At 47.2% G+C, this 53069-nt stretch overlaps 1 protein-coding gene and 1 non-coding gene across 3 annotated transcripts; one reads left to right on the top strand and one right to left on the bottom strand.

The window, feature by feature from the left end:
• The first annotated feature begins 1403 nt into the window (after positions 1 to 1403).
• UNC45B (unc-45 myosin chaperone B) lies at positions 1404 to 34410 on the top strand. 2 transcript variants are annotated; one of them, XM_027518514.1, is made up of 20 exons: positions 1404 to 1508; positions 2155 to 2322; positions 3023 to 3059; positions 4391 to 4566; positions 6261 to 6350; positions 11440 to 11607; positions 12420 to 12588; positions 14427 to 14597; positions 17036 to 17207; positions 20140 to 20440; positions 21703 to 21797; positions 21950 to 22091; positions 22760 to 22900; positions 24460 to 24587; positions 25646 to 25712; positions 26535 to 26648; positions 27008 to 27123; positions 28157 to 28274; positions 31904 to 32059; positions 33577 to 34410. In XM_027518514.1, exons 2-20 carry the CDS (start codon positions 2155 to 2157, stop codon positions 33835 to 33837), a joined length of 2790 nt encoding a protein of 929 aa, XP_027374315.1. In that variant the 5' UTR covers positions 1404 to 1508; the 3' UTR covers positions 33838 to 34410. The 2 variants fall into 2 exon arrangements, with proteins under 2 accessions (XP_027374315.1, XP_027374316.1); XM_027518515.1 differs by having other exon boundaries at positions 1429 to 1539.
• Positions 34411 to 45265: 10855 nt separating this feature from the next.
• Positions 45266 to 45327, bottom strand: LOC113878628. The gene has a single exon (XR_003507054.1). It is a non-coding gene; the product is annotated as a U7 small nuclear RNA (small nuclear RNA).
• Between the last annotated feature and the right edge of the window lie 7742 nt (positions 45328 to 53069).

The following is a 53069-nucleotide window of genomic DNA, read 5'->3' as shown; positions in this document are numbered from 1 at the left end:
GACTTGTCCAAGGTCACAGAGCTGTGTTTTCAAGGTCACAGAGCTAAGAGCAGAATCTAGTGTGAGTGATCCCACCTACGCTTTTTCCCTTCAGTGTCTTTTCTCAGCTCCAGTCAGGTCAGTTTGAAGCAATATGGGAGAGGGGGTCAGAATGGTAGCGAGGTGAAGCAAAGCGTCAGCATGAAAAACTCATTCATTCCTTCATTTAAGAACATGCATTGGACACTGATTCTTCCAGGCTCTGTGCCAGGGAAAATCAAATGGCATGAGATGCTGTACTTGTCCTCCGGGAGGGCACTCACCGCCCAGTCTCAGAGACACAGAAAGCTGGGAGAATTCTAAATCCAAGTAGGGGACAACCTCATAAATTTGTCTCAGTTGAATAAGGAGAAACAATCCCTGTCCCAGGGGAGACCCTCTCTGGTGGCAAGTATGTACTGTTATTGTTTTTTTTAATTAAGAATTTTTAATTTAATTAAAATTTCAACATCACGGTATAGTTGATTTACAATAGTGTATAAGTGTCAGGTGTGCAACACAGTGATTCAGTTTTTAGTGAATATACAGTTCTCATCCCAGGAAGACCCCCCCACTCTGATAAGGGAGACTCAGCAAGTCCCAGTCAGTTAGGGGGCACAGTCCTTGATCGCAGGGAATTCTCAGGCTGCCTGGGAATCTTCGGGAGAAGATTCAGTCCGGTGGGGGACATACAGAGCCCATCCTCAGGGAGCTCCTAGCCTGGGGCGGGGGAAGGGAGACCAAATCCAGCCCCTCCGTGCAAACAGGGAAGAGCTGCAGAAGATGTGCAGAGTGGAACAAACCACACATTTCCACTCAAGTGAGACAGCAAGTCCATGGATCTTTCTGAAAAACAAGGACGTTTTCAACGGGTGGAAGGGGCGAGGGAGTTGTGGACAAGGGGGAGAGCGGAAGGAAACTTCCTCCTTTCCTTCTCTTCCCTTCTCCCTCCAGAACGGCATTTCTGGAAGTCTCCAGCTGGCCTGGGACCTGGGCAGCTGCTCTGCGTGTCCAAGCCTGCCAGCCCCTCAGCTGTCACTCTGCTCCCAAAATAGCAGGGGTAGGGGGAGGGGATAGGAGGTTGTTTATCTGGGAGGGAGGTGGAGAAGGGGTGTCCGAGCTGTGCCTAGGGAACAGGGGTCTGCTGGGGGGTTCCCATCCCTCTGGATCTTTCTATCATTCTTTGGGGGGTTAGGAGCACCTGTGCCCCCAGGACTGGCCCTGAGTGGGATGTGGGGACAGAGGTTCATTGGAACCTCCACGTGGTAATGGCTGTCCAGTCTGGGGAGGGGGAGGTCCCGGAGTATCAATGACAGACGCCAGGGGCACCTGCCCCTGTGGCCAAATATGGTCCGGAGCCACTGGCTGGGGTGATAAAGTCTCCTGTGTGGGGGCTGGGAGGGGCAGACTGACGCTGGCCGGCTGGGGGTTCACACACAGAGGAGCCGCACCCCAGGAGGACTGACCGAGAACATTGTCCTTGAGAGAAAGTGAGCTGGCCCGGACTGTTCCTGGGACTGGGTAGGGGGAAGGGGGGACCCAGGCATTTTAAGGCCTGCAATGAGAATTTAGGCCCTTGGTGTGGTGGCTTTACCCATCCTGCTGGGAGGGAGATGGAGGGAGGAAGAGGGACTCTTCTTTTGGGGAAAAAAAAAATCAGAGTATAGTTAACAATTTTGCATTAGCTTCAGGTGTACCAAGTGATTCAGTTATACATATAGCTATTCTTTTTTAAAAAATATTTATTTTTATTTATTTAGCCACACCAGGTCTTACTTGCAACAAGTGGGATCTAGCTGCCTGACCAGGGATGGAACCCAGGCCCCCTGCATTGGAAGCATGGAACCTTAGCCTCTAGACTGCCCAGGGAAACCCCTTTTTTTTTCAAATTCTTTTCCTGTTTAGGTTGTTACATAATATTGATCAGAGTTCCCTAGGAACGGAGACGCTGAGACCCCTCTCAACTTGGGCCCCACTCTTAGCAGACGCTGTGGTGTCCTCCTGGGCAGTGGATTGGCGGGGGTTGAGGGGGTGGGCATCGTCCCCTTCCATCCTGGTAGGTGGGGACCCTGGAGCTGCAGACCTCAGAGCAGGAGCCCAGCCCCGGGTCTGGAGGGAGCTCTCCTGTCCCGACAGATGGCCGAGGCGGAAGCGATGCAGCTGAAGGAGGAGGGGAATCAGCATTTCCAGCTCCAGGACTACAAGGCTGCCATCAAGAGCTACAGCCAGGCCCTGAAGCTGACCAAGGATAAGGCCCTGCTGGCCACACTCTATCGGAACCGGGCGGCCTGTGGCCTGAAAACGGTCTGGGACAGAGAGGGGTGGGGAGCTGAGGGCTGGACTGGGATGCGGGTGAGGGGGCAGCTCCCTCCTCCTGACAGTCATGCCTGTCCTCCCAGCACTCTCTCCTGGAACCCTCAGGTTGGAGCAGGGCGCCTCTCCCTGCTTTCTGGTACCCATCGACTGACCCACTCCTCTGGGAGACGGAGAAGTCATCCACGGAGACAGTTCTCATCTCGTGGGAACTGGCATCCGGACAGGGGCTTTTCAGAGCTTATTTCACGGCATCTTAACCACAGACCACGAGGTCGCTGATACTCTTGTGCCCATATTGCAGATAGGAAGCTCAAGACTCAAGAGGAGGGCTCAATAGCTTCCCCAAGAGCTCTGGGTAGTTAGCAGCAGTGTGTACATGCTAAATCACTTGAGTCATGTCTGACTCTTTGCAACCCCATGGATGATAGCCCGCCAGGCTCCTCTGTCCGTGGAATTCTTCAGGCAAGAACTGTGGAGCGGGTAGCCATGCCCTCCTCAGTCAGCAACAGAGCCAGGTTCAAGCCTGAGTGTGCCTGATGCTTGTCCACTTTTCATGCTCAGCGAGGAACCTCTGGCCTCTGACATTGGCAGTGGCCAGCAAGCCCTGTCTCCTCACCTCGGGGATCCTCTCTGGCTGTCTCTGTGTTGGGCCCACATTAACCAAGTTTCCTCCTTCCCTGTTTCTCAGGAGAGCTATGTTCAGGCGGCTTCTGATGCCTCAAGAGGTGAGCCCCCCCTCGCTCTGATCTTGCCCTCCTTCTCTCCCCCTCAGCATCCCTGTTTAGTCTAAGAGGCTCTTGACACTCACAGATTGTATAAAACGCCATCCTGGACATTGTAGGCAGGGCTTCAGATGGACCATCCTTGTGTGAAAGGATGCTCCAGGAAAGCCATCCCTAAGTCACATCTTTACACATTAAACATGCTGGGGCCGCTTCTTTTCTTAGAATGATGCTCCTGGAAATCCTTTTGTCACAGCAAGGACACAGGCACTTTGGTGGAGGTTAGGATATGTTCCTGGGGGAAGGGCTGCTCCCCAGAACCACTCTGTGGGGACCAGGTTTCCTGAGGGAAGGAGGGAGGCATTAGTTTATTCACAGACACTAGGAGAGATAAACACACATCAACACTGTTTTTGGAGTGCCTCAAGTTCTGAGAGCACTTAGATTTAAGAGCATGATCAAAATGGGAAGACTTCTGGCTGCATTTTTAGGGTTATAATATGCAGACTGAAGGGGATTCTCCTCTGCATAGGTCTGTGTTGGCTTTTGATGGGGTCACTAATTTTTAAGGAGAGACAGAGATAGTCTGGAGTGAGTTCCGAAGGGAAGGACTTAGCTGGAGAGGGGACTGGAAACCCATCCTGTGAAGAGCGGAAAAGTGGCAATATTTAGCTCAGAGAAGGAACTCCCAGGTGGGACAGGGAACTGCTTTCAAATTCCTGAAAGGCTGTCACAAGGAAGAAGGATTGGATTTCATCTCACGGTTTCCAGGACTGGACTTAAGACAAAAGGGCAAAGTTACAGGGAGATATATTTCAGGTTGGAGGAGGGAAGGGCTTTCTGAAGGAGCTGTCTGCCTTGAGATGGAAGGTGCTCCCCACAGCTGGAGGTATACAAGCACCAACTGGATTAGTACTTGGCAGGGATCAAGGAGCCAAGCCTGGAGAGTCAGGAATTGAATGAGATGACCCTTAAGCTCCCTTCCAACCTTGAGATAGTGATTCTTACCACCTCCCTAACTAAGGGGAGCCTAGGACCAGATGGTCTACCACAGGGTTTTCCAGTCTCTAGGATCTAATGCCTGATGACCCAAAGTGGATCTGATGTCATAATAATAGAAATAAAGTGTACAATCAATGTAATGCACTTGAATCATCCCCAAACCACACCCCACTTCCAGTCCGTGGAAAAATTGCCTTCCTCGAAACTGGTCTACAAGGATGCACACTCTCCAAGGGAGAGACGGAAGCTCTGGAGTTGGGGGCTGTGGTGGGGGAGGAAGGAAGGTGGTCTGCTGCCCAGCCTCCTGATACTCTGCCTGCTTCCCTCACTAGCCATTGATATCAACTCCTCAGACATCAAGGCTCTGTACCGGCGATGCCAGGCACTGGAGCACCTGGGCAAGCTGGACCAGGCTTTCAAGGATGTGCAGCGCTGTGCCACTCTAGAGCCACAGAACCAGAGCTTCCAGGAGACACTGAGGAGGCTCAACACCAGCATCCAGGAGAAGGTGAGCTGGATCCGGAAGGTGGCCCTTCCCACAAGGCTTGGCCACCGCTCCCCATTCCTAGTAGGGACCAGTTAGGGCAGCGGGACACCAGGGCTGGCCTACCTCCACTCCCTTGGACGGAGTGGTCACGTGGCACAGAACAGCTCGGCTGGGTGCCCCTATCTGTGAGGATCAGAGATGCCGTGATGCTTGTTCAAAGGTACAACCCAGACAGGACTAGCATATCAGTCTTTTCAATTCCAGATGGAGGCTTAAAAAAAAAATTGCAACTTAGTATGTCTTCACTATGATCTTCCTCTCTTTCTAGGAGTATAAAGGCAGCATGAGAAACCTGGGACCTGGAGGGAGGATGTTGCTGGGGGATGCAGGAGAGCCAGCAGGAACAGGGACTCTTTCCTAAGAAAATGGAGTGGGCTCAGGGAACTGGGACCAGAGATAAGGGGTCCTGCACCCTCCGTCCTCACTTAGTTACCAGTTTTCTGAGGGACGCCTTGGAGTGCCGGCTTCCCCACTGTGAGAGCAGAAGGGTAACTTGATCACACTCTCCTTGCTCTGGGTCACAGTGACTTCTGGATGCCTGGGGCAGCCCCATGGAGGGACCACATGTACTGTCCAGAGTGCAGACTCAAGGGCTGTCAGAATACAGACCAACCAGTGCCCAGAGAAGGGGTGGTGAATGAGCGACTTCCTGAAAGGAAAGGACCTCAGGATGGAAATAGGTGGCACTGTGGCCCAGCAGAACAACGCTTCAGAGCACTGGGGTTGGGGTTGGGATTGGGACAGTGAGGGATGGAGACATTCCAAAATAATCGTTTAGGGACTTCCCTGGTGGTCGGAGAAGGCAATGGCACCCCACTCCAGCACTCTTGCCTGGAAAATCCCATGGACGGAGGAGCCTGGTAGGCTGCAGTCCATGGGGTCACTAAGAGTGGGACATGACTGAGCGACTTCACTTTCACTTTTCACTTTCATGCATTGGAGAAGGAAATGGCAACCCACTCCAGTCTTCTTGCCTGAAGAATCCCGGGGACGGGGGAGCCTGGTGGGCTGCCGTCTATGGGGTCGCACAGAGTCGGACACGACTGAAGCGACTTAGTAGCAGCAGTAGCAGCTGGTGGTCCAGTGGCTAAGACGCAGTGGTCCCAATCCAGGGGGCCTGGGTTTGACCCCAGGTCAGGGAACTGGATCCCACATGCTGCAACTAAAGATCCTGTGTGCTGCTACAACGACCTGGGCACACCAGGTGAATGAATGTATAAAAAGGAATAAGGAAGGAAAAAATGGTTTACATTTGTTTCAAGTGGTACTTGAAAGCTGCTTCATGTCTCTGACCCTGGAGATACATTCCTGTTTTAGCCCATATTTAAACGTCTAACAGCGAGGCTGCAAAATTGGGGTGGTGATCTTTTTGCCTTCCAAGGCTTGTGAAGACTAAATAGGACCTCGAATGTAACTAAACTGTAAGCTTTGTGGAGCAAGGGCTTGATTTTGTTCTCCCGTTCTATCCCCAGCATCTTCCAGCGTCCCACCCGCGGTAGTAGTTCAGTTAGATGTTTGTTGGACGGATGAATGAACGATGGAGGCAGGCACGAAGAGCATACCCTAATATTACCTGAGATGACCTTTAAGTGGAGCTGATTGAAATGATGGGGATACCCGCCTACCTTCTTCCCCACTCCCTCCTCTCTTCTCAGCTCCGTGTGCAGTTCTCCACTGACTCGAGGGTTCAGACGATGTTTGAGATTCTCCTGGACAGAAACAGTGAAGCGGATAAACTAGAGAAGGTAAGTGCTGGGCAAGCAGCGAACCAGAAGAGGGCGCTCTAGGGGTGCGCAGGTAACTGCTTCCTGTGCGGACTCCGCCCCTGTGTCCGGACGGCAACGCCCCGACTCGTGTCGGTGGGCGGCTCCTTGGAGAAAGGAGTCAAAGATGGGCCAAACATTAACCACTTTAGGAAGCAGCGTGAACTCCAAGAAGGGCCAGGGTTAGGGTGAGAAACCACGAAGAGAGTCATGCTCAACACGAGGAGGTGCTCATGTTGAGTCATGCTCAACAGTGAGAACGATGAGGGTTGAATCCTGTTTTTGTATTTCTATTTTGTTCATCGTGTATTGTTTTTTTGCAGTGCATGGATTTTGATATTTTAAAACATTGCATTCAATACCACTTATCTTGATTACAGAAGTTTTTTGTACCCCGTAAAATCTGCACCCAAGGCGAGTCTCTTACTTGCCTCACCCTAGTTTTGGGCCTGAGAAACAATGACACGTCAAAATAATGCTTTATTCCATTTCCAAATATTGCAGCATCATTCTGAATTATGAAGATATTTATTCCTAATATCATCTTCTTAACCAAATTTGCTGCATTTTTAAATGTTTCTTTTTTCCTCCTTCAGATGGAAAAAATGAATATCTGAATATAAGAATTTAACAGAAGATGCATGGGGAATTTTTGTTAGTTTTATGATCAGTAATTATATAATATGCAAATATAGGGGCTTCCCTAGTGGTCCAGTGGTTAAGACTCTGCCTTCCAGTGCAGGCAGCTTGGGGTTGATCCCTGGTTGAGGAACTAAGATCCCACATGTGCCAGGTGCAATCAAAAAAATTTTTTTAATATGCAAGTATCTTTTATAACAAACTCTTATGAGGACTTGATGAGTTGTTATATATATATAAAAGCAGTACTTTGTACTCTGAAAAGTACAGAGACCTTGACTGATAGAGTGATGATGGTTCTGCTCATGCTTGCCTGAAATTCTTTACTCAGCCTTCTCCCCAGCCTCTTGGGGGGTTCCCTGGTGGCTCAGACGGTAAAGCATCTGCCTACAATGCAGGAGAAGGGGGTTCAATCTTTGGGTCAGGAAGATCCCTGGAGAAGGGAATGGTTACCCACTCCAGGATTCTTGCTTGGAGAATCCTGTGAACACAGGAGCCTGGCCAGCACAATCCATGGGGTCGCAGAGTCAGATGCAACTAAGCATGCGCACCAACCTCTTACTCTCTGCCTGTTTGCCCACCTCCTCCCTTTCTTGCATCATGAATTCTTTGCCCAATCTCAGGGTCTCAGGTCCTCCTCAAGCCCTCCTCTCCAGATCTGGAGCCTTTTAAAGGATTTCAACACACAATTGGTTGCCTGCAGTTAGGAGGGCCAACTGTACTACATCATTTTATGAAAGGGACTTGAGCATCTGTGGATTTCGTTATCCACCAGGGTCCTGGAAGCAATCCCCTGTGGATACTGAGGGATGACTATGAATGCATCCTCAAGGTGGAAGGTTTTATATCCTTCTTTTATATCCTCAGTTCAGTTCAGTTCAGTCACTCAGTCATGTCCGACTCTTTGCCACCCCATGGACTGCAGCACACCAGGCCTCCCTGACCATCACCAACTCCTGGAGCCTACTCAAATTCATGCCCATTGAGTCCATGATGCCATCCAACCATCTCATCCTCTGCCATCCCCTTCTCCTCCTGCCTTCAATCTTTCCCAGCATCAGGGTCTTTTCCAGTGAGTCAGTTCTTCACATAAGGTGGCCAGAGTATTGGAGCTTCAGCTTCAGCATCAGTCCTTCCAATGAATATTCAGGATATCCTTTATATACATATATATATGTATATACATATATATATATATATACATGTATATACATACAAATATATATATACGTATATATATATAGAGAGAGACTCTGAGGACTCTCTCACACACACACATATACAGAATATCTTATATATATATATATATATATATATATATATATATATATATATATGTCCTCAGAGTGGGAAGAGACTTGAAAATGCAGCTCAACTGTCTATTTTTACGGACAGGGATCTGAGACCCAGAGAATGCTATGCCTTGCCCAAGGTCACATGGCTAGCATGTGGCAGGATCATCACCCAGGGCTTTCAAATCCCATCTAGCATTCTCTGCACACAACCTTCAATCTTCCTGAGAACCTCCTGCAACTTCAGATTTTCTTGAACAATAAAAAATGCCAAAACCATATTCAAGGAACATGTTTAATGGGAAAGAATCCCCAGTGTAAAAACTTCAATTCTGTTACAAGATAAAGTAAGACATATTAAAAACTAAGAGTTTGAGCAAAATTTGTTTGAACTGGGTAGCGTAAACCAGAAGTGGTTGGGAGTATTCCACCAACAAGAGCTAGGGAAAAGGCTTTTATAGAAAAGAGGTGAACCCTGGTGGTTCAGTGGTTAAGAATCCTCTTGCCAGTGCAGGGGATGTCAGTATGATCCCTGGTTGGGAGCTAAGATCCCACATGTTGTGGGGCAACTAAGCCTGAGTGCAGCAACTACTGAGCCCATGTGCTGCAAATATATAAACAAAACAAAACAAACAAAAACAGAAAAAAGGTGGAAGCAAAGCAAGGGAGTTATTTGATTGGCTGTAGCTTAAAAGTGTGCATGCTTAGTTATGTCGAACTCTTGGCAACCCCCAAGACTGTAGTCTAGACAAATTTGGAAAACTCAGCAGTGGCCACAGGACTGGAAAAGGTCAGCTTTCATTCCAATGCCAAAGAAGGCAACGCCAAAGAATGCTCAAACTACCGCACAATTGCACTCATCTCACACGCTAGTAAAGTAATGCTCAAAATTCTCCAAGCCAGGCTTCAGCAATATGTGAACCGTTAACTTCCTGATGTTCAAGCTGGTTTTAGAAAAGGCAGAGGAACCAGAGATCAAATTGCCAACATCCGCTGGATCATAGAAAAAGCAAGAGAGTTCCAGAAAAGCATCAATTTCTGCTTTATTGACTATGCCAAAGCCTTTGTGGAAAATTCTGAAAGAGATGGGAATACCAGAACACCTGATCTGCCTCTTGAGAAATTTGTATTCAGGCCAGGAAGCAACAGTTAGAACTGGACATGGAACAACAGACTGGTTCCAATCGGGAAAGGAGTACGTCAAGGCTGCATATTGTCACCCTGCTTATTTAACTTCTATGCAGAGTACATCATGAGAAACGCCGGGCTGGAAGAAGCACAACCTGGAATCAAGATTGCTGGGAGAAATATCAATAACCTCAGATATGCAGATGACACCACCCTTATGGCAGAAAGTGAAGAGGAACTCAAAAGCCTCTTGATGAAAGTGAAAGTGGAGAGTGAAAAAGTTGGCTTAAAGCTCAACATTCAGAAAATGAAGATCATGGCATCCTGTCCCATCACTTCATGGGAAATAGATGGGGAAGCAGTGGAAACAGTGTCAGACTTTATTTTGGGGGGCTCCAAAATCACTGCAGATGGTGACTGCAGCCATGAAATTAAAAGACGCTTACTCCTTAGAAGAAAAGTTATGACCAACCTAGACAGCATATTGAAAAGCAGAGACATTACTTTGCCAACAAAGGTCCGTCTAGTCAAGGCTATGGTTTTTCCTGTGGTCATGTATGGATGTGAGAGTTGGACTGTGAAGAAGGCTGAACGCCGAAGAATTGATGCTTTTGAACTGTGGTGTTGGAAAAGACTCTTGAGAGTCCCTTCGACTGCAAGGAGATCCAACCAGTCCATTCTGAAGGAGATCAGACCTGGGATTTCTTTGGAGGGAATGATGCTGAAGCTGAAACTCCAATACTTTGGCCACCTCATGTGAAGAGTTGACTCATTGGAAAAGACTCTGATGCTGGGAGGGATTGGGGGCAGGAGGAGAAGGGGACGACAGAGGATGAGATGGCTGGATGGCATCACTGACTTGATGGATGTGAGTCTGAGTGAACTCCGGGAGTTGGTGATGGACAGGGAGGCCTGGTGTGCTGCAATTCATGGGATCGCCAAGAGTCGGACACGACTGAGCGACTGAACTGAACTGAACTGAGACTGTAGTCTGCCAGGCTCCTCTGTCCATGGAATTCTCCAGGCAAGAATACTTGGAGTGGGTTACGATTTCCTTCTCCAGGGGATCTTCCTGACCCAGGGATCGAACCGACATCTCTTGTGTCTCCTGCTTTAGCAGGTGGATTCTTTACCACTAGGGTCACCTGGGAACCTCGGGCTGTACCTTAAGCAGTTGGCATTATTTGGGAAAGGCTCGTTAGCTATTTGTGATTGGTTGTCCTTCAGTGTCTTAAAACTGAGACAATACAGGGTTAGGGTTCTTTCGTTTAGTTGTTGCTTTGTTTTTAAATTGAAGTATAGCTGATTTACAAGCCTGTGTTAATTTCTGCTGTTTAGCAAAGTGTGGTTTGGGTTTTTCTTACTTAGTTGCTGAGGCATTGAAGCCACCTCAGACTAATGGGTTCCTTGATTAATTAATTTAACATTTCCCTACACTTTTCTTTAAAAAAAAATTTATTTGGTTGTGTTGGGTCTTCGTTGCAGCCCACGGGAAATTTGTTGCTCACAGGCTCAGTTGCTCCTCGGTGTGTGCAAACTTAGTTCCCCAACCAGGGTTAGGGTTAGTGTGGGATCTTAGTTCCCCTCCCAAGGATTGGAAAGTGGAGTCGTCACCACTGGCCCACCAGGGAAGTCCCTTTCCTACCTTTTATAAGTCCTTATCCACAAGCAGATACGCACAGTTTTATTTTACCACAAGTGCCATCAGAGTGAATCTGCAATTCTGTTTCTGCAAACCAGTGCTTTTTCCAAGTTGCCTCTGAGTCTTTTCATTTATGTCTTTGATGGCTGCAATATATTTTCATCCAGCTGGTCTTTATTGCAAGTTACTTTGTTTCTTGTTCTGAATTATGTTCTTGGACTACATTCCCAGGAGCAGGGTTATAGGGCAAAAGAATATAAAGAAGTTTTGAAGACCCGGTCCTTGCCCCAGCCCCTGCACTTGGCTCATGGTCAAGGCCTCAGTAGCCAGACTTCCCTCCTGACCTTTGTTATTTCCTTTGCACCTTCAGGCCGCCAACAACCTCATTGTCCTCAGCCGTGAGGAAGCGGGGGCCGAGAGGATCTTCCAGAACAACGGCGTGGCCCTGCTGATGCAGCTTTTGGACACGAAGAGGCCTGAGCTGATGCTGGCTGCCGTGCGGACCTTGTCAGGCGTGTGCAGTAGCCACCGAGCTAGGGTGAGGGCAGGGGCGGGGCTCGTGGAGCAAAGGGCTGCCAGCCTGAGGATGGGGCGTTGACCTGTGGGCAGGGCATAGCTGGCGCGGATAGACCCTGATACGACGTCTAAAGCGGCCCCCCTCAACCTCGGTTGTATGGTCCCAGATTCAACGGAGACTGATCCTCTGGTTTGTTTCTTTGAGCTGAGAATGGGTCTGACTAAATAAAGAATAAGGGCTTCCCTGGTGGCTCAGATGGTGAGGAATCCACCTGCAACGCAGGCAACCCGGGTTCGATCCCTGAATTGGGAAGATCCCGTGGAAAATGGAATGGCTACCCACTCCAGTATTCTTGCCTGGAGAATTCCACAGACAGAGGGGCCTGGCCGGCTACAGTCCATGGGGTCACAGGGTCGGACACGACTGAGTGCCTAACACTGTCACACTTAAAGATAAGTTTATTGAGAGTGGTTTCTGAGGAAGAGCTGAAGGCAATGGCTCTGACAGTTCATGGTTTTTCATACTAAATCTTCAAAACCCAGTGTGTGTTTTACACGCACAGCCCATCTCAGTGTGAACTTGCTGCATTATGCATGTTCAGTGCCTCCCCTGGGGCCACAGGCCACAGTACTGGAGGGCGCAGCTCTATCCCTCTGGAAAGGGGCATGGCTTGAGTCCGGGGCTTGCCGGGGGCCACGGGCCCCGTGAGACACTGGCTGCCTGGGCTTCTGTCCCGACTGCATGGGGTGGCCCTCACCCGCTCCCTAACCTGCACGGCAGCTGGAAGGGAGGGGCAGCCAACTGACCGTGTGCTTCCCGCTGGGGGTGTCTAGGCCACAGCGACCCTCCACGCAGTCCGGATAGACCGAATCTGCAGCCTCATGGCGGTGGAGAGCGAGGAGATGTCTCTGGCCGTCTGCAACCTGCTGCAGGGCATCATCGACGCTCTGTCTGGAGAGGACAAACAGGAGCATCGGGGGAAGGAAGAGGCCCTGGTTCTGGGTAGGAGGCGGTTTTCAGCTTCGGTTCAGGGCGGGTGGAGGCAAGGAAGTGCCAGTTACTACCTCAGACTGAGCATTCATGTACGTGGAAGTGGCCCGGTTATATTTTTCCATTTATTTTTTGACTATAAAAGTAACAGAGGCACAGTCACATTTACGAGAGCTAAAACGTGGAAGCAACTCAAGTGCCCCTCTATGGATGAATGGACAAATAAAAGGTGGTGTCTGTCTCTACAATGGAATATTGTTCAGCCTTAAAAAGGCAGGAAATTCTGACACAGGCTACAGCATGGATGAACCTTGAGGACCTTATGTTACGTGAATAACCCAGTCACAAAAACACAAATACTGTATATGCCACATATATGAGGTTTCTTTTCTTTTCTTCGTTTTTCTTCCGGCTGCAGACCTTAGTTTCCTGACTAGGGATCAAACCCGTGCCCCCTGCAGTGGAAGCATAGAGTCCCACCCACTGGACCACCAAGCAATGCCCTGTGTTTTCTGAAACAGTCAAACTCATAGAAACAGAAAGTTGCATGATGGTTGCCAGAGACGGGGAGGGAGGAGGAAATGAGTTGTTTAATGGGAATTTCAGTTTTGCAACTTGAAAAAGTTTAAAAAAGTAACTGGTGGTTCAGTGGTAAAGATCCCACCTGCCAGTTCAGGGACGTGGGTTTGATCCCTGATCCAGGAAGATCCCACACGCCTTGGAGCAACTATTGAGCCTGTGCTCTAGAGCCTGGGAGCCGCATCAGCTGAAGCCTCTACATCCTGGAGGCTGTGCTCTGCAACAAGAGAAGCCACTGCAAAGAAAAGCCTGCACCTGGCAACTGCAGAGTAGCCCCCATCCACCACAACTAGAGAAAAGCTCATGCAGCAACGAACACCTAGCCCAGCCAAAAATAAGTAAATAAAATTATTTTAAAAAGTAACAGAGGCTTATTGGAGAAACTTGGAAAATTTTAGAAATATGTAAAATGAAAAACAAACAAACAAAAAAAAAAACCAAAGACCTGTAAACATCCCTCCAGATAACTACTATCATCACTGCTATGTGAAATTTTCCAGTCTTTTTTCTTTTTTAAAAACACATTTTTCACATTATTAAATTCTTAATTGTATTTTTGGTTGCGCTGGATCTTCAGGGCTGTGCACGGGCTTTTGGTGCGGAGCGTGGGGGCTGCTCTTCGCTGCGGTGCAGTGGCTTCCCTCGTTGCACAGGCTCTAGGCACACGAGCTTTAGGAGTCGCGGGCTCTAGACCGGGGGCTCAATAATTGTGGTGCACGGGCTTAGTTGCTCTCAGCATGTGGGATCTTCCCAGACCTTCCCAGTAAGATGTCTGGATCGAACCTGTGTCTGCTGCATTGGCAGGCCAATTCCTATCCACTGTACCACCTGGGAAGTCCCTTTCCAGTCTTTTTTTTTTTCCCTATCCATTCATATAAATATTTATTTAATGAAGTTGGAATTCAACTTGGATGTTGTTGTTATTCAGTTGCTAAATCATGTCTGACCCTTTGTGACCCCATGGACTGCAGCCTGCCAGGCTTCCCTGTCCTTCACTATCTCCTGGAATTTGTTCAAATTCATGTCCATTGAGTTGGTGATGCCATTGAACCATCTCATCCTCTGCCACACCCTTTCTGATCACCCTTCGCGGTGTTGTCTAGAATCCTCCCTCCCTTCTTTGGAATGATACTCTCCCGGGAAATTCCAGGATCTGGAAAGCAGTGGATTCGATATTTCCAGAGTCCTTCCAGAAGCCCCAGCCATCCCTGGTGCGATCCATGTCAGACACCCTAGTCCTCTCCATTCACACCTGTCCTCTCCTTCCTCAGACTCCAAGAAGGACCTGAAGCAGATCACCAACCACCTGCTCGACATGCTGGTCAGTAAGAAGGTGTCTGGCCAGGGTAGGGATCAGGCCCTGAACCTGCTCAATAAGAACGTCCCCAGGAAGGACCTCGCCATTCACGACAACTCCCGCACCATCTACGTGGTTGATAACGGTGAGGACGTGGGAGGGTCTGGGGCTCACGCCAGCCTTTCCATTGGGCACTGGGGAACCAGGCAACAAGCAGAAGGTGGAAGGAGTGTGGCTCTTGTCTGGGAGAGGTCTTCATTCCCAACTGAAAAGCCAGGAAAAGACATTAGCATGTCAGGATCCACCAGTGGGCTAGTGAAGGCGTCGGTCCTGGCTCTGAATTCAGGGCCTGAACGCACACAGAACACAGTCAAAAACATCTGGGCAGAGTTTCCTGTGGCAAGTGCCAAAAAACCAAACCAAACTTCACCAATGGGAGTAACATTTCTGAAGTCTCATGCTGGCAAAATGCAGGCCTTCCAGAAGGGAGAAATGGCATCAGTGTACTTTATACAAAGACCAGTAAGAGTGCTCCAGAAAACATCCATTAAATTTGTCAGCTCCAGGGCGTCACCCCTGGAGATAGCCCTAAATCACTTTCAGGTGTTCAGGAATCATACTTATGGCTTTATGATCTCCTGTGATAAATTCTCCCACAGGTATCATGACATTTAGACCATACCTTTTCTAAAATGTTCAAGCCAGCTTTTATCAGCTTGACCTTTATTCTGTTTTGATACAGCACTTGTCTTGTTTGGTTTTCACAGATCTCAGCAAAGTTCATGTGCTTAGACTTGAACATATTACTCTAGTGCTTAAGCCTCCTCCACTCAACACTTCCCTCCCTCCCCACCCCAGTTCTGGTCTTCTCTGCACATACCACAAAGGCTGGGCATTGACAATGTACTTCTCTCTGCACGAGAATCTAGGCCCAACAACACGGTTTATGGGATAGAGTGGGTGAGGAGCAGTATCTGTTATTCTAGGCACTGAAATAAATAGCATTTAGGTAAAAAATAGTGTAGACTTAAAGTATCTAGGTATCTGGTTAAAAGCTGCAATGTGGGAGTTCTTTGTTGTGAAAACTGGGCTGGAGGACTTGGGTAGGGGAGTGACCAGGATGTCAAGACTGAAGTGAGTTTCTGGGTTCAGGGAGGGGCAGACACGGACAAAGGGGAGGTCCAGGGTGTTCTAGCAGAAGAGAAATGAGATGCTCAGGATGAGGGCAGACTGAAGGGAAAGCTAGGGGATGAGGCTGGGGACGTGGAGCAGTTGCATTTCATGAAGCCTTGGAGAGCCAGGCTGGGAGGTGGGGTTGGTTCCTCAGGCCCCTTCCAATGACTCCTCAGTCTTGCCAGTGCTTTTGTGTTTGTGTGCTAAAATACACAGCACAAAATTTACTGCCAGGCACTTTTAATGCCCCCGCCCCTGATCCAGAGTATCATGCCTCCCAGTGTTTACCTAGAATGCCCCCCACCCCCGCCCTTAGCCTGTGCCACCCTAGGTCTGATCAGCTCCTAGCCTCCACTGCAACCTGGCTCTGAAATCAAGCTATCGTCCCTGAGGCAGTGGAGCCTCACAGTTAACATCGTGGTCTTTGAAATCAGAGAGGGTCCCTGCTATGTCACTTGCCAGCCTTGTGGTCTTAAGCAAGTTACTTAACTTCTCCATGTCTTAGTTTTCTGCTCTGAAAAATGGCAATATTAATTTCTACTCACCAGTAGGGTCAATGAGATAGCATGTAGAAAGCTCCTGGCACACAGTAAGATAACCTTATTGTAATCTTTATACATCTGTCTTCTCTATTGTAGTCTGAGCTTTTTGACATCAGGGTTGTCCTTTATTTTGGTAGCTAGCACCCCATTTACTCATTCATTCTTTTATTCGACAAATATGTAATGGCTGAATTAGCCTGGGGGGTAATAGGAAGCCTTTGAAGATTCTTCAACAGGAGAAGGGATAATCATCATAATGGTAAATATCCTATTTGCTAAATAATTAATAAATATTTAGTGTCATGATGTGTCTAGATTAGCACTAGGCCAATGTTTCCGTACATTATCTTGGTGAATCCTCAAACTCTATGAGGTAGGTAGTATCATTCCCATTTTACAAAAAAAGAAACTGAAGCATGGGGAAAAGAGAATATAAAACAGTATTTGAGGAAGATTATACATCAACCCACAGAACGTTAGCACTGGTCAGTCAGTTCAGTTGCTCAGTCCTGTCAAACTCTTTGCGACCCCATGGATTGCAGCACGCCAGGCCTCCCTGTCCATCACCACCTCCCGGAGCCTACTCAAACTCATGTCCATTGAGTCGGTGATGCCATGTAGAGTCCTCTGAGCTCAACTAGTCTTGACTGTGTAAACGTGAAAATGAGGCCCTTGATGGGAGGCGAATGGCTCAGGTAGGGGCAGAGGTGGGTGTGGAGCCTGCGTCTCTAGGCTGCATCCCAGTGCCCTTTGCGCTGGATGAGCCGCGTGCTGCCTGAAGGCGGGCTGCAGAGAGCTGGGCGAGGAGGGGCGTTTGTGAGGACGGGGCCTGGCCGGCATCTTACGCTTGCTGCCGTCTGTCCTGCAGGCCTAAGGAAGATCCTGAAGGTGGTGGGACAGGTCCCAGATCTGCCGTCCTGCCTGCCCTTGACCGACAACACCCGCATGCTGGCCTCAATCCTCATCAACAAGCTTTACGACGACCTGCGCTGTGACCCCGAGCGCGACCACTTCCGCAAGATCTGCGAGGAGCACATCACGTGAGTTTCCCGGAGCGTCGTGTAACAGAGCGGGGGTCTGGCTGCTGGCCCCTCGAAAGCCAACAAAGAGGCAAGGCTGGTGGGAAGGAAAGCTTGCTTTGTTTCAGAGGCCGGCAACCCGGGGGTGGAGGGGAGGGTGGGCTCCTGTCCAAAGACTGACCTCCCCTCCAGCCCCACCACCACCCTGCTGACAATCAGTGGGCAAGAATTTTTATAGATGGAGGGAGGGGTTCTACACACAGAAACGGCACCGTCAGCGCTGGCAGTCACCTTGAAATTGGTCATCAGTGGTCTGACCAGCATCATCTTGCTTGTTTTCAGTCCAGTTAGTCTTTAGGGTCAGTTTGTTCCCATTTCTCTGAGGCCAGTTCTCAGAACTGTGGCAGCATTTATCACGGCCACACTCCAGTTATCATGTAATTGACTATTTCCACCTGGCGAGGGTTTCAGTATCTTTAAGACAGCTCACAGGATATGGCTCAGAAAATATTATCTGTGACCCTTGAGAAACTAAAGGAGAAACTAAACCTTTGACTTAGCTTAATGACTAAACTATTATTATTTGGTTTCATTTGACCGTTTTCCTTTGTGTCTGCATTTTCCCACTTCTCCGATCAAATTTGTTGTTCAGCTGAAGTTTTTCCACAGACCAAAGGCAGGTTGAAGACATGGTGGGGAAGGACATAGGGTCCTGCTCCATTTCAGTCGGGCTCTGTATTAGTCAAATTTAGCAGCTTAAAAACAAGAAGTATCATTTATTATCTCACAATAGGACAGCAATTTGGCAGAGGTTCGGCTGGGAGGTTCTGGCTTTGGGGCTTACAAATTAGCCACATGTTGTCCTGGGCTACTGTCATCCGAAGGCTGGACCGGGGCTGGAAGACTTTCCAAGACGCTGTGCCCATGTGGCTGGCATGTTGGTGCATGCTCTTGGTTGGAAGCTACGGTTCCTCCCCGTTTGGATCTCTGCTCATGGTAGCTGGCTTCTCTTTTCCTTTACTCCAATAATCCTCAAACTTGGGAATTGTTCAGATTTCTGGGACTCAGTAGTCTGGGTTGTGGCTCAGGAAGCTGCATGTTTTAAAAGCACTAGGGGAGTCTTGGGAGGGTGGAAACTCTCCCTTCACTCTGCTTTCCTTTCTCTATCCCAGGGGTTGACAGACTTCCTGTAAAGGGCCAGAGAGTACGTTTAGGTTTTATGAAACATGTAGGTCTCTAACACAATGAAAAGAAATAATAAAACTACTTTAAAATGTAAAAAACGTTCTCAGCTTCCTGGATTCGGGTCCCAGCGAAGTTGGCTCAGTCCCATAGTTTCCCCTGATCCGACTCTGAGTCACTTTTAAGGCTCCTCAGGGGTTTGCAGTGGTCTTTCTCTACCTCAGCTTCAGTGTTTGTAAGTAACTTGTCTTTCATGAAGGCCCCAACTGAGTTCCAGTAACTATCTCCCAGCCAGTTAAGTTTGGATAGAGGTTTGCCTGTGAATGCTGCCTCTGTGGTCACCTGGCACTGAGTCGGGGGTCACCACCTTCAACAAGTGGAGCCTGAGGCTGCCACCTCCCACCCCCAGGGGCTGCTTTGTCAGGGGCCAGGGACTGGGTGGAGGTTCAGATACCAGCTGGCATTGGTTTAAAGGGCAGACCTCAACTCATTATTATTTTTTTTTAAATAATTTGTTTATAGCTTCGCTGGGTCTTCGGTGCTGCGTGCGGGCTTTCTCTAGTTCCGGCAGGTGGGGGCTACTCTCTAGCTGTGATGCCTGGGCTTCTCGTTGCGGGGCACAGGCTCTAGGCGCAAGGGCTTCAGTAGTTGCGGCTCTCAGGCTCTAGAGTCCCAGCTCTAGTTGTGGCACAGGAGCCACAATCAGGAAAGGCTCTGGGTTCCCCAGCACCGAGCAGGAAGATGAAGCACAGGGCACGGATTGTCTGGGCTGCATGGGCTCTCGGAGCTCCCAAAGCCAGCCCCTCTCCCCCAGATGGACTCACCCACTCACCCAGCCAGAGGCAGAAGTGGGACCGGAGCTCAGGTGTCTGACTCTTGCGCCATGTTCTCCTTTCGCTTATATCCCTCCACTTTTACACTGTGCACGTCTGCCCTGATCCCCCACAACGAACAAACCTGGGCGGATCTCGGAAGGATCGGGTGTCCCCAGACAGAGATCTTCCTGTAGAGTAGATGATAGTGGATTTTGAAAGCAAGACAGAACCTTCCAGCCCTTCTAGTCCAACCCATCTCCCTAACTCAACGGGGGAAAGACTAGGACCAGACAGGGGAGCAACTGGGCCAGGTGGCGTCATGATTCAGCCGCATCGGGGAGGCAGGTGGTGTGCCGGGCACCGTGGTAGCCCTGTTGTGCTGTGGTGGCTGCTGTCCTGTCCCAGCAGACATCCCGGCTTCCGGGAAGCCTGTTGGCTGACAGCTCTCACCTGTCACCTCTCTTTGGGGACTTGGTTCAGCTAAGGATAGCTATTCACCTTCCCAGGGCAGCCAGCATCCAGTGGTTCCTCCCTCACTCCAACTTGGAACAACTTTGAATGGTTTCTCAGCTCTGGAACTCTTTGCAAGCTGAGGCTTTGTCATGACTGCATCGCAGTCCAGCACCTCCTTCCATCCGGTCCTGATTTCTTCCCTTTCCCAACAGGTGTTGATCCCGAGATCTCACCCTAACAAATGTCCTGAGTGTCAGTCCTCATCTGGGTGGGATTCTGGAGGAACACAACGCCTGGCACATCCATTATGTCATCTATCCTCATCATAACTCTGAGAAGCAGTAGTGTTATCCTCAGTTTCCAGATCAAAAGCTGAGGCTCAGAGAGGTTCAGTGACTTGCCTTAGGCCACACAGCATATGGGTTGTGGATTTAGGATGCACAACCAAATCTGTCTGCCCCCAAATCTCCCACTCCTCTGACCACACTGGCCTTCTGTTTTAGGGGCACGTTTGACCCCCAGGACATGGACAAGAATGTGATTGCCATCCAGACGGTGTCGGGGATCCTGCAGGGCCCCTTTGACCTGGGCAATCAGCTGCTGGGACTGAAAGGTGTGATGGAGATGATGGTGGCTCTGTGCGGCTCGGAGTGTGAGACGGACCAGCTGGTGGCCGTGGAGGCCCTCATCCACGCCTCCACCAAGCTCAGCCGTGCCACCTTCATCATCACCAACGGTGTGTCACTGCTCAAAGAGATCTACAAGACCACCAAAAACGAGAAGATCAAGATCCGCGCACTGGTGGTGAGTGGGCTGGGTACCAGACACTGCACCAGGTACCAGGGATGCCAGAATGAATGGGATGTGGCCCCTGTCTTTGAGGAAACCAAGCCACCCACAGGCCTCTGCAGAGCAGGGTGATAAGCAGAAGACTGTGGGAATGTGGATTCAGGATGGGAGACCATGCTACATAATGACTGTCTCCTTAATTTTTTTTTTAACCATGGGGTTTGCAGGATCTTAGTTCCCCAAAAAGGATCAAATGCCCTCTGCATTGGGAGCAGAGTCTTAACCATTGAATCCAACAAGTCCCTGCTCGACGCCTTTGAATGACTCAAACGCTGATGAGCCTTTGTCCAGCAAGTACTTTCAGTGCAGACTCCAAAAACTCAGTTAGTTTCCTTACTTGGTTTCTACATAGCACAGTTAAACCTATTGCATTTTTTACCATTTTCATTGTATAAAAATCACTTTCATTGACCTTTTTCTTGTCAACAATTACAGTGAAGATTTGAGTCATTGATCTGTTTTTCTTTTTTGGTTTATATCAGTTTTTTTTTTTTTTTTAAACTGATTTTAGCTTCTACCATTGTGAGTTTTCTCTTATGGAAGACAGACTCCCCCACCCCCACCCCCCCCCCCCCCAGCAAGAGTCCAGTTTTTCCTGGGTAAAAATCTGCACATCTGATTCTTCCCCCTACAAAGTGATTTCATGGCCAGGTTTTGTGCCGTAAGTTTTATCCTCACGTGCCATGAGGTTTCAGTTGTATTAGTATTTGAGCTTCCCTGGTGGTTCAGATGGTAAAGAATCTACCTGCAAGGCAGGAGCCCCAGGTTCAATCCCTAGGTCAGGAATATCTCCTGGAGTAGGGAATGGCTACACACTCCAGTATTCCTGCCTGGAGAATTCCATGGACAGAGGAGCCTGGTGGGCTATAGTTCATGGGGTTGCAAAGAGTCAGACAACACTGAGCGACTAACACTAGTATTATCCTAGCTGATTTTTCAAAACGACACGACACGAAGCACCTACGGGGACAAAATAGTGGGCAAGGGGCAAGAGGTAGAGTAAAAGCCTCCAGCTTTGTGGGCATCCACCCTAACCTGGAAGCCTCAGGGAAGGCATCTTGGGAGAGGTGACACCTGACCAGAGTTCTGTAGGATGCAGAGAGGTTGATCCAGGCAAAGCAAGGGGGCAGAATATTCCAGCCTCAGGGACGTGTTTCAGCAGGGCCTGGTCCCCAAGCCTGGCGTCTCTAATCCTACAATCCTCCCCTCCTCCCTAGGGACTCTGTAAACTCGGCTCGGCGGGCGGCACAGATTATGCTCTCAGGCAGTTTGCTGAAGGCTCAACAGAGAAGCTGGCCAAACAGTGTCGCAAGTAAGGGTTTTCCCCTAAGCCCATTGTCTCCTCTCAGGGATGTGCCCTAGCGGACGCCAGATCCTGAAAAGCCGCCCACCTGCCTGCTCCCCTGGATCGCTTCACTATTGCCCGAGCCTCGGGACCCTTCCCCAGAGCTTCCCCTCCCCCAGGTGGCTGTGCAATGCATCCATAGACACCCGGACCCGGAAATGGGCAGTGGAGGGCCTGGCCTACCTCACACTGGACGCCGACGTGAAGGATGACTTTGTTCAGGACATCCCTGCCCTGCAGGCCATGTTCGAGCTGGCCAAGGCAAGTGTGGCCCTGACCTCTGGCCCTGGGATCTGCTGGATTCAGGACATCCTCCCTTCCTCATCCCGACTCCAGCCCCTTCTCGTTGTGTAAACCTGGGTTGGTCATTTCCCTCTGTCTGGTCCTTATCTTTCCTGACCGTGAAATGGACTCACACCTCCTCATACCTTCCAGGCAGTGGGAGGATGAGTGAGATGACTGTAGTTTTTTTTCCCTGGAACCCCTTCCGGGAGTGAGGTCTTCAGGGACCAAGAGGTCTTTTTTGGGCCCCTTCCCTCCTTCCCAGTCCCTCCCAGGTGCCTTTCTTCCTCTCTTGGGCTACCACTGGACCCCCCGCCCCCCACCAATGGCTCTTTCTCACCACAAAAGGCAGAGGTGTGGGAGGGCGTTTCCATCAAAGGCTGTCCATGTCCCACCCCATCCCACTGGGCTTTTGAAAGGAGCACAAAGCAATGGGAACACTCAGAGGATGTCCACGCATGCTCTGGGTGCTGTTGAGGGGGGCAGGAGAAATTCCTGCCGCCCCACGCGAGCAGAGCCAGTTCCTCTGCCTCTGGGCCTCGCCAGCCACGCGAGGGAGCCTCTGGGAAGCAGTGGTTGGTTCTCAGGTTTCCTTTCTTCCTGTCCCCACCCCCGCCACCATCACCATCCACCACCTCTGTCTCCAGACCCCCGACAAGACCATCCTGTACTCGGTGGCCACCACCCTGGTGAACTGCACCAACAGCTACGATGTCAAGGAGGTCATCCCCGAGCTGGTGCAGCTGGCCAAGTTCTCCAAGCAGCATGTGCCTGAGGAGCACCCCAAGGTGGGGATGAGGATGGCTGAGAGCGGGAGAGGGCTGTCCACACCGGACCACCAGAGAGGTGGGACGGAAAGTTAGTGATATTCGGGTGGTGTGTGTGTGTGTGTGTGTCTGGGAGGATTTGACAGATGATGCAGATAAAGTGCAGGCTTGGTGGCTCAGACGGTTAATAAGAACCTGTAACACAGGAGACCTGGGTTTGATTCCCGGGTCTTAAAGATCCCCTGGAGAATGAGATGACAACCCACTCCAGTATTCTTGCCTGGAGAATTCGGTGGACAGAGGAGCCTGGAGGGTTTTAGCCCAAAGGGTTGCAGAGTCAGACACAGACTGAAGTAACAGCACGCACGCATGCAGATAAATTGAAGAGGATTGTGGTCAATTTCCCCCACTAGGGGGCGCTTGTGTTCTTCTTAGTTTAAATGTTCCACAGACGTGGAGGGGGAATCAGCAATTTATAGTCTGGGAAACCAAAGGAAGCCACGATGCATGTTTTGCAATTTATGTGGTTGATTTCATGGACACAAGACAGTTCATTATATTTCATGTTTTCAACATTCATGCAAATTTTACTTTCTGGGATATCTGGATTTTGGTGTGTTGCATTAACTACCAGAGGTTTTTTATCCTGTGCTTTAAAAAAAAAAAGTTACAATCAGAATGTATCTATCATCTTGTATCCAGTTTGGGGAAAATATTTCAGGTCTTTAGGCATGCAGGATCTCAGTTTCCTCAGCGGGGGTCTAACCCAAATCCCCCTGCAGTGGAAGCTTGGAGTCTTAACCACTAGAAGTCCCACTGAATAATTTTTTTTAATTAATTAATATTTATTTTTGGCTGCACTGGGTCTTGTTGCTGTGCAAGGCTTTCTCTAGTTGTGTCGAGCGGAGGGCTACTCTTCATCGTGGTGAACAGATTTCTCATTGCGGTGGCTTCTCTTATTGCAAAGCACAGGCTCTAGGCCAATGGGCCTCGGTAGTTGCGGCTCAGGGGTTTAGCTGCCTTTCAGCGTATCGGATCTTCCTGGACCAGGGATCGAACTCATGCCCCCTGCATTGGCAGGTGGACTGTTAGCCACTGGACCACTAAGGAAGTCCCTGAATAATTTTTTTAAGCTGCATAGGATTTCATGCAGGCAAGGGCATATAGCTAATATGTTCTGCCACTGTGAAGTTCAAATGTGGCTACCAGAGACTGTCCACAGCTGTCAGCAGCCTCTTCTCAGATGCTCTGAGGATTATCTGTGAAAAGTGAAGTGTCTCAGTCCGACTCTTTGTGACCCCATGGACTGTAGCCTACCAGGATCCTCTGTCCATGGGATTTTCCAGGCAAGAGTACTGGAGTGGGTTGCCATTTACTATTCAACCCTGAGGCTGACTCTGGGTTTCTGGCAAAATCCAATCCATTGTTTTATTTGCTCTCTCCCCTCTCACTCTGCTCCCAGGCATAGCCTAATGGAAAGCCAGCCTTTTGCAAGAAAAGGAACACACAGGTCATCTAGTGTTTGGGATGATCTTCCTTATTCCAGGATTGATCTCCTTGCCACCTTTTCATCTTCCCAGGACAAGAAGGACTTTGTGGACATGCGAGTGAAGCGGCTTCTGAAGGCCGGCGTCACCTCGGCGCTGGTCTGCATGGTGAAAGCAGACAATGCCATCCTCACTGACCAGACCAAAGAGCTGCTGGCCAGGTGCGGCTGCAGTGGCCCGCAGCTGGGGTCTGAGGGGCCTGCAGGCAGGAGGCTGGGTGGGGACATAGAGATGGCCAGGGGAGTAAATGAGGGAGGGAGCCACTGGGGTCTGGAGAGGAGGCTGGAGGGGATCCACACGGAAGAGTGACGTGTCAGGGTGGGCTTTCCCGGGTGCAAGTTTGCATTGGGAGGAAGGAGGTCACTGTCCGTCCTGGTGACCTGGTTCCCAGACCCTGACATGCCAGAGGGGAAAGGCATAGTTTCCATACAGCCTGATGGGGAGACAGACAGGTTCACAGTTACAACACAGCGGGTGCCTGATGGGGATAAACAGAGCACAAGCAGTGGCAGCCCACTGGCCAGAGGGGAGGGTATGTAGGTGGGCAGCCAGGAAGGCCTCCTGGAAGATGTGACAACTCAAGGGAACCCTGGAGGAAAGAAAGAAGCTGCTCACATGCAGCGCAGGGAAGGGGTCCAGGCGGAGGGAACAGCATATGCAAAGACCCTGAGGATGGAGGGAGAAGGAATGAATGAGGTCACACTTCTCCAGGAATGTGTCTGGAGCATGGAGTGCACAGGGGAGGGTGGTGCTAGATAAGACCAGAGAGGAAGGCAAGGGCCAGATCATGGAGTTCTGGGGTCCCTCCAGGCGGAAGAATTTCTCCTGGGTGGTGGACTGTAGCTTGAAAGGTTCCTTTATCCATGGGATTTTCCTGGCAATAATACTGGAGTGGCTTGCCATTTAGTTTTCCAGGGGATCTTCCCTGGGATCGAACCTGGGTCTCCTGCATTGCAAGCAGACGCTTTACCATCTGAGCCACCAGGGAAGCCTAGTGAGCCATTTGGTATCTCCCTAAGTAGGGATGGGTCCACTTTTTGCAGCTGCCTTTGGCCTCTCTTCCTCCCCAGCCACTCCCAAGTATCTTCCCAAGGTTAGTTCTGGGGCAGGTGCACACTGGGAGCGCTTCCCAGGGTTTTACTGGGCCTCACTTGTTGGCCTGCTGATGCCTGGGAAGGGCGTGCTCATGTCCTGCATGTCCTGTATCCTTGCTCTCCAGGGTATTCCTGGCACTGTGTGACAACCCAAAGGACCGAGGCACCATTGTGGCTCAAGGTGGTGGTAAGGTAATTGAGAGGAATAAGGGTCTTGCCACCCAGGAGGGTGCTCCACTGGGGAGGAGCTGTCTCACATGTATGTGTATGTGTCTCTGTGTGTATGTGTGTATGTCTGTGCATGTGTGTAATCTGTGTGTATGTGTGTGTGCATGATCTTTGCCTGGCCCAAGAATCATGCAGCCCCTGCCCCAGCCCGACCTCTTGGAATAAGGTTATTCAGGAACCTGTGTTGTCTGTGCCTGAGTCTGTGATGTGTCATGGGATTTACTGTGGAATCCCATTTATCCTCCTTGCTACTGGAAGCAAACAGTGCAGATAGAGACCATGGGCTTTGCTATGGGAGGCTTGTCATTGAGTCCTGCTTGTCCCTTTTTAACTGCACAACTTTGGGCAAATTACTTCTCTCTCTGACTCATAGTTTCCTCTCTGTAAAACAAGGGAAAACACCACACAGTTAGATTGTAGAATGTCACAGGATTAGAGAAAATACACTTAAAAGTGTTGGCTCATGGGAGGTGCTCAGTGAATGGCTGCTCTCATGATTAGCTTTGACTTAGGTAGAAAGGAAAACATCAGTGTCTTGATTTTTCCAAAAGCCAAACGAATGTATACGGGTTGGGGAGAGTGCCTGCGGAGACCTCCGTGTGTGCTGGGGACCAGGGGGAGTGAATCGATGATTAAGAATTTAACTGTTTTCTGTGATGCTCAGGAGTTGACTCTGTTGCTGAATCTTCTTGAACTTCTGATGGAAGAGACAGTGGCTGGACAGGGAGGCTGGGGAGAGAGGCTCTGTATATGTGACCAAGGAGTGCTTCTGCCCTTTCCTTGCAGGCCCTGATTCCCCTGGCTTTGGAGGGCACAGACGTGGGCAAAGTGAAGGCAGCCCACGCCCTAGCGAAGATCGCCGCGGTCTCCAACCCAGACATCGCCTTCCCCGGGGAGCGGGTGGGTGGCCAGGGGTGAGGGGCGCAGAGATGATGGGAGGAGTCTGCTCCCAGGGGTCTTTCTCTTTGTCACCCTCCCCCTGGCTTGGGAGGGGGCATGGTGCTATTATAAAGAGGGCGATGAGTTGGAGGGGCATGGATTCCAGCCCTGGCTCTGACAAACAAAGCTGCAAAGTAAAGGAAATAACCCCACCCCTCAGGATCATTGTGGAGGTGGAATCAGACAATGGGTAGGCAAGTGCATTGGAAATTCCAGAGCCGGGCACCTGACTCTAGTAAACTCTAGTACTCTAGTAAACTCTGGTAAATGACTGGCAGAGATGGTCTCCATCTGATGGCACCTCGACCCCTTCTGCGTAGGTGTACGAGGTGGTGCGGCCCCTCGTGAGTCTCCTGAACACACAGAGGGATGGCCTCCAGAACTATGAGGCTCTCCTAGGCCTCACCAACCTGTCTGGGCGGAGTGACAAGCTCCGGTGAGTGGGGGCATGGAGGGGATGGGTGGAGAGCGGTGTCGCACCAAGTGTCGGAAATGTCCCAGGAACTGTGTGTGCGTGCCTCCGAGAACTAGCTGGAAGGCCGTGGGTAGAAATGGGTGTGGGAAGATGTGAGTTAACACTTGGAAAAACTCCAGTTGAAGGTGCAAAGCCAAAGGAGACTGGAAAAACACGTCCTTCTGAAGTAGTAAAAGAGATATCAGGTGGATGAGGAGTGGGATAAAGTGTATTCCTCCTTGGAAGCAAGGGGATGGTGGAATTGCACTGAAATTCTTTAAGTGGCAGAAAACTCAACTCCAGTCGGTCTCAGCATAATGGGAATTTAATGATTCAGGATATTGGGAGTCATAATGACTCATCTAGGATAATCCAGACTCAGGGGCAGCTTGATGCAGGGGTTATAAGGCTCTCCCAGAATCTACTTCTCTCCCCCTGTTCTGTCCATATTGTCTTAATTATCAGACAGACTTTTCCTCTTTCTCATGATCACATGAGGGTTACTCCAGACCTCACATCATGGTTTCATCTCCAGCAGGAGAGAGAAAGACATTCTCCAGCAATAATATAGGAGGATCGCCAGCTGGGTGACATGTTTATCCGAGATCTCACTGCTATGGCCAGGATGCTGTGCTCTGTCACTGGGGACCCCTCCTGGGGGTGGGATTGTTGTTGGTATTGTTTTAGCCACCAAGTCGTGTCCAATTCTTTTGAGACCCCATGAACTATAACCTGCCGGGCTCCTCTGTTCAAGAGATTTCCTAGGCAAGAATATTGGAGTGGGTTGCCATTTCCTTCTCCAGGGGCTCTTCCCAATCCAGGGATCGAACCTGCATCTCCTGCACTGGCAGGCAGATTACTCACCACTGAGCAACCGGGGAAGCCCAGAGGTGGGATTACCACTATCTAAACGGTGCTGGCTGAGGATCTTGGAATGGCCCCTGGGGGCCTAAAACCCCAAATGGTCTTTACAGAGGACTCAGCAGGCTCTCTTCCTCCACTCCTCACACCCTAGAAAGAAGATCTTTAAGGAGAAGGCCTTGCCGGACATTGAGAACTACATGTTTGAGAACCATGACCAGCTGCGGCAGGCGGCCACTGAGTGCATGTGCAACATGGTGGTGAACAAGGAGGTGAGGGGCTCAGGATGCACGTGACCAGGTGTGGAGAGGGGCCTGCATGTGGTGAACAAGGAGGTGAGGGGCTCAGGATGCGCGTGACCAAGGCGTGGAGAGGGGCCTGCATGTGGTGAACAAGGAGGTGAGGGGCTCAGGATGCGCGTGACCAAGGCGTGGAGAGGGGCCTGCATGTGTGAACAAGGAGGCGAGGGGCTCAGGATGCGTGTGACCAAGGTGTGCAAAGGGGCCTGCATGTGGTGAACAAGGAGGCGAGGGGCTCAGGATGCGTGTGACCAAGGTGTGCAAAGGGGCCTGCACGTGGTGAACAAGGAGGCGAGGGGCTCAGGATGCGCGTGACCAAGGTGTGCAAAGGGGCCTGCATGTGGTGAACAAGGAGGCGAGGGGCTCAGGATGCGCGTGACCAAGGTGTACAAAGGGGCTTGCATGTGGTGAACAAGGAGGCGAGGGGCTCAGGATGCACGTGATCAAGGTGTGCAAAGGGGCCTGCATGTGGTGAACAAGGAGGTGATGGGGCTCAGGATGCGTGTGACCAAGGTGTGCAAAGGGGCCTGCATGTGGTGAACAAGGAGGCGAGGGGCTCAGGATGCGCGTGACCAAGGTGTACAAAGGGGCTTGCATGTGGTGAACAAGGAGGCGAGGGGCTCAGGATGCACGTGATCAAGGTGTGCAAAGGGGCCTGCATGTGGTGAACAAGGAGGTGAGGGGCTCAGGATGCGCGTGACCAAGGCGTGGAAAGGGGCCTGCATGACAGCTCCCCTCCCCAAGGGGCCCCAACGGAGATGAAGGAAATATGGAAAGTGATGTTATCCCTAGCTGAAGCTTGGATCCCAAAGCTTGGGCAGGATTGGGGGCGGTGGGGAGTCCCAGTTCCCCAAGTTATTTACTAAATAATCTCATAGCATAAGACGAGGCCAGGGTCTCTTGGAAGTCAAGAGAGGTTAGACCATTTGCAGCTTCATATAAAAAAATGAAGAAATGCAAAAAGTTGCCAGTAATTTTGGGTTATGTTAAATGATAACATTTAATGACAGATCACTGTTTCCATAGAAACTGCAATGCATTATAACACTGTTTGCCACAGATTAATTATAGAATTTGTAAAAATAAAATGAATTCAGACTACATCAATGGCTTCACAGTCCAGTACTAGGAGAAATCATCACCACATGATGAATGAATGTCTCTTCTTTCCATCCTGGCACAGCACTGCTGTGCTGGTAGGTTGAACCTCACTAGAGGTAAGAACAGGGTTGAAATCTGAGGCCCTTTGTAAATGTGAAAGTCTGGCCAAGTGGCCCTCCTGGGTCCAAGTGTGAGACCCACTTAACTTTTTGACTGTGTCCCGTGGCATGTGGGATCTTAGTTCCCCAAACAGGGATTGAACCAGCGCCCCCTGCATTGGAAGTGCAGTCTTAGCCGCTGGGCCGCCAGGGAGGTCCCGCCCCTCAATTCTTAATTCAAGTCTTAGATGTTCTCACTGTTAAAGAAGGAAAATTTGACCCATGAAAACCTTTTAAAGTCAAAAGAAGGCTACCATGGTCCACCAGGGAGCTGGTCTGAGGCTGGGCTGGAGGCCTGGCAGCCACATGGGAGAAGAGCGTGTGTCCAGAGACAGCAGAGGGGAGAGTGATGGGAGGGGGAGCAGCTCTCCCCCTGGAGGACCAGCTGTCACAACAAACAGCCACATGAATGCTGGATAGACGTATCCCAACAGGATAGACGTTCATTTCTCCGTTCAGTTCAGTTCAGCCGCTCAGTCGTGTCCAACTCTTTGCAACCCCTCAGACTGCAGCATGCCAGGCCTCCCTGTCCATCACCAACTCCCAAGGCTTACTCAAGCTCATATCCATCGAGTTGGTGATGCCATCCAACCATCTCATCCTCTATCGTCCCCTTCTCTTCCTGCCTTCTTTCCCAGCATCAGGGTCTTTCCCAGTGAGTCAGTTCTTCGCATCAGGTGACCAAAGTATCGGAGTTTCAGCTTTAGTACCTGTCTTTCCAATGAATATTCAGGACTGATTTCCTTTAGAATGGATTAGTTGGATCTCCTTGCAGTCCAAGGGACTCTCAAGAGTCTTCTCCAACACCACAGTTCAAAAGCATCAATTCTTCAGTGCTCAGCTTTCTTCACAGTCCAACTCTCACATCCATACATGACTACTGGGAAAAAACATAGCTTTGACTATAAAAAACCATAGACGGACCTTTGTGGGCAAAGTAATGTCTCTGCTTTTTAATATGCTGTCTAGGTTGGTCATAGATTTTCTTCCAGGAAGCAAGCATCTTTTAATTTCATGGCTGCAGTCACCATTTGCACTGATTTTTGAGCCCAAGAAAATAAAGTCTTTCACTGTTTCCACTGTTTCCCCATCTATTTCCCATGAAGTGATGGGACCAGATGCCATGATCTTAGTTTTCTGAATGTTGAGCTTTAAGCCAACTTTTTCACTCTCCTCTTTCACTTTCATCATGAGGCTCTTTAGTTCTTCACTTTCTGCCATAAGGGTGTCATCTGCACAGCTGAGGTTATTGATATTTCTCCCAGCAATCTTGATTCATTTCACATCATTTCATGCTCACGTTGGGGTCAGGTGGCTCGCTTCCAAGCAGTGGCTTGGGGGTGCAGGTTTGTTCAGTCGTCACCCTGCCTCCATCCAAAAAAGAAAGGACCGTCCCCCCGCTGCCCCTTGGGCGTGGCCTCCGTTCAGATGGGGACGGGCAGACAGAGCAGGGAAGAGACTCCCCTAGCACCCTGCCACGGTGGCCTAGAAGTGACACATCACTTCCCTTCATGTTCTGTGATGAGAGCAAGGTCCTGGCCGCAGTTAGTGCAAGAGGTGGGCATGTGGTTCTTCCGGGGCAGCTGCTTCCCTGTCACACATGTCCCCGTGAGGGGACTGTACTGAGCATCACTGCACTCTTACCTCTGAGGACCACTGCTCCAGCTTCAGGGAGACGCAGGTAGAGGTTTATAACCTGAGCAGTGTGGGTGACTTCTAGGACACGTCACCCAGCAAAAATGCTCTTAAACTTAACCAACCAGGTTTTACTACAGAGCAGAGGGGCAGGGGGCTCTTCTCCTGGCTCTGGGGGCCTTGGGATGCCTCATCCCCCACCTGGTAAATGGTACAGCAGGTCTTGGCTACCATGTAAACTACCCAACTACCCAGAGATGCTCTTGCCAAGCCTCTGTGCTTTCAGGGACCGCAAAGGCATTTTATGGCAGACCCTGAAGGCCCATCTGTTGTGGGAGAAACATTCCAGTCTTCTCCAAAGGGAAGAGATGGGGCTCTACAGGCAACATCCACCCTTCAGGAGTCTGTACCTGCCCTTTCCCCAAGGATGGAGAGCTGAATGCAAACAGAGGTGACAGCGAATGCTATGTAAGGAATTCCTTATTCTCTGTAACCTGTAAACTGGAGGAGTCTGTAGTCTTTTCATCTAGCTAGTCAGAGAAGACTAGCTAGTCAGAGACTTCCTGGAGGAGGTGTCAATGAGTGCGCTGCTCAAAGCAGAGCTCTGAGTGATCTTGAGTCAGAGAAATGGCTCCAGATGCGTCTTTCCCTCTCCAGGCTGGGCAGGTGGGGGCCTTTTTCTCTGAGCCGCATACCTGCCTCCCATAGGTACAGGAGAGGTTCCTGGCCGATGGCAACGACCGGCTGAAGCTGGTGGTGCTGCTCTGTGGCGAGGATGACGACAAGCTGCAGAACGCGGCTGCGGGGGCCCTGGCCATGCTGACAGCAGCGCATAAGAAGCTGTGCTTCAAGATGACTGAAGTGGTGAGAGCAGGCCCTGGGGCCCAGCCCCAGACCACACTGCCCTGTATGATCCTCTGCGGGGGAGGCCAGCCCCCTGGGTATCTGTTCCTACCAATGCAAGGGGGGAATCCTCATGCTGCAACCTCTACACTCCTTATGTGGACACCCTAAATGTGCGAACTCACTTTGCTGGTGCTCATAACTCATTAGGCAATAATAATAATAATAACAGCATTAACTCCTGCCATGGAGCCCCTAAGCTCCTCAAGAGAAGTGGGGATGAGGATGGGGTACCATAGGAGCTCACAGTTTGGCAAAGAGGCTGTTAGAGTCTCTTAAGAGCGCATGATGGCCAGACCCTTTGTGGGACTGTGGCCGTTTCAGCAGGTGTAATGAGAGTGATATGGACATAGCCACAAACAAAGGGGTGCAGAATGAAACTTTCCTTATTTCACCAAACTGAAGTTTGTGGGCATCATATTCACCGATGGTGAAAAGGTAAACATCTCAATTCAAATGTATTAAAGCAAGTCTGCTTTAAAGGCAGGCTCTTCGGTGCTCTGTGACAACCTAGAGGGGTGGGATGGGGGAGGAGTCAGGAAGGAGATTCAACAGGGAAGGGACATATGAATACCTATGACCAATTCATGTTGCTGTGTGTCAAAAACCATCACAATATTGTTAAGTAATTATCCTGTAATTTAAATATATATATATATATATAAAGAATAAAAGGCAAGCTCTTTTAGATAGCCAGCTCAAGGTGGGGGTGTGTATGTGTGTGTGTGTTTTCTAAGTTCCATGGAGGTTTATACTCTCCTGGCACCAGGGGAGGGTCTCTTTCCTGGATATAGCTCATCCTGCTTGGTCCCTGGCCTTCAGCCCTTTCCATAAGGCAAGTTTCTCAAAGCTGTAAGGTGTGAAAGGGTCATCTGGAGGGCTGGTTAAAAAACTTTCCCCAGGATAATTCTGACTGAGTAGGTCAGAGGCGGGGTGCTTCCAGCCTGGGGACCACAGGCTGCTGTGCTAAAGCAGCGTTTCTCAGGGCACATCGGTTGGCAGAAGCAGGCGTTATGCATGTGCCCAGAGTTAGAACCTCCTTTCTGAGCACCCTCCATCCCCATTCCACTCAGGCGGGCAGCAGGCCTGTCCCTCTGCTTCTCATGATGCTTAAAAATTAAGTGGATGGGTGGATGTTTATTCTGTACTATTTCCAGATGTGTGACTGTAGCTAAGTTGCTTCCTCTCCCTGAACCTCAGTCGCTCCACTTACAAAATGAGAAGGACTGGATTATTTCAAATCTCTTCTAATTCTCCAACTCCTGCCCTGGTAAGGAGATGGGCATCATCCAGCTAGTTCCAAGAGGCTCAGCTGGGCATATGCTGAGTCCACAGAGATAATCAGATATGCACTTGCCCTTTCAGAGGCCAGAATCTGGGCTTGGCCAACACCTTCTGTTTATCTTGTCCAGAATCTCCTTTCTCTGTCCCCTCCACTGATTCCTCCAATCTGTCTTTATCTTCCTTCCTGCCTCCAGACAACTCAGTGGTTGGAGATTCTACAGCGGCTTTGCTTGCATGACCGGCTGTCAGTTCAACACCGGGGCCTGGTCATTGCCTACAACCTGCTGGCGGCTGATGCTGAGTTGGCTAAGAAGCTGGTGGAGAGTGAGCTGCTGGAGATCCTGACGGTGGTGGGCAAGCAAGAGCCGGACGAGAAGCGGGCAGCAGTGGTTCAGACAGCTCGGGAATGTCTCATCAAATGCATGGATTATGGCTTCATTAAACCAGTGGCTTAGACAGGGGCCCAGAGGGAGACTGGGGCTGCTCCTGTAACTGTGCAGAGTTCCGAACTGAGAACTCTTGGGGTGTCAGTTCCATTAGGGATCATTGCAACCACGATGAGGTGTCCATGTAAAAGAAGGACTGTGGATCGTCCCCTGAGTTGTACATCTTGCCTTTTGTTCTAGGAAAGTTTGCATATTTCATTAGCTCTCTTGCTCCTTAACATCTGTCAAGTTGCAGAAATTCCTAGAATAATTTTCATCTGTGATTAGGAAGACAGGTTGGATAATTCTTTCTGTACCCATTCCAAAGGCCGGGATAATGGGCTGGAGTTCTTTACATTTTGGAAAATAGATTGTGTGGTGAAGTAGGAGCTAACAGGTCCTACTTTAAATATGTAAAGTAGTGTGACTATAAAGTTTAGTGCTGGTGTACCTGGATGCTGATCTGTCTGGTTTTTATATCCTGTTTCCCCTGCTGTTTGACTGCGGCTGCCTGGAAATGCATGTTTCAGCAGCAGTGCCCGTCCCAGACGCGTGCGCATTCCTTTCACTTAACTATGATGGAAATACAGCTGATGTTCAGTAGTCTGACATGACTTTTGCAATTTGTTCGGGGAAATCTTCTAAGCAAGATGGATGTGATGAATATAAATAAGATCAACTCAAAGCACTTCAAGTGAAAAAAAAATTCATTGGTTCATATACTTTATCAATGCAGGGAAAGAGTTGACATTGTTAGAACTAGGGTTCAAATATTGTCATCCATATTCTTTTTTTTCTGTGTGAGGGTGTTTTTCTGTCTCTCACCCCCCACATCTTGATTTTTATTTCCTCCGGGTTGGGCTTAATTTCTGGCAAGCTCTTTCCATGTGGTGAGATAGTCCCCGGAAGCTCCAGATTTCCATAGTTGTTTTTTTTTTTTCCTCCCATGACTTGTGGGGTCTTAGTTCCTTGACCAGGATTTGAACCTGGGTCCTTGGCAGTGAAAGCACAGAGTCCTAACCACTGGACCGCCAGGGAATTCCCACACAGTTGTTATAATTCATAATTATGCAAGAGAAGAGAAAGGATCATTCTCAGTGACCCAGCAAAATTCCCAGAGACGACTCATATGTCTAGCACGCATCACATTTCCATATAGCACATTAACAGAATGAGGGAAAAAATGATTATTTTAATAGAGGCAGGGAAAACAGTGGATAAAATTAAACAACTCATGATAAAAATTTCAGTAAACTAAAATTAGGAGACTCCTTTAGTCTGATAAAGATTATCTACGTAAAAGCTGCAGTTCAAATGATATTTAATAATCCTGAGATTCAGAATGAGACAATACTTGCTATTACCAATTCGATTAGGCTTTATATTGGAGGTTAAACTGGTACAATAAGACAAGGAAATGAAAAGCATAAAGACTGAAAATCAAGAAATAAACCTTTCAAATTATTCACACAACAGGTCTGTACATGTATATGGGAAAAGTCTACAGATAAACTCAGAAATAATAAGTGAATTTAGATACAAGGTCAGTTTACAAAAATCAATTATATTTCTGTATACCTGTAATGATTAGGAAATTTAAATGTAAAAGATGATGCCATTTACAATAACATAAACCACATCAAATACCTAGGAATAAATCATGTGAAAGATGCTGAGGGGCTCTACATAGAAAACTATAAAATATTATTTAGAGAAATAAAACCTACATAAGAGATTCATTACCACATTCGTGGACTGGATGACTCAACATTCCATTGGAGATGCAAATTCTTTACAAATTGACATAAGGATTTCATTAAATGCTAATCTAACCTGAGCCTTTGGGGGACAGAGATTGAAAAGTTGTTTCTAAAGTGTATCTGAAGGACTTCCCTGGCAGGCCAATGGTTGAGACTCCTTGCTTTCACTGCAGAGGGCGCGAGTTCAATCTCTGGTGAGGGAACTAAGATCCTGCAGGCCCCATGCATGGCCAGAAAGTTAAAAAATAAACAAAGTGTATTTGAAAGTGCAAATAGTCGAGAACAGCAATGCCTATCTATCTAGAAGAAGAATAAAATTGGAGCAAACTTTGTGAACGGGCATGTCATAAAAGAGGCCAGTAAGTATATGAAAAGATGCTCAATCTCACTAGTCATCCGGGAAATGGAAAATGAAAGCATTATGAGATGCCATTCTAGACTTATCAGAATGGCTAATATTAAAAACACTGACAAAATCAAGTGCTGGTGAGAATGTGGAGTCACTGGGCCTCTTACAGACTGCAGGTGGGAATTTCAATTACTACAACTGCTTAAGAAAATGTATTTGGCAGTATCCCCTAAAAGAGCCAGCAACTCTTTCAAGTACAGAGTCAACAGAAATAGATATTTATGTGCACTAAAAAGCATGTATACAACAAAAGAGAAAATTTCAATCACAGCTCCCAAGTGGAAGTAATCCTAATGTCCATAGAAAATGGATAAATTGTTCCATCCTCATACGAGAGAAGATGACACACCAATTTAAGTGAATAAACTACTGCTACACACAATAAGAAAGCTGAGCGCCGAAGAATTGATGCTTTTGAACTGTGGTGTTGGAGAAGACTCTTGAGAGTCCCTTGGACTGCAAGGAGATCCAACCAGTCCATTCCGAAGATCAGCCCTGGGTGTTCTTTGGAAGGAATGATGCTAAAGCTGAAACTCCAGTACTTTGGCCACCACATGTGAAGAGTTGACCCATTGGAAAAGACCCTGATGCTGGGAGGGACTGGGGGCAGGAGGAGAAGGGGACGACAGAGGATGAGATGGCTGGATGGCATCACTGACTCGATGGACGTGAGTCTGAGTGAACTCCAGGAGTTGGTGATGGACAGGGAGGCCTGGCATGCTGCGATTCATGGGGTCACAAAGAGTCAGATATGACTGAGCAGCTGAACTGACTTACTGACACGCAATAAGGAGGTAGCTTACATAATATTTCGTGAAAGGCGCTGGACTTAGCACCATGTACTGTATAGTGAATGATTCCATTTGTAATAGGTTCAAAACCAGGCAAACTAGCTTATGATATTCAAAGCCAGGATACTGTTTACAGTACTTGTAGGGAAGAGGTAGTGGAGAGTGATGGAGTAGGACTCTAAGACAGCGTCTAATTTTTGGTCTGGATGGGTTCACTTTCATCAAGCTTGATTTGTGCACTTTTCTGTATGTTATTTCATTCCCTGGTGACTCAGATGGTAAAGACTCTGCAGTGAGGAAGACCGGGTTCGATCCTTGGGTTGGGAAGGTCCCCTGGAGAAAGGAACAGCTACCCACTCCAGTATTCTGGCCTGGAGAATTCCATGGACTGTACACGCAAAGAGTCGGACATGACTGAGCAACTTTCACTTCAAAAAGTGAATACTGTTTTTCTCTTGATTGTGAGGATTACATAGAAGAATTGATCTCAAGCAACTGGTGCGTAGTATATGACTACTCAATATTAGTTCCCTTCCTTTCATCTGATTAATATTCCCTGTTCCTTAGGGTACAGCGCCCCAGTTGACTGATGTGTACTTCAACAGGTCAGTCAAGGGAATGCGGGACTGGTGAGTAAGCCAATTCATATTTGCAAATTCACTCAAGGAATGGCAGCCACCTGGCCTCAGTGTGTTTAGGAAATGTAAGGGTTCTGGGCAGGAGAGCTAGCAGTGGTGAAATGGAGAAGCATCCATTCACCGAGGTTCCAAGGCAGAGTGGCTGCAGGGCCATAGAAGCAGGAGCTGGAGCTGGAGCTGGGATTGCACTCAATGACACCGGAACCTTATGGTACTCTTACTTTCCCAGAAGTGCAGGTTCCCATGACCTTCTCTTCAGCCTTCTTGGGTCTGTCACCTCCTTCTTTTGTGTGGTTCTGCCAAAAGCCACTTTGGCAGTGATCTTTGAGGTTCTGAGGTCTGTGGGTTTCCCTCTTACAGCTGAAGTTCAAAACCCAAGCCACTGAAACATCAGGGTAATAGATTTCCTTGTGGTTCATAAAATCTTCCATAAAAGACTTCATGTTTTATGAAAGGTTTTAGTGCAAACAGCCACACCACTAGCCAAGGTTCTGGGATCCAATGTAGGTAAGTGAGTTCTGGGTCTTGGGGAGAAATAAAGTGAAAATCGCTCAGTCATGTCTCACTCCATGCAACCCCATGGACTATACAGTCCGTGGAATTCTCTAGGCCAGAATACTGGAGTGGGTAGCCTTTCCTTTCTCCAGGGGATCTTCCTGACCCAGGGATTGAACTCAGGTCTCCCACACTGCAGGGCAGATTCTCTACCAGCTGAGCCACGAGGGAAGCCCAAGAATACTGGAGTGGGTAGACTATCCCTTCCTGACCCAGGAATCGAACCAGGGTCTCCTGTATTGCAGGTGGATTCTTTACGAACTGAGCTATCAGGGAAGCCCAATGGTAGAAACAGGCTCCTGAAATCATTTTACAGTGGGCTGTGTTCCAAATGATGGCCTGTGAGCTACTGTCTTTGAGGTCGTTGAAGGTACCAGCATTGGATGTGGTGGGCAGGAGGAGATTTCTTCTCCCATTTACTCATGGCAGGAGTGAGGGCTAGAAAATGCATCTCTAGGGCAGAGACTGTGTCAGGGAGCAAGGGGGTTGCTTAAAGGTGGGTTGAGGATGTTCCCTGGGGTCTGGGAAGGGCAAGTGTCAGGACATAGTTCAGGGATTGTTGGGTTACTGCTCCTGGGAATTGGCTGTTGTTTAGTCACTGAATCACGTCCCGACTCTTTTTGTGACCCTGTGGACTGTAGCCCACCTGGCTCCTCTGTCCATGGGATTTCCCAGGCAAGAATACTGGAGTGGATCACTACTTCCTTCTCCAGGGGATCTTCCCAACCCAGGGATTGAACCTGAGTCTCCTGCATTGGCAGGCGGAGAGCCACCTGGGAAGCCCCTACAGAGTTGGTAGCTGCTTTGTTTCTTTTAAAGTACCTGTGATACAAATCCCAGAACACCTATGCACCCACCCAAACAGCATAGTTCCCACGACATTCTGACTCCTTCCTTTTAGTCCCTCTTGAAAATCCACCGCCAAGCTTGGGGACTTCACCCCAGTGAAATTCTAAGTGTTGCCAGGTTTTCGTGTAAGATTCTTGCTGTGGTGTGGGTAGCTGTGATTCTTGCTGTGGTGTGGGTAGCTGTGATTGGTGGATGACTCATATAGCCATCCATGGTTACCAGTTACACTGAGGTTGTAACCCCATTTTTGCTTTCTGTACAACAAAGTTTTGTAAACATACTGTTAAAAAAAAGGAGCAACAGAGACCATGGGAAAGAACGCAGGGGCCCTGCTGTCGCCTGCAGGTGGCAGGGCAGGGCGCGTGCTGGCCAGCACAAGGGGAACCCAGCCCCCAGTTTCTTGGGGATGGTGTGCGAGTTCCAGGTATCACACCAGTAGGGAAGGTCCGCAGCGCTTCCTGGGTAAGAAATGTTCATTTAAATGAAACATAAACTCTCAGACTCTTAAGAAACTTAGCAGAAGCACAAGTTTTATTATCTCCATGCATGTGGGAGACAGGAAAGAGCTTCTTCTCCTGGCTTGAAAAAGCAGATTTGTAAGTGCATATGCCTTCCAGGAAAAAGGTGTCAATTTAAATATTATCAGCGCTGTACGTCATTTAGTTAAAAGAAACCAATCAGACTTTTTAGCAGTTTGTGATTACTTTCATAAGAGACACCAACACTCTGAATTCCAGGAGTCTATACAACTCTCCTTTGTCAGAATAGCATTTAGAAAGACAGCTTTCTGAGTCATATCTGCTTTTTATGCAGCTCTTAAGGTATAGGAGGTCTTCCCTGGTGGCTCTTAAGGTATAGGAGGTCTTCCTTGGTGGCTCAGATGGTAAAGAATCCACCTGCAGTGCAGGAGACCTGGGTTCTGAGTTGGGAAGATCCCCTGGAGAAGGGAACAGCTACCCACTCCAGTATTCTGGCCTGGAGAATTTCATGGACAGAGGAGCCTGGCAGTCCATGGGGTCACACACGACTGAGTGACTTTCACTTTCACTCTAAGGGACAGGAAGATATCTGCTTATCTTGCTGAATTTTTGTTCTCCACCCAGTTCAGTAATTTTCCACTGTAGCTTCACTAATTACTTTGGAGAAAATGAATGTTAGACTCCAAAACTCAAAACTTCGAACATGCAGGGAGAGGTCAGGATGGGATCTTTATTATTATTTGACTGTAGATTCTGCAGTGTTTTATATTCACAGTAGTGCCAAGAATCTGGGACGACAAAACACAGATTGTACCAGAGGCCCAGGATATATGGGGGGAAAGTTCCAAAACAGGAGACAAACACATTGTCTTAATACTTTCCAGATAATTGGAAAGAATTTTTTATAAAATTAAAAGATCAAAGTTGCCCAAGCACTTGGTACTGAAAGTCAAGCAGTTCTAGAAGGCTTATGATAGAATCAGTACTCTCCTGTCCCACCCCTCTTTCTGCTCCTAGAAGTGATCACTTTGATGTTTCTTTTGGATACACTTTTCTGTAGGTGCAGTTTTGGGTTTCAAATGGGTGTTATCTATTTACTTCCTGAAAATTTAGTTCAGTTACACTTCCTCCTGCCTTCCCCTCCCCACATCCTGCCAGTGTGCCTTTATCACCATTCTGGGCTGGAACAATCTTCCGTGTGTACCTTATTCTGACTCTTTTCACAGCTGTGCTAGATGATATTCTGTGTGTACATTTCATTTCCTGTACAATTTTCTGCTTTGCTCAGAATTTATAATCATCTTACTTTTTGTCTGTTTAATTTTAGAATTATCTAATTTATCTCCAAATTCTCTGCCTCATACAGGGAAACTTTTTGTTGGTGCTGTTAATCAAATGCATCAAATATACTATCAATTAACATCAATTTCTTTCTTTTTTTTTTAACCTCAATTTCTATCCTTAGGACATATGTCCCCCGAGCCCTTTCCCCTGGGATCCTACCTGGGGCCTCTCTGGGCTCACTGCTGGGTTCTCCCTTCATGTACATCCTGTTTTTGTTTGTTTTGCTTTTTCCCGGGGCTATAACCTTATTTCCTCAATCAAGCTGCTGCAGAAGTATTGGGCGGTAACAAGGTCAGGGCAATGTTTCTGGCACCAAAGTTTCCCTGTAGGTGCTTTGAAAGTCTCTCTAATCCATTTAGTCTTAATTTTCTCGGTTTATACTTTGATGAAGCAAAATCTCTAATATTTTTAGGAAAAAAATTGCCTATCACCAAATTATTGTTTTTTCTTTAAGCCTGAAGGGATAAGAGACGGTGATATAGTCTGCTGGGGTGCTCTAACAAACAAGACTCAAGCCCTACTATGCATGGAAGAGAGCTTTCAGTTTGAACACAGTTACTTTACCAATGAACTAACATAAAATCGATTTAAACTAAAGGTTGCAATACATGGGGAAAAACTTTAATGCTTTGAAGGCTAGATGTCTCAGATGGGACTTTTTCCCCCCTAGTAGTTCCGCTACACTTTTTTTATTTGGCCATGTTGCACAGTTTGTGGGATCTTAGCTCCCCAACCAGGAAACTGAACCCAGGCTCTTGGCAGTGAAAGTGTGGAGTCCCAACCAGTGGCCCACCAGGGAAGTCCCTGTTGTTGTTTTCATGGGACTTTTTCTAAATAATCTTCAAGCACCCTTTAGTACACAAGTCACAAATATGACTTTTCACAAAGGATGTTTCCATTAGACAAGTGTATGTGATTGTGAGAGTTTTGGTCTTCATTTACATATAGACTCTGAGAATCCACCCACCCCACCGTGATATCCTGACACCTGCTACCTTCTTCTGAACCAGCCTTGTCAAGGTCGCTGATAATGTACAGATTGCTCTATACAGCTCACCAATGTTAATATACTGCTGTGCTCCTTACCAGGCACTTGACACCCCACCTGGAAACAGCCGCATCCCTGGGCTTCCCTGATATAACTCTCACAGTATCCTGTTTATTTTAAAAACTGTGTTAAAAAAAAAAAAAACTACATAAAAGTTTCCGTCTTAAAGGGTACAGTTCAGTAGTGTTAAGTTATTCAAGATTGTTGCAAATAGAGCGCAGCTTTTTCATTTTGCAGAACTGAAACTCTACCCATTAAGTAACTGTGACTCATTTCTCCCTTCCTCCCCAGCCCCTGGCAATCACTCTGCTCCTTTCTGTCTCTATGAATTTGAGTACTCCAGGTACGTTGTGTAAGCAGAATCATACAGCATTTGTCTTTTTATGACTGGCTTATTTCCCTTAGCATAATGTCAAGGTTCATCATGCTGGAGCACGTGCCGGGACTCTCTTCCTTTCTAAAGCTGAATAATATTCCATTGTATATATTTACCACATTTTGGTTATTCATTCGTCTGTTGATGGACATCTGGGTGTCCACTTCTAACTTCTGGTTTTTGTACACGGTGCTGCTATGAACATTAGTGTGCAAACACCTCTTCAAGATTCTGTTTTCAACTCCTATGGGTGTATACCCAGAAGTGGGATTGCTGGATCCCATGGTAGTTTTCACTTTTTGAGGAACTTGAATACTGATTTCCACAGGACTGTACCATTTTACATCGTGAGAGATGCTGGGCTGGAGGAAGCACAAGCTGGAATCAAGACTGCCGGGAGAAATATCAATAACCTCAGATATGCAGATGACACCACTCTTATGGCAGAAAGTGAAGAACTAAAGAGCCTCTTGATGAAAGTGAAAGAGGAGAGTGAAAAAGCTGGCTTAAAGCTCAACATTCAGAAAACTAAGATCATGGCATCCGGTCCCATCACTTCATGGCAAATAAATGGGGAAATAGTGGAAACAGTGGCTGATTTTATTTTGGGGGGCTTCAAAATCACTGCAGATGGTGATTGCAGTCATGAAATTAAAAGACGCTTACTCCTTGGAAGGAAAGTTGTGACCAACCTAGACAGCATACTAAAAAGCAGAGACATTACTTTGCCAACAAAGATCTGACTAGTTAAGGCTATGGTTTTTCCAGTAGTCATATATGGATGTGAGAGTTGGACTATAAAGAAAGCTGAGCACCAAAGAATTGATGCTTTTTAACTATGGTGTTGGAGAAGACTCTTGAGAATCCCTTGGACTGCAAGGAGATCCAACCAGTCCATCCTAAAGGAGATCAGTCCTGAGTGTTCATTGGAAGGACTGATGGCTGAAGCTGAAACTCCAATACTTTGGCCACCTGATGCGAAGAACTGACTCATTTGAAAAGACCCTGATGCTGGGAAAGATTGAGGGTAAGAGGAGAAGGGGACGACAGAGAATGAGATGGTTGGATGGCATCACTGATTCAATGGACATGAGTTTGGGTAAACTCCAGGAGTTGGTGATGGACAGGGAGGCCTGGCTGTGGTTCATGGGGTCACAAAGAGTCGGACACGACTGGGTGACTGAACTGAACTGTTCCATTTTATGATCTCACAAACAGTGCAGTAGGGTTCCAATTTCTCCCCATCTTCACCAACACTTGTATTTATTTTTTTCTGATAGTATCTTTCTAACGAGTGTGAGAAAATACTGCCTTGTGGTTTTGATTTCCATTTCTCTGTTGCTCTGATGATTAGTGATATGGAACATCTTTCATACATTTGTTGGCCATCTATTATCACCTCTGGAGAAACGTCCATTCAAGTCCTTTGACAACTTTTGAATCAGGTTATCTGATTTTTTCTGTTAAGTTGCAGACTGTCTCTATATATTCTGGATATTAACCCCTTATCAGATATATGGTTTGCAAACATTTTCTCCCAGTCTGTATGCTGTCCTTCCACTGTGGTGTCCCTTCATGCACAAGTTTTAGAGTTTGATGTTAGTCCCATTTGTCTAGTGTCGCTTTTGTGGCTGTCCTGTTCATTTTATTTCCTATGTCCCTGAGTGCTCGAGTCTCTTCTTCTCCCCTGCCTCTGGTCTGGTCTACATCACCGCCTCTCAACCAAACGCTGCAATGACCCTCCCCCCTTTCCTTTTAGTCTTCATTCCCCACACCTTCCCTCCACCCTGAGTTAATAATATGACACTTTAAGTGCAGACTGGAACATGTCTTTTTCTCACCTGAAGATCTTCATAATGGCATAACCCATTGCTTCAGAAGCCCGTTGGTCCAAAAGACAATGGATCTTAAGGGTAGAAAAATGCATCTTCAACAAATGAATTGTTTTTACATGTATGTTCTCTCTGAATACTGTTAGACCTTTGGTGACAGAATCGGGTTTGGCATATAGCAGTTATTCAGTAGATTTGCTGAATGAAGTGAAGGAGAAAACGGTTTCTGAGTGTTCCTAAGATTACTGTCGTTAAGCCAACAACTATTTACTAAATCACAATGTGCAGGGCTGTGTGCTGTCTTCTTTCAGCGATACAAAACTTCTCTTTCCTTAAAACTTACAATGCATTCATTTATTCACCAAATATTTATTGAGCACCTACTATGTGGCCATTACTGTGGCAATGATGGGGATACAGTGCTGTACAATATACCTGACCTCATGGAGCTTTTGATTTAGTGGGGAAGACACTCATGAAAACAAGTTCATAATTATTTAATTAGAGTTCTTGTAAGGGTTATTAGTGAAAAGCACAGGAATCTATGAGAACATTTTATAGAGTGTCCTAAGAGAAGGGGACGACAGAAGATGAGATGGCTGGATGGCATCACTGACTCGATGGACGTGAGTCTGGGTGAACTCCGGGAGTTGGTGATGGACAGGGAGACCTGGCGTGCTGCGATTCATGGGGTCGCAGAGAGTCGGACACGACTGAGCGACTGAACTGAACTGAACTGAAATCTAGAGTTAAGGATGAGTAATGTGGAGAGTGGTAGGGTGGGGGAATAGGACATATACACTGCTAAGTATAGCAAAAGTATGTGACAAGTTCTGTTAGAACCTCAAGCAAAGCACTAATGAGCCTTAGAGAAAGGAGAATCATACTGACAGAGAAACGTATTCAAGATCCTAAACAACTCTTCTTCAGTGGTGAATCTCTGGGCATGGAGCAAAAGCGTGCAGCGCAGGCAGTAGGCCAGACAAACAAGAGAATGCATGTTTGCCCAATGCACTCTTCACACTTCTCCAAGCATCACTTGGGAGCTTCTCAGAAACGTAGACTCTCAGGCCCAATTCCAAAACCACTGAGTCAGGACTTGCAGGTCTAACAAGATCCCCAGGTGATTCAGGCAGATCTGACAGATACCAGAGTGAATGAAGTTGTCACATCAGAAGAGTATAACACATTTGGCACCTCCACCAAGAGGAGGTTCTGTTGTGAAGCAGTGTGCCACCGAGTGCTTTTTTTTTTTTTTGATCTTTATCAGCTATAGCACACAAAGGAAGTGCATTTGCTAGGCAAAGTTAGTTTCTTTATCTTTATTTGTTTCATTATGTGCCTCACATGTATCTCATTTATTTTTTTTTTTGGGGGGGGTGCTTTCTGGTGCCAACCGGAAAGCCTGCTAGACAAATTCTAAAAGAGCTGTAACACTTACCTCATTTATTTTTAAATGAATACACTTAATTTTTAGAGCTGTTTTAAATTCATAGCAAAACTGAGAAGAAAATACAGAGTATGTTGTGTCACCACACACAGAAACCTCTTCCCATTATAGGTTTTCTGCCCCACGGTGGTACATTTCTTACAATCCACGAACCTACACGGCCACATAGGCATCACTCAAGGTCCACAGATGACGTTAGGGTCCACTCTTGTAGTTGAACCGTCTGTGGGTCTCAACAAACATATAATGACATATATCCATCATTACAGTATTAGACAGAGTGGTTTTACTGCCCTAAAAATCCTCTGAGGTAGGTTCTTCATCTGTAACAGGTACAGCACATGCAGAAGTCACTGGTGGGTAAAGTCAGTTTTCATTTCAGAGAAAATTTCATACATTTTTTCAACTGGGGATGAGACGGACCCTGTTTTGAATAAAAGGAAGCAGGTGAGCTCAGAGGAAAGAGGGCCAAGGAAGGGAGAATCTATTTCAAACTCGGCTACTTGTGCTACCTTATAAGCCTGGTCCTTTTTGTTCATCAACTTTCAACCATTGCTCTTTCAAATCTGATATTACCTTGGAATTATTTTCTTCTCCTTGAAGCAGTTCAGAAGTCAAAGTTTCACTCACCTTCAATCCAGTTATACAATGAATCAAGTTCATTTGCTTTGGCTTTTTGAAACTCATTTTTAAAATGAGTACTTTGTAAAGTGAATTTCTGACTGTATTTCTTCACACTTGCAAGTGTGAAGTATTTTTGTGTGTGTGTGAGCATTCATTATGTATTATATATTTTAGCTGAGTTTTTATTTTCAGCTTTTTTTCAAAAGTTCTTCAAGTTTAAGTCTTAATTCAAGGTACAAGGAGCACTAACATGCACATGTCCCTACCACATTCCCTGTGTTCATGGATAGTTCATTCAATCTCCCGACTCTGAGAGGTAGGTCTGTATTGTCTATGCTGAAGAGAGTGAAGCTCAAAGAAGTCAAATAACTTTCCCATCACTTCCAAGGGCCAGAAATAGTCTGACTCCAAGGACCACAGTCTTTCCACTGCAGCAAACTGTTTAGTGCTTACAGATCCCATTTTAAGGAGTTCCTACAAACCAGTAAGTTATGTATTTGCTGAAGATGCTATCTGCTATATAACACGTGTCTTTCTTTCCCTTGCAAAGGAATTTTCCTTACAAAGGAACTGCTTGTGTGGTGGACAACCAACCAGCCCCCAATGCTACCTAGCTATCCTAGGGAAGAATTATGAGGGTTTGTAACAAAGCAGATTTAAGAAGAATACAAACGATACCCAACTGGAGGACTCAAAAAGGAAACTGCAATATACAAAAAGTGTTAGTTGCTCAATCGTGTCTGACTGTTTGTGACCCCATGGACTGTAGCCCACAGGCTCCAAAAGTTCATGGAATTTTCCAGGCAAGAATACTGCAGTGAGTAGCCATTTCTTTCTTCAGGCGATCTTCCTGACCCTGGGATTAAACCCAGCCTCCTGCATTGCAAGCGATTCTTTACTATCTGAGCCACCAAGGAAGCCCGAAACATACAGTGTTTATGTTAATAGTATTCTGAACCAATTTTTCACTAAAACCTTCTACTGTAACAAAGTATTAAAATTTGTTTACAAAGTTCCCACTGCTGCTGAATCTAATCAGTTCAACTGCTTTTAAAGTTAACATGAGGAAAATGAGCTCTCACAATGCCCAAAGGTCATCACATTTATACCTTAATACTAAGTCATCCAAAACTCTTGGGAATATATACTTGACAACTCATTCATACAACAGTAAAAGGCATTTTTTCCTCACTAAAAAAGAAATCCATAAATTGATGTTATAGTCCTGACTTGGAAGCATCTTTACACTTAAACATGAAAAAATACAATGGGTATAAAATAATGTTTTCATACAGAACTGTGTTTGTATGTGTGTTTTCAGAAAATTAACTGATACATCACTATCTCTCCTAAAATGTGTGTTTCCAAGATTTTGTGAGAGGTAGAAGGAGTTTTCATCGTTCACATTTCACCTAAGAATTTGATTTCCCAATTATTTTGCTAGTAGAAAATGACAGATACTTTAAAATTAGAGAATGACCTGAAAATTCATTAAAAGAGCAAAATAAACACTTAAAACTGTCAACTGAAATTGAAGAAGATAATGAAAGTAACATTCCTCCTTAGGTTATGAGAAATGTGCTATATTAGTCACTTGTCTAATTAATAATAATTAGTAATTATTTCAGTAATTAATAATAACAATAATACAACCACCATGGCAACTTTAATAACAATACACTGTAGCTATCATCTACTGGGTACCTACTGTGTGCAAGGTGCTTAGACCCATTATCTCTTTTCAGTTCTACCACAGCCCTATGAAGGAAGCATCTCTAGATAAGCAACACAAGGGGCTTAAAGAGAGATTAGCTTGCCCACGTCCTGTCCACGTGCAACTCCAGCTTAGTCTGGCTCAAGCCTATACTCATAAGCACAGCTACCTTGTCTTTTTTATAGTTAGCCTTAAAACATGCTTTTTTGAAAACTTTCAAAAGGAAAAATGTGTACTGTGGGCAATCTGTTTACATCAGTGACTCCCAGTAGGCTACGAGTTCGTGGTTCTGGGCAGGTTCCTCTCTTGAATCTGGGCTGGGTTCAAGACTGGCTTTAAGCAACATGAGATAGAAATGATGCTGTGTCAGGTCTGGGCCTCAGTCTTAAGAAGTCTGGCAGCTTCTGCTTTTGTGCTCTTGAGAGATCTGAATTGTCACATAACAAGGATGGCTACCCACCTGCAGAGCCCCCATGGAGCAAGAAAAAGGCCCAGCCAAGCCAGTGCTCCCACTGCTTCCTGCCCCACCCAGGACCTCCATGGCACCAACAGTGTGAGTGCAAAGCTCTGTCTTGGATGCTCCAGCCCAGGCCGCTTTCCACCTCCTTTAAAATATGTGCCTTCATGACTTTGGGATAACAACAGAGAGCAGCAGCAGAACCGCCCAGCTGAGGCCCACTCAACTGACAGAATTCCAAGCAGACAGACTGGTTCTAATTTAATCCACTAATTTTGAGGGTGCTTTGTTACATAACAGTAACTGAAATAAAAATTGACACCTGGAACTGAGGTACTGATGGAGCAAAAAGTCAAGAACGTGAGTCCCTGGCTTTGAGTCCAGATGAGGCTTAAAGCTGTCAAAATGATTTCCTGGCGGTCACAGAACCAGGAAAAGGCCGAGTTAGGACTTGAATCTAGGTCTCTCTCTCTTCTCATAACACTTCATTATCTTAAGCCAAAAGACCACTTCTCCCCGGTGCTGAGCAAAAGCAATTGTAGTGCTCAATGTCGGTGTCACACAGGATTCACTTCAGCATTTACTTTTTTTTCTTTACTTGCATAATGCTACACTTTCCTCAAGGAAATCATATGATTCCTGAAGACAGGAAGTGGTTCTTTCTGTCTTTTGTATTTCACATAGTAGGTAGAAAACCTGGAAACTAACACAACATTGTAAATCAATTACACTTAAATAAAAATTTTTAGGAAAAAAAAATAAAAGAGACCTAGGGGTCAAAAAAAAGAAGAAAATATGGGGGCACCAAACCGTCCCCAGCCCTATGCATTTTGCATCAGCTGCATAAGGCTGTTCACCACTCTCCATGTAGTTAGGGATCTCTGAACCTATGAAGAGTGTTCTTAGTGTCTCTGATTATGTGCTCTCTTTGTTCACCTAAGAATTCCTCACCCTTCAAGGCTTGCCATGCCCTCCTTCAAGGGATCTTCCCAACCAGGAATCAAACCCAGGTCTCCTGCATTTCAGGCGAATTCTTTACCAGCTTATCTACCAGGGAAGCCCCAGAATACCGGAGTGTGTAGCCTATCCCATCTCCAGGGGATCTTCTCCACCCAGGAATCGAACTGGGGTCTCCTGCACTGCAGGCGAATTCTTTACCAGCTGAGTTACCAGGGAAGCCCCGTTTTCTAGATTATTTTAAAGCAAATCCTAGGCAGTATATCATTTTACTTATATACATGACAGCAAATATCTTCACCAGATAAGACTGTCACAAGTTTTGCTTTGTTACTTTTTTTTTTTTTCAAAAAATCACAATCCAAATAAGGTCCACACATTGCATTTAGTTGATAGGTGACTTCAGTTCAGTTCAGTTCAGTCACTCAGTCGTGTCCAACTCTGCAACCCCATGAATTGCAGCATGCCAGGCCTGCCTGTCCATCACCAACTCCCAGAGTTCACTCAAACTCATGTCCATCGAGTTGGTGATGCCATCCAGCCATCTCATCCTCTGTCGTCCCCTTCTCCTCCTGCCCCCAATCCCTCCCAGCATCAGAGTCTTTTCCAATGAGGCAACTCTTCACATGACTTAAGTCTCTCTTAATCTATAGCTTGAATCCTCCCTTTTCCCCCCAGTTACTTGCCTGTTGAATTTCCTACATTCATAATCCAGTTGATTGCCTCCTCTTGGTACTGTTTAATTTCTTCCTTGACTCCTGTGTTTCACCTAACCCGGCAATTAGACCTATAGGACCGAATACTCTTAGGTTCACTGATGCGTTTGTCTGTTGAGGGGGAGGCTGTTTGCCAGAATACCTCCTAGGCAGTGCTGCACAGTTGCATGTACATGATGCCTCATAATCACCTCTGATTGGTGAGTTGACTGAGATGCTGTCATTCTGATTCATCTATTATAAAGTTTCCCATCAACATTTCACCTAGTGAAGTGGTTGGTCCTCAGCCTTGGCTGCATATTTGAAATCATCCGGGGACCTTTACAGTCAACTCAGAGGTTCTTATTTACTTGGTCTGGAGTGCAGCCTACACAGTGAGACTTTTTATGTTTTTAGTATTTATTTGGCTGTGCTGGGTCTTAGTTGCGGCACTCGGGATCTTTGCTGTTGGTTGGAGGATCTAGTTCCCTGATCAGGGATTGAACCCAGGTCCCTTGCATTGGGAATGTGGAGTCTTAGTCCCTGAACCATCAGGGAAGTCCCCACACTGAGATTTTTAAACAGTTTTCCTGGGCAGTCAAGGTATAGAACCACTATCCTTGTAGTTACAGCATTCACTGGTGATTGTTACCTAGAGCCATCATTTCATTAAAATATGCCCTTGGGATATCCTACTATTTGTGACAATATGGATGAAACTTCAGGGCATTATGGTAGGTGAGGTGTGTCCGACAGAGGTAGACAAATACTGCAAGATATTACTGATATGTGGACTCTAAAAAGCTAAAGACATAAAACAGAGACAAGAATAGTGGTTACCAGGGATGGGGAGGTGGGGGCAAAGACAGTATCTTTCTAAAATACTATCAAAAATGACATTAATCCCATGTTTTAATGAAAACTTATATATTTCCAACAAAAATTTTAGTGAGAAGAGTGACTTTCTTTCATAATTCTCCAAAGCCCTGATATCTGGTTTAAGAGAAGATAGCTAGATTTTTGTATCTGCTTCTGTATTATGTCTGTTAAATATCAAATATCATGAAACCCCTGGAAAACTTCATTGTATATTTGTGAAAAAATGAAAGTGACGAGGTAAATAATGTCTTGGTATGAAAACGAAATTAGTTTTGACCTAATGGCTCCTCTGAAAAGGTCTTGGTTCCTGAGACAACATCATGAGAACTGTTTTTAAATGTCCTATTTCTCTCATAAGATACTGTGGAATCGTGATCCTTTGCTGAACGGGAGAATGTGTCAGTTAATGACAATGGTACCATAGTCTGAATCACAATTTTAGCTTCCAATGGCTTCTATATCAAATTACCACAAACTTATAGGCTTAAAGCAATGTAAATTTATTACCATACAGTTCTCGGGATGAGGAGTCCAAAATGGGTCTCACTAGCTAAAATCAAGATGTCAGTAGGACAGCATTCCTTTCTGGAGGCTTTAGGGGAGACTACACTTCTGGCTCTTCCAGCTTCTAGGTTGCCAGTATTCCCTTGTTGTGGCCACGTTCCGGGAAACAAACTCACTCAGAAGGACAATGCAGATAGTGGAGTGCAGTTTATTAAACCAGAGGGTCCAAGGCAGAGTCTTCTCTTAGCCAAGGACTCCAACCAGTTTTTGTGAAAACCTTGTATACCCTAAGTGTTCATCTTCGAACCCACCTCCCCAAATTCTCTGAAACTAGTCTGAACAAAGGAAAAGAAAGATACAATCAAAGTTAACCCGTGATTCATATGCCTTAAACCCGTGATTGTATGCCTTAAGCCTAGGTAGTTAACAGTGGACAATTATCAATAGGCCTGTGGTCATACCCCAATAAGCATAATAGAATGTATGATTCTATTCAGTTACACAGATAATTAGGGTATTCTTTTAGGCGATGGAGAGCCCTGGGGCTCTTCCTTCCGGGGGCCTGGTTTTCCAGTTGGTATGTCGTTTCCATTGATACTTTCCATTGATACTGGGCATATAGCTCGAAGTCCACAGACTTTGCCCCTCACAGACTGAAATGGAATCAGTTTCTATTTCCCCGACCAAGGTAGGTGTAGCTTGGCCACCTTCCAATACAGGAAGGTCAGGCAGAAGATCAAGCCTGTTCTATTTCCTCCTTCACCCTGGCTTGTGATCCCTTCGTCTTCAAAACTAGCAATGGATGGTCAGCTGTTCCATCACTCTGGATGTGGTACACAGCATCGTGGCCTAAATCTCACCAAACCAAGCCTTGTAGTGTCCGGTTCATTACACATAGCCCGCAAAGCCCTGTGCCCGCCTCCCCCCATCAAATGGCTAACTAGAGCTCTGGTGTGTTCCGTCTGCAGAGGCTAGGCTTCAGTGATTCCATTTCCTTCTGCACACGACTGTCAGAAGGAAATTCTTGAGGACTAGTAAGGTAGGGAGGAGATGCTTGACGGAGGGACTTTTGTGGTAGCTCCTCCCAGTTCCCAGACCCATAGTGGGTCTCCAGAGGGTGGAGCTGCTAGAAGGACATGGGGCTGTGGCTAATGTTTGCCTGACCTTCCTGTATTGGAATGTGGCGAAGCTACGCCTACCTTGGTTGGGGAAATAGAAACTGATTCCATTTCAGTCTGTGACGGGCAAAGGTGAGAGTTCTTGTGGCCAGAGAAGCAGGAAAGATAAGCCACTAAGCCTGACAGCTTCCTGTGTCAAAAGTGTTCATTTAAATGTCCCAACTCTTCAAGTCTTTTGTTTAAATAGGAAAATGAGCAATTACAAATTTTAAGCCATTCTTACAAGTGGACAAAGAGTGAAATAAGATGATCCACTTGTGTCCTGATTATGAAACCTCAAGGTGTGTATGTCTACCAGGAAACAGAAACCAATCTCAGTATTCTTTTCTTGGCAACAGGACGTTAAGTAAACAATGGCTCATAGTTACAGTATCTCTCAAGGTTAATAAACAGTTCCCAGGTCAGAGTAACAACCTCTGAAGACCAGGTGTCTTGAAGGATTCCTTTGCTAGAAAAGAAATCTGTAAGAGCAGTTTTATGAAATGGAACACTTTCTGTTTTAATGCACCTGTAAGGGAGGAAAGAGCATTTTCTGCTATTTTGTTGAGGTAATTTTCAGTAGTAGATGTGCCTGCAGTTTTCTACACCAAGCACCTGATTTCCACTGAGAAAGGACTTGGCAGGTGTGAGCAGTGTAACTTTACAATATACAAAACAAAGGATAGGGTGGGCTGGTGATTGTTCTCAAATGAATCTGGGGGCAAAGGCCTCCATCTGGAGTAT

This window comes from Bos indicus x Bos taurus, chromosome 19, assembly GCF_003369695.1.
Source record: "Bos indicus x Bos taurus breed Angus x Brahman F1 hybrid chromosome 19, Bos_hybrid_MaternalHap_v2.0, whole genome shotgun sequence".
NCBI classification, from domain to species: Eukaryota; Metazoa; Chordata; class Mammalia; order Artiodactyla; family Bovidae; genus Bos; species Bos indicus x Bos taurus.
Note: the sequence above shows the minus strand (reverse complement) of the source record. Positions and strands in the feature narration are given on the sequence as shown.

Coding starts and splice junctions, on each gene's coding strand:
- UNC45B (XM_027518514.1), top strand. CDS start 2,155: ATGGCCGAGGCGGAAGCGATGCAGCTGAAGGAGGAGGGGAATCAGCAT. Junction 25,713..26,534: donor TGGCTCAAGGTGGTGGTAAG/GTAATTGAGAGG, acceptor CTTTCCTTGCAG/GCCCTGATTCCCCTGGCTTT. Junction 26,649..27,007: donor TCGCCTTCCCCGGGGAGCGG/GTGGGTGGCCAG, acceptor CCTTCTGCGTAG/GTGTACGAGGTGGTGCGGCC.